This window comes from Heptranchias perlo, unplaced genomic scaffold, assembly GCF_035084215.1.
Source record: "Heptranchias perlo isolate sHepPer1 unplaced genomic scaffold, sHepPer1.hap1 HAP1_SCAFFOLD_44, whole genome shotgun sequence".
Taxonomy (NCBI): Eukaryota; Metazoa; Chordata; class Chondrichthyes; order Hexanchiformes; family Hexanchidae; genus Heptranchias; species Heptranchias perlo.
Genome location: NW_027139453.1, coordinates 7,773,822 through 7,845,910, shown reverse-complemented (window position 1 = coordinate 7,845,910; position 72,089 = coordinate 7,773,822). Strand labels below are relative to the sequence as shown.

The 72,089-nt window shown below is 43.5% G+C and overlaps 1 protein-coding gene and 3 non-coding genes across 4 annotated transcripts; 2 read left to right on the top strand and 2 right to left on the bottom strand.

The window, feature by feature from the left end:
- The first annotated feature begins 29,045 nt into the window (after positions 1-29,045).
- trnav-cac (transfer RNA valine (anticodon CAC)) lies at positions 29,046-29,118 on the top strand. The gene has a single exon. It is a non-coding gene; the product is annotated as a tRNA-Val (tRNA).
- A 9,104-nt stretch (positions 29,119-38,222) lies between these two features.
- Positions 38,223-38,294, bottom strand: trnac-gca (transfer RNA cysteine (anticodon GCA)). Its single transcript has one exon. It is a non-coding gene; the product is annotated as a tRNA-Cys (tRNA).
- A 2,620-nt stretch (positions 38,295-40,914) lies between these two features.
- trnac-gca (transfer RNA cysteine (anticodon GCA)) lies at positions 40,915-40,986 on the bottom strand. Its single transcript has one exon. It is a non-coding gene; the product is annotated as a tRNA-Cys (tRNA).
- Positions 40,987-55,346: 14,360 nt separating this feature from the next.
- On the top strand, positions 55,347-69,773 carry LOC137312933 (probable G-protein coupled receptor 139). The gene is made up of 2 exons (XM_067979302.1): positions 55,347-55,569; positions 68,875-69,773. The coding sequence occupies exons 1-2, from the start codon at positions 55,347-55,349 to the stop codon at positions 69,771-69,773; spliced, it is 1,122 nt and encodes a 373-aa protein (XP_067835403.1).
- The last annotated feature ends 2,316 nt before the right edge of the window (positions 69,774-72,089 follow it).

Genomic DNA, 72,089 nt, shown 5'->3' with positions numbered 1-72,089 from the left:
CATGCGTCCGCCCATTCCTCCAGCCGGTCTATGTCCTCTTGAAGCCTCTTTCTATCCTACTCACTTTCAAGTTTTGTGTCATCTGCAAATTTTGAAATTGCATCCTGTACACCCAAATCCAGTCATGAATATATCGCAAAAAACAGTGTTCCCAGAACCAACCCCTGGGGAACACATATGTACACCTCCCTCCAGCCAGAAAGTACAACAGTTCACCACTACACTCTACTTCCTGTCACTTAGCCAATTTTGTATCCATGCTGCCACTGCTCCTTTTATTCCATGGGCTTCAATTTTAAAAAGTTGACCCGAGTCTGTCGTGAGTTCAGAAGAGGTACTGCAGAGTGCAAATCAAAGATGGAGCTCACAGTCCTTGCGATACTCGGATGAAGACATCATTTCAGACAGTTCTCTGCCATGTGTTTCATATCATTAGTGAGTGCGAGATACAGGGTAGAAAACACAGTAGTTTCATTATCAAGGGCACTGTCATCAGCAGAAATTGATTTCCGAAATCTGCTCTCGGGGAGTTTATGCAAAGATTAAAGAGGAGAGGTGCTCGAACTTATTCCTGAGGGAGGCTAGTGATTTGGTATCTCCGTGGCATGGTTCAGTCGGCCAGGTGTACTCTGAAACTTCGGCAGGGGGCCGAGTTTGTGAACAGGGAGACAGATTGAGCGCGGGCGGCGAAGAGGGGAAACCGGATTAGATGCAAACAGAGGGGAAAAGAGGCAATGTGGAAATGAGGCAAATTATAAAATAACAAGCTGTCAGTAAACTGAGCTGGAAAAATCAGGAAAGTGGGCGAAGGGGTTTGAATATCATAGTATTATAGTATCATAGCATGGTACAGCACAGAATGAGTCCCTTCGACCCATCGCGCCTGCGCCAGCTATCAGATAGAACTATCAAATAGTTCCACTTCCCTGCTCTTTCTCCATAACCCTGTAAATGTTTTACCATCAAATATTTCTCCAACTCCTTTTTAATAGTTATTATTGAATCCACTTCAACCACCCTTTCAGTCACTGAATTCCAGATCACAATAGCTCTTTGCGTAAGGAAATGTTTCCTTCAGTCGCCTCTGTTTCTTTTCCCAAACAATTGAAACCTTAGTCCTCTGGTTACCGAAACTTCTGTCACTAGAAACCGTTTCCCCATATTTACTCAATTTAAACCATTCATGATTTTGAACAACTCCATCAAATCTCCACTTCACCTTCTATGCTCAAAGGAGAACAATCCCAGCCTCTCCAGTGACGCCACATTACTGATGTCCCTCATCCATGGTACAATTCTAGAAAATCTCTTCTTCACCCTCTCTAAGGCCTTGACATCCTTCCTAAAGTGTAGTGCCCAGAATTGAACATTATACTCCAGCTCAGGTCCAATCAGTGTTCTGTAAAGTTTTGGAATAATTGCCTTGCTGTTGTACATTATATCTCCGTTAATACGTTTTTTTTTCAGCAGCCTTCTCATCTTTTCCTGCCACCTTCAAAGATTTGGGTACATACACCCCCAGGTTTCTCTGTTCATTTACCCGCTTGAAAAGTATACCAATTACTTTATATTGTCTCTCCTCATTCATATCAAAATATATCACTTCAAGCTTCTCTGCTCTAAATTTCAATTGCCATGTGTCGGCCCATTTCACCAGTCTGTCTGTATCCTCCTGAAGTCTGTCACAATTCTCCACATTGCTTACCACATTCCTGACTTTCGTGTGATCTGAAAACTTTGAAATTATACCCTGTGTACCCAAGACCAGTTCATTATTTTATATCGAAAAGAGCAATTCTCCTGATACTGACGCCTGGGAAACACAGCTGTATACTTCCCTCCATTAAAAAAAAAACTATTCATCACTAATCGCTGCTTTCTGTCCCTTAGCCAATTTGGAATCCGCGCTGCCACTATCCCGTTAATCCCGTGAGCCTTAATTTTGCAAACAACACGAGTACGTGGGACTTCATTTTGAAAGTCCATATACACAACAGCACCGCACTATCCTCATCAATATTCGCTGTTATTTCATCAAAGAACTCATTCAATTTAATCAAATACGGATTTCCTTTAATTAATCCATGCTGAATTTCATTTATTCACCCGCACTTTTGTCAGTGCCACTTAATTTTGTCCCAGATTATTGTCTCTAAAAGTTTCCCCGCCATCGATGTTCAGCTAATTGCCGGGTTTTTCTTTCTTTCCTTTTTTGAACAGTGGTGTAATATTTGCAATCCTCCTCAAGTCTTGCACCGCCCCGTATCTGAAGAGGATTGGAAGATTGTGGCCAGAGCCTCCCGAATATCTACCCTTAATTCACCCAGGAAACCACGATGCATCCCCTCTGGACCGGTTGTCTTTCTACGTTGAGTGCTGACCACCTTTTAATACCTTCACTTTACCGATTTTTATCCTATCAAATATGGCAACTACCTCCCCCTTTACTGCAGCATCTTCTTCCCCAGTGAAGACCGCGATAAAGTAACTCAACCATACCTTCTGCCTCCACAAGAAGAGCTCTTTATTTGTCCCGAATCGGCCGCACCCTTCCTTTGACTGTACAATTCTACTATTTATGTGTTTAGAAAAGTCGTTTGGTTCTCTTTCATGTTAGCCGCTAATCTGTTCTCACAATCTATTCTCATACTCTCTTTTTGCCTCTCTTATTCCTTTTTTGGATCTCTTCTGTACTTTCTGCATTTAGCTCAGTTCTCTGTTGCATTATGAACCTTACACTTGTCACAAGCCTCATTTTCCTGCTTCATTTTGCTCTTTATATATTTTGTCACCCAGGGAGCTCCAGCTTTGGATGTCCTTCCTCCGTCCCCAGCCGCACAACCCGCCCACGTGGGAATGTGATTGCGTGCACCCAAAATGTTTCCTCTTTGAAGGACTCCCATTGGTCAATTACTGCTTTGTCTACTGGTGTCCGTCCCCATGACAAAGAGTTTTAAACCCTCTCAAGCACTCGTTAACCTCCCCGCGAGGACATTGGTCCCCGCTCTGTTGAGCTGCAAACCGTCCGGATGTTACCGATCCCTCCAGCCCCAGAACAAGCCCAGTGCCCCAATAAAACGAAGCCCTCCCTTCTGCACCATTTTCCAGTCACGCATTTAGCTGTTTTAACCAACTATTCCTGTACTCATTAGCACGTGGCACTAATCCAGAGATTACTACCTTTGAGCTCCTGCTTTTTACATGTTCCTGAGCTCCTGAAACTTTGACAGCGGGGCATCAACCCTTTATTTTCATATGTAAATAGTTCCCACCTGGGCCACGAATTCTGGCTGGTCCCCTTCCCACCGCAGAATATTCTGCACCCTCTTAGTCATATCCTTTAACCTGGCACCAGGGAGGCAACACACGTTGGGGGAATCACGTCGATTGTTGCAAAAACGCCTGTTTATGCCACTGCTTATTCAATCACCGATAACAATTGCCTTTCTACACTTTCTTCGCCCCCTTTGTTCAGCCGAATTTCGAACGTTGCGGTGGATGTGCCACTGACTGCATTCCGCCCAGCTGTCATCACCCTCACTGGTACTCAACACTGAGTACAGGTTTGTGAGTGCCACACGCATAGGGGATTCCTGCACTGCCTGTGTGTTCCTCCTAGTCTGCTTAGTGATCACCCACAGCCTTTCCTCCTGAATCTCTCCATAGCTGCGGGGACAACAGATCCTGAAAGCCCGTGCTATCCAGGAAACTCTCAGCTTCCCGCATCCACTGTAGTGACGCTCGAGCGGGAGTTGTTGGAGACACTTCCTGCACACGTGATATTCCAGGACACACAAACTGTTCTGGAGTTCCCACAATGCACAGGATGTGCAGCTCGAGACCCCAGCTGCCCTACCATGTTAGCTAACAGTTACCTAAAACTGTCTTTTTTGTTTTCAGTCTTTTTAACTGCTTCGCCACGGCAAAACATTGAAAGTCTAATAATAAAAAAGCACGAACGACTGTTAGAAATGCAAACCAATCAATTAAATACAACGAATAAATTAATTCGAAACACCAAACATATTAACTAATTCATGAAAGATTTCTCTCTATATTACCTCCGCCGCTCCTGCTTGTGTTGTGAGGTCACTTTTTGATTTTTCTGCCTGTTTCAGACTCACCGCTCGCTCCATTTTATGGTCTTAAATTCAAAGTGCGGGAATATGATTGAGGGTTCTGCATTAGATACATTCAAAGTGTTGGAACATGAATCAGGAACTCGCATTAGATACATTCAAAGGAACCCGCATTAGATACATTCAAAGGGGTCAGAGTATGATTGAAGAAACATCATTAGATAAATTCAAAGGGAATAGGACGGAGACGGAGAAAAATTATAAAATAACAAATCTGTGTTACTATCCTCGGTTTAAAATCCTGCAGCGTGTGGGGGGAAGGGGAGAGAGATGGAAGAGAATCACAGGTAAGATCACCGTGGAGACCATTGGTCCGGAATCTGTTCAAAATTCCCCCAGTTTGGATCAAACACGGTTCTGGTCATAATCATACATTGATATGTTTTAATCAACAATAAATGAGATTTAACACTGTCTCTGGTCTAAATTAACGGCTTTATATATTTGAGCTCAACCGCTGTGTTTAATCTCCAGCCTGAATGTTCAGCTCTAAACCTAGAATCAATTGACAATCTGGATACAAGGTTTCATCCGCCAACCGGCAGGAAGCAGAGGCTGAATCTGATCTGTGTCATGTGGGAACAGAACACAATATTGCAGCTGTTTCTATTGATGATCCTGCAGAATATTCCAAACTGTTCTCAACATCTGCAATTCCTGTTAAATATCGGAGGGCTTTAGATTACTGTAATGATCGCTGCGATTCCTCCCAATTTTATATATTTGCAGCAAGTTGAATCTCACTAAACTGGTGAAATATTAATTACCGAGATTATAAACAAAGTAACTCTATTACAATTTAACTACGATGGCGAAGTAGTTCAGATATTAAACTCGAAATCTCAATGAAGTTTCCCCCCGCAGGTTCGAACCCTGTTCGCAGGGGTTTTGCTCAATGTCGGACTCAGTGTTTCCACAAGTTTATTTCCTTTAATCCGCTCCCTCTGGAGATCACTGGTCGCGAAACTGCTCAGAATTCACTCCACTGCATTTATTAACCTGCTCTTACACAAATTGAGGCAAAGTTTATTGCTCTGATTGGAAACACGAATAATATCTGGAAGTTAATTAGATATTTTGGGATGTTAGTAACTGAACAAAATGCAATCCTCAGTGAGAAATAAAAACACAGAATAATAATTTCAAAAGAGTATATCAATATTTGGCAGAAAACGACAACAAATGGTCACTAATGGTGAAACAAACTCTTCCGTTCCGAGTTGGACACGTTTTGCCCAGTGTGTAAATCGACTGAGGCAGGACTCAAATCAGCAATCTTCTGATAACATCATGATTAACACCGAAAACAGACGCCTTATCCATTAGGACACGTGAGCACTCTGCCGTTCCACAGACTAATGATCTTTAATCTTAATAACCAGTGATTGAACAATGCGATTGGATTTGTTTCAGCTCCATTCTCTGCACGGTACATTTCCCAGCGGCTCGTGAGTCTCGGGGGATGATTCTCACTTTGGGGGATTCCACTGATCGATCTCATTTCAGCTTTGCAGAAAGCAAGGTTGACTGAGATCCAGAGCATGATTGAGTTCCAGAGGAAGGAATGCAGAGTGTTTGTGGTCGCAACACACGTGGGGAAGGGAAAATGTCTCAGGATGGTGCGTATATTGAAGGTGAAAGCAAGTTTTTTTCCGAATTCAGGCGATGTCATAGGGGCAGAAAGCAAAATGGTTCTTTATTGGTGGGAATTGAACCCGGTTCTCCCGCGTGGCAAGGAGACAAATTTCATTCCCTTTTCCACAATAAAGGGAGTGACATTCATTGTGGGAACGTGGAGACAATCTGGTCTCACTCAATGCAGAAATCTCCATGTCACAGCGAACCAGCTCCCCTGCAACCAGTGCGGCCTCCCTTCGGGCCTTTCGGTCACCACGAATCACATCCTGCCAATTGGAGATCCGACCCATTATCCCTGCAGCGCTTAGCACGTTCCCCGAACCACTGAAAGGTCTCCGTTCGGAACAGGGCGAGAACATTTTAAAACTGTCTCCGTTAAAAAAGAGTAAATATGAATAATGGAACAATTCTCTTTTGTTATTAAATGTTCAGAAAATCCAATCTCTCCAAGCCCCGGTATATTTCCTCTGTCTCTATACGGTTCTGTACACTCAAATCCAATTCATTGCAAATGGATATAGACAGGTTAAGTGAGTGGGCAAGAATGTGGCAGATGCAATATAATATGGGGAATTGTGAGGTTATTCACTTTGGTCAGCAGAATGGAAAATCAGAATATTTTTTTAAATGGTGAGAAACTATTAATGTTGGCGTTCGGAGAGATGTGGGTGTTCTCGATACAAGAAATACAGAATGTTAACATGCAGGTACATCAAACAATTAGATAGATAGGCACTGAAGGTACAGCACGCAACGGACAGGGGCGGTAATTATAGGGTTACCATGCCCAATTCCAACTCCAGTCAACAAAGGCTGAGAAACTGCGAGATCCCGTGGGAAAGAAGCGAGAAAGGAAGGTTCAGCGGTGGCCAGACGCCAAAATATCTGGGGGAGAAATTATCTGCGTCAGGGATGGGAAAGGTTTGGACATGAGAAATGTTTTAAGAGATAAGAGAGTTGAGACGGGCGAGGCCAACTGGACGGGTCAAGTAGGTGGAACTTCCAGAGAACAATCAACAGATAAAGCTGGGATACGCATGCGCGAGAGGGGTAGGTAGGCTGCGTGACCACAGGCGTTCCCACGTAAAAAACACCAGAAATAAAGTGTGTACGTGTTAACCTCGAGTGCGCAGGCGTGTTTATGTACGAAAGTTAAGTTAACCTCATTTATTAATCAGTACAAAGGTGGCATAGGAACAAGAGTAGGCCATTCATCCATCGAGCTTGTTCCGTCATTCAGTTGAGCCCGTTCCATCATTCAATTAATGTCATAGGAACATAAGGACAAGAAGAGGCCATTCATCTATCGAGCCTGTTCCGCCATTGAATTCGTGTCACAGGAACATAAGAACATGAGTTGGCCATTCATCCATTGAGCCTGCTCCCCCATTCAATTACTGTCACAGGAATGTAGGAACAAGAAGAGGCCATTCATCAATCGAGCCTGTTCCATCATTCAATTGAGCCTGTTCCATCATTCAATTAGTGTCATAGGAACATCGGAACAAGATTAGGCCATTCATCCATCGATCCCGTTCCCCCATTTAATTAGTGTCATACTTTTGCCAAACAAAAATCTGTCAATGTCTGTTTCGAAATATTCGCCAAATGTGGCTGGACATAACCTTGACCCCTTCTATTTTCCGTCCATATGCTGACCCTCGGTGATATCGTGCGGAAATACAATACCAGATTCCCTGTGAATGGTGACGAAACCCAGCTCGATATCACCACCACCTCTATCAAGCCGTCCATTTTCTGATTAGCCACACTGCTTGTCCGACATCCAATACTGGATGAGCAAAAATTTTCTCCAACTAAATCTTGGGGATACTGAAGCCATTGTCTTTGGTCCCGGATGCAACACCAGATCCCCAGCCACCGACTCCATCCCTCTCCCTGGTCACTGTCTGAGGGTGAACCAGACCGTTCACCGCCTCGGTGCCTTAGTTCACACTGTGATGAGCATCCGAGCACATCTCAGCTCCTTCACCAACATCTACTTCCACCTCAGCAACATCGTCATCCTACTCCCTTGCCTCAGTTCATTTGCTGCTGAAACCCCCATCCATGCCTTTTCTTACCTCTAGAATTGTCTATTCCAATGCTTTCCTGGCCGGCCAACCTTCTTCCACCATCCACAAAATTGAGCACATCCAAAACTCTGCTCCCGATACCATAACTCGGACCAAGTCGCATTCACCAATCACACCCTGTGCTCGCTGTCCAAATTTGGTTGCCGGCCGGGAATGCCTCGATTTTAAAATTGTAATTCTAGTTTTCAAATCCCACCATGGCCTCGCCCCTCCCTCCCTATCTCTGTAATCTCCTGCAACCCTACAACCCTCCGAGATATCTGCGCTACTCCAATTCTTGCCCCTTGCGCTCCCCGATTTTAATCACGCCAATATTGGCGGCCGTGCCTTCAGCTGCCTAGGCCCTAAGCTCCAGAATTCCCTCCGCAAACCTCTCCGCCTCTCTACCTCGCTCTCCTCCTTTAAGACGCTCCTCAAAACATACCTCTTTGACCAAGCTTTTGGTCACCTCTCCTTATGTCTCCTTTTGTAGCTCGGTTTTAAATTTTGTTTAAAAACGATCCTGTGAAGCAACGTGGGCATTTTTACGTTAAAAGCATCATTTGAATAGATATTGTTGTTGTTTTATCTTTCATTGTTCAGGCATCAGAACGTGATGTCACACTCCATACATCGTACCGTGATGTCATATTCCGCACATCGTACTGCGATTTCACATTTCATGCTTTATATGGTAATGTCACACTTCATCCATCATGCACTGCGACTATGAAGGGCATCCAAAGCTCCCTGGATGACTAAAGAGATAGAGATTAAAATGAAACAGGCAAAAAGTTGATCATGACGAATGTAAGGTTCATAATACAGCAGAGAACCGGTCTGAACAAAAAAAGTAAACATGAGATTTAAAAAGGGCATTGGAGGGGCAAAGAGAGAGTATGAGAACAGATTTGCGGCTAACATAAAAGTCCTTTATAAACATTTAAGGAGTGAAAGTGTAGCCTCAAGAGTTTGGGACCGATCTGAGACCAAAGTGAAGATCTTCCAGTGGAGGCAGAAAGCACACGTACCAAATGAATACTACGCATCCGTCTTCACTACAGAAGAGGACGCTGCCAAACTATCGGTAAAGGAAGAGGTAGTAGAGGAATTGGATAGGATAATAAAAGATAAAGAGGAGATACTAAAAGGGTTGTTAGTCCTCAAAGTAGAAAAGTCACCCGATCTGGATGGGATGAATCCTCGGTTGCTGATACAAGTGAGGTTGGAAATTGCGAAGGCTCTGACCACAATCTTCCAATCCTCCTTCGATAGGATAGTGGTGCCAGAGGATTGGCGAATTGCAAATGTGAAACTCATGTTCAAAAAACGGTAGAAGGATAAACCCGGCAATGACAGAGCATTTAGCTTAACGTCGGTGGTGGACACACTTATAGAGACATTAATTGACGACATAATTAATTGCCGCTTGGAAAACTATGGCTGAATAAGTGAAAGTCAGCACGGATTTTCCAAAGACAAATCGTGTTCGACTACCTTGAATGAGTTATTTGATGAAGTAAAGGAGACGGCTGATAAGGGTAGTATGGTACATTTTGTGTAGATGGACTTTCAAAGGCGTTTGTACATTACCAGATAATAGGCTTGTTAGCGGAATTGAAGCACATGGGATTTAAAGAGCAATTTCTGCATTGATACGAATTTGAAAAAGAAGAGAAAGCAGATAATATTAGTGGCCGTTTGTTTTTATTACTGCAGTGAAGTGTGTAATGGTGCTTCCCTGGAGCCGGTGTTGGGACGACTGCAGTTTTTGATACATATTAATGATCTAGACTCGGGTATGCAGGGCATAATTTCAAATTTTCAGAATACACGAAACTCGAAATTGTAGTAAACCGTGGGGAGGATAGTAACAGACATCAGGAGGACACTGATAGACACGTGAAATGGTGTAACTGCATAAGACTTTGGAGGAAAAGTTGAGAGGTCTGTTCAGAAGAATTGCAGTATCCTTGGACTTATAAATAGATGCATAGAGTATAAAAGAAAGGAAGTTTTACCTTTATAAAACCAGCCTTTAGGTCCCACTGGAGTATTGTGTTATATACTGGGCAACACACTTGAGGAAGTATGTCAAGGCATGAGAGAGCGTTGAGGGGAGATTTGCTTGAATGATACCAGGGATGTAATACTTCAGTTACGTGGAGAAAGTCGAGGAGCTGGACTCGTTCTTCTTAGAGCAGGAAAGGTTAATCGGACCTTTGATAGAGGTGTTCAAAATCATGACGTGTTTTGATAGAGTGAATATTGAGAAACTGTTTCCAGGAACAGAATGGTTGGTAAGCAGAATACTCATATTTAAGGTAACTGCAAAAGAATAAGATGCATCATGAGGAAGCTAAATACGCAGTTATTTGTTATGATACAAAATGGTGGAAGCAAATTCAATAATAACTTTCAAAAGGGAATTGGATGAACACTGGAAATGGACAAATTTGCATGGCTAATGGGTAGGAGCAGAGGAGTGGGACGAATTGGGTAGCTCTTTCAAAGAGCCAGCATAGGCACGACAAGCCGAATTGCCTCCTTCTGTGCTGCATCATTCTGTGATTCTCTGATTCCACGCTAAATAGCAATCATGGAAAATGAAAGAGATCTGTCGGGTTGACAATAAATTGCAGCAGTCGCAACAATGCCCGGTGACAATGATTCGAGCAAATATGTTGGGATGAATTAAATGGTCAATATTGAGCTGATATAGTGAGGTCACCCTGTCACTTCATAAATCATTGCTGCGACCGCACTTAGAACACTGTGTACAGTACTGGTCACCACTGTAGGAAAGTCATACTCCAGCTATTGATTGGATACAGAAGAGAGCAACTAGAACGAGTGAGCGGATGGAGGGATTGGGTTATGAGAAGCGCTTAAGTAAATTGGACATGTTCTCTGTGGGGAACAAAAGGTTGAGAGCTTATATGATTTCAGTTTTTAGATTCAAAAGGGACTAGATAATGTGGATCATGATCAGCTATTTCCCCTTGTCCAGACCCATAGTACCAGAGGACATGGCCTGCACTTGAAGGATGGTAAATTCAAAACTAGTCTGCAGAAATGAAATTGCAATTTGCGAGTGGTACATCTGTGCAACAGGCACAATATGGAGACGGTGGACGCAGTCAGTATTGATTCATTCAAATGCAAATTAAATAGCTATCGTTCAGAATATATTGTTTAGGGGTACAGTATGTGACGACTTTGAGACATCACATGCGGTAAGTGTAGCATATTTAGGGTGAAAAGGTAACTTTTGACCTATGGTTCCCAAATGTCTCCACCACGAGGGTGTTCCCCGTGTCCTTTCTGGGTCAGTGGTAAAATAATTGAAAGAGATTGATTGCACAAATCCTTTATTATTGTATCAGAATGTTAGAAGGGCAACTGGATGAACCTTGCTCTCTTGTCGTTCTGTAATTCTTAGTGTAATTTAGTATCACACTGCAAGCCCGCGACTTTCGCATTTATTTTCCATTTTTGCAAAGTTACTGAGATTATATCTTGGTCATTGTAGCGTTAGATTATACCTTTCTGCCGTGCTTGCGAACATTGTTAGTGTATCAGCGGTAAAAGTAACTTGTTTGTTCAATGACCTGATTAATATCAGTCACTATGGAATACAAGTCTCTCAGGAGAGGTTCACTCTAAAATAAAAAATGCGTTTAATTCACCATCTTACCTCAAAGTGTGAGGAGAGCATCGCCTCCAGCATCAACTGGAATCATCAGTCCACCAACAAACTAAACTAATGGATTCGTTCCTGATAATAAAATATCTGATACTCTGGGCACGTTATGATTTCCAAAAGATTTACTATCCGGTCCTCGCTGCTGTTGGTGTCCCTGGTAAGTCCATATATCCAGTTATTAATTTTGTAAACCACGTTTAATTGTATTACCGTTCTTGTAATTTACTAACCCCTCGTCGCAGCATTTGGTGTTCCTGATAAGGCTTTATATCCAGCAATGAACTCGATAAAACATGTTTCATTGTATTTCTGTTCTTGGTTTTTAATAACCCCTCCTCGCTGCTGTCGATGCCCCTGGTAAGTCTCCATATCCTGTTATTGATTCTGCGACCTATGTGCAACTGTATTACTCGTCATGTAATGTACATCATGATATCCAGAGAAACGGGGAAATTCAGTGCTTTTCTCTCACTGTGTCTGGGATTATTCCGAGCTCCTCTTATTGTTGTTGGTGTAATACCGCTCTCCTCTTACTCTGATTGGTATAAAACCGCTCTCCTCTTACTGCGTTTGGAATAATACCGCGCTCCTCTTACTGTGTTTGGAATAATGCCGCGCTCCTCTTACTGTGTTTGGTGTCATACCGCGCTCCTCTTACTGTGTTTGGAATATTACCGCGCTCCTCTTACTGTGTTTGTTACAATACCGCGCTCCTCTTACTGTGTTTGGTATAATACCGCGTTCCTCTTCCTGTGAATTTTATAATACCGCGCTCCTCTTACTGTGATTGGAATATTACCGCGCTCCTCTTACTGTGTTTGTTATAATACCGCGCTCCTCTTACTGTGATTAGTATAACACCGGGCTCCTCTTACTGTGTTTGGTATAATACCGCGCTCCTCTTACTGTGTTTGTTACAATACCGCGCTCCTCTTACTGTGTTTGGTATAATACCGCGCTCCTATTACTGTGTTCGGATAATACCGCGCTCCTCCTACTGTTTTCTGTACAATGCCGCCGCTCCTGTTGCTGTGTTTGCTGTAATACCGGGCTCTGCTTACTGTGTTTGGTATAATACCGCGCTCCTCTTACTGTGATTAGTATAACACCGGGCTCCTCTTACTGTGTTTGTTACAATACCGCGCTCCTCTTACTGTGATTTGTATAATACCGCGCTCCTCTTACTGTGATTTGTATAACACCGGGCTCCTCTTACTGTGTTTGTTACAATACCGCGCTCCTCTTACTGTGATTTGTATAATACCGCGCTCCTCTTACTGTGATTTGTATAATACCGCGCTCCTCTTACTGTGATTAGTATAACACCGGGCTCCTCTTACTGTGTTTGTTACAATACCGCGCTCCTCTTACTGTGATTTGTATAATACCGCGCTCCTCTTACTGTGATTTGTATAATACCGCGCTCCTCTTACTGTGTTTGGTATAATACCGCGCTCCTATTACTGTGTTCGGATAATACCGCGCTCCTCCTACTGTTTTCTGTACAATGCCGCCGCTCCTGTTGCTGTGTTTGCTGTAATACCGGGCTCTGCTTACTGTGTTTGGTATAATACCGCGCTCCTCTTACTGTGTTTGGTATAATACCGCGCTCCTCTTAATGTGTTTGGTATAATACCGACGTCCTATTATTGTGTTTGGAATAATAGCGCGTTCCCCTTCCTTTGTTTGGTGCAATGCTCGATCTTCCTCGCTGCGATTATTGGATATTCACCCATTCACTGGAATCAGCTGAATGAATAGTCCGCCCTTATTTACCGCTGTTTCCTCTCCGTGATTCAAAAAACTCTTTGAGGTTCTGAAATCAACAAGTTGATTGAACGATTCCCTGCCTTCATCAGATTACTGTCTTTGGTCTCCACTGAAACCTGTGTCGTTCTCAAATTCTTAGCATTAGTTTGCCAGCGACATTTAACTCGAGCTCCATGTGGTTCAGTTTGTGGAAAGAATGATTCAGTTCCCGTCAGCTGCCTCACTTCTCCCCATCTCCCTCACTGCACCAGTGTCACTGTCCCAGGATGGTGAGGACAGGAATGCAAGTGCAACATGTAACAGGGTCAATTCTTCATTTTATTATATTGCAGTGGATCTATCTCCAATCATTGCTGTGAAATAACCATTTCGTCCCAGACCAGTCTGTCAAGGTTCAAAGGATCTATCAGCGAGTCTCACGCTGATGTTCTACCATCTCCTGCTATTCCACAATACAACTGAATTCACTTCATTTTTTCCTGTTTAATTTATGGATATGTAACCACACGATTCTTACTGGACTGTGATGAATTATTAACTGAATTCATGTTTTATTTTCCCACATTCCCTGTTTCATTTCGTGAAACTATTTGATGATCACCAACTGATGAAACCCAGAAGCCCAGCGCTGCCACTGAGATCAGATCTTTCATGTTTTAATGTTGTCAGACTGTTTGAAATAACTGATCATTCTTATAAACGTTATGTGAATGTTCTGATTTAACGAATTATTCCATTAGTGGTTGTAGTTTCTATAAACGATCAAATATAGTCCTGAATAGTTCCTCTCCTGTCCGTGCCTCATGTCCACAGTCACCTTACTTTCCAACCGTTCCACATCCCATACTTACCTCTGGGTGTGGGTGCGATGTTTTAACAACTTCGTCGCTCCTTTTTACTGTAGAAATATTTGTCTTGTCTGTTTCACATTGATGTATCTTTGGCCCTGTGGTCTGTTTCTCCGATAGAGAGTTTTTTTCTTGCCCAAGTATCACAGTCTAATTCTGAATACGTCCATCAAACTATTATGGAGCTTCCTTAGAATGTTGCTATTGATTTCATCAGCGCTGTCAAATGATCCTACATGGACTGCATGGAATCAGACTACACAAGACATTGACTTGATTTTCACTATTTAACAAATATATTACTTGAACAATGAGAGAACGTGTATTTATCACATTTCATTAAGGTACAATAATCAATTGGACATATACTTGAAAATAAAGAAATGCTGAATTATGGGGAAAATGCCTTTCAGGATGGCTCATTCAGAGAGCTGGCAGGAGCACGATGGGCCGAAGTGCCTCATTCTGTGCTTGAGGATTCTATGATTCTAAGATTCTATAGTACTGTGATTCTGTGATTCTGTGATTCTCTGATTTTATGATTCTACGTTTCTATAACACTGTGAATCTATGATTATTTCTGTCACACTCTCGCCTTTGTTCTGAGTTTACTATAATTTGCTTGTCTTCCGCTGAATTCCAGTTAACTTAATGACGATCATTGTCCTGTCTCGTGGAAAGTGCGGACTCTGCAAATGCGTCACTCGCTACCTGGTGGCCATGGCAGCGGCGGATCTATTGGTCGTTATCATTGATCTGATATTGAGGCAGATCCCCATTACTTATCGTTCACAGTTCACTTTCCTATACCACATTGACGTGTGTAATATCCACGCCGTCCTGCTTTATGCGGTCACAGACTGTTCTGTCTGGTTCACCGTCACGTTCACCCTTGATCGATTTGTGGCCATTTGTTGTCAGAAGCTGAAAGCTAATTATTGCACCCAGAAAACGGCGGCTGTGGTTTTAGGAACAGTGAGTGTGCTGTTCTGTTTCAAGAATATTTTTTGGTACTTTTTCTATACCCGTGATTATATGTTATCCAATGGCCCTTGGTTCTGTGGTGTGACAATCGGTGCTCTATTCTCGCAGATATGGACAGGCATTGAATTCCTTCATCTTCTTCTAACTCCGGGTGTCCGATTTGTCCTGATTCTGCTGCTCAATGCTTTAACTGTCAGACACATTTTAGTGGCCAGCAGAGCCCGCAGGAGACTCCGAGGTCACAGCAAAAGGGAGAGCCCTAGTGACCCAGAGATGGAGAGCCGAAGGAAATCCATCATTTTACTGTTTGTTATCTCGGGGAATTTTATCCTGTTATGGGCGCTGTTTCTGGTGTTTGTAGTTTCTGAGCGAATGTTTTTGATGGGGTATTCCTCTGTATATCTCCCGACATTCGGACAAGGAATGGGATTCATTCTTCAGCTTCTGAGCTGTTGTACAAACACCTGTATTTATGCAATAACGCAGACTAAATTCAGAGAGCAGTTGAAGAATGTGGTAACATATCCATTTATTGTAATTGTCAGATTAATAAAATAATTTACAGAATGGAAGACTTCCTGACATTAGATTTTTACTTGGACGCTATTCGATTCATCCTCTCCCCTGAACATCCATTCTCCCAAAATGACGCACAGTGGTTACTGTATATACAACCCACAAGATGTCGTCCTTCATCTTCCCAAGTAACTAGGCGTGGGCAATAATGGAGCCTTTTCATCGTCATCTATATTCTGCATAACTTTTCTTTCAAATGTGGTCTGTTAGTTTGTCCAATCCATTCACTGCGGTCTCTGCGATTAGAAATGAACAATGTTGGATATTTCAGCAAGCAATTTTGAATTATCATAGAATCAACAAATGGTTACAGCGCATAAGCATGCCATTCGGTCCATCCAGCCCCTGCAGGCTCTTTATAAGAGTAATCCAGTTCGTCGCATTTCCCTACACTTTCCCTGTAGCCCTTCAAATGTTTTCCCTTAAATTATTTACCAAATTCCACTTTGAAAGCCACGATTGAATTTGCTTCCACCACCCTTTCAGGCAACGTATTCCAGTTCACAATTACTCGCTGGGTAAAGAAGTTTTCCCTCTTGTTGTCGGTGGTTCTTTTGCCAATCACCTAATAACTGTGTCCCCTAATTCTCAACCCCTCCACCAATCGGAACTGTTTCTCTTCATTTACTTTATCTAAACCCTTCATGATTTTGAATACTTGTGTCAAACCTCCTCTTAGCCTTCTCTGCTCTAAAGAGAACAAACTCAGCTTCTCCAGTCTATCCGCATAAATGTAGTCCCTCATCCCTGGAACCATTCTATTAAATCTTTTCTGCACCCTCTGTAAAACCTTCACATCCTCCCTAATGTACGGTGCCCATAATTGAATACAATTCTAAAGTTGTGGCCGAACCAGTGTTTTATAAAGGTTCAACATAAATCACTTGCTTTTGTACTCTATGCCTCTATTCATACAGCCCAAGGTCCAGTCTGATTTTTAAACACTTGCACAACCTGTCCTGCTACCTTCAAAGTTTTGAGTACATGTACTCCCAGGTCTCTCTGTTCCTGCACCCCCTTTAGAAATATAACATTTAGTTTCTATTGCCTCTCCTCATTCTTCTTGCCAAAATGTAATCACCTCGCATATCTCTGTGTTCAATTTCAGCTGTCATGTGTCCGCCATTGCAACAGCCTGTCTGTATCTTCTTGAATTCTATCACTATCCTCCTCACTGTTTATTACACTTCCAAGTTTGTGTCTTCTGCAATTTGAAATTGTGCCTGCACACCCAAGTTCAAGTCATTAATGTATATCAACAAATCAATGGTCCTGGTACTAACCCCTGGGGAATAACCCATTATACCTTCCTCTATTCCGAAAAACAATTGTTCACCACAACTCTCTTTTACCTGTCACTTACCCAATTTAGTATCCGTGCTGCCTCTGCTCTTTTATTCCGTGGGCTTCAATTTTGCATGTTTCAAAAGTTGACCAAAGTTCATAACAAGTTCATGAGAGAGGCGAGCAGAGTGCAAATGTAAGATGGAGCTCACAGTCCTTGTGATACTCGGCTGAAGACGTCATTTCAGACAGTTCTCTGCCATGCGTTTCATATCATTAATGACTGTGGTTTACAGGGTAGAGAACTCACGTGTTTCAGTAACAAAAAGGCACTATCAGTAGAAATTAGTTTCCGTAATCTGGTCTCGGGGAGTTTATGTACAGATTAGAAAGGATAGATGCTAGGACTGATCCCTGAGGGAAGCCATTGATTTGGTATCTCCGTGGCATTGTGCAGTCGGCCAAGTGTACTCTGAAAATTCGGCAATGGGCCTAATTGGTTAGTCTAAACACTGAATCAGATTGAGTGCTGTGGGGTTGAAACATGTGAGGAAAGCGGAATAGATGCGCACAGAGGGGAAAAGAGAGAATAAGGAACCCATCCAAACTAGATAATAACAAACAATCACGTGAACTGAGCTGCGAAAACTTGGAAAGGACATGTGTACCCTAATGTCCTGGGGCTGAGATGATGGTATCTTTAAACTCGCTGTCTCCGTGTGCAGGTATTTAAAGTGGGATGGTGTGAGTGTCTCTGAGACGATGTGCAGCAGCGCTCTGTGAGAATTGCATTCTTTATATACTCTCTCCCCTACTTTATCTGTCTCGGTTCTCATTTTCCTGTTTCACTGCCTCCATTCCTCTTTCTCTCTCCCTTGCTCTTTATTTCCGACCCTCCACCTTTGTCTGGTTGTTTCTCCCAGTATCTTTTTTTCATTCTCTCTCACACGCTTTCTACCTTTTTCCTCTGTCTGCATTTCTCCCTTCGCTCTCGAGACGATGTGTCGCCGAGTGGGAGAATTGCACCCTTTAATATTTTATCTCATCCCCTCTATTCTTTGTTTCTCCTTCCAATCCTCTTTCCCTCGCTGTCTTTCTGTGTCCACCTTCCTCAGTTTCACGTGCTGTTCTTCTCTCGCGAACCTGGGAACAGGCAATTCAAGATGATGTGCATCGTGTATTTTTTCTCTCTCGCCGGCTCACTCTCCTGTTTTACTGCCTTCCATTCCTCTATCATTCTATTTTAGCTCGCCTCTACCGCTCTTTCACCGTACCTCTGTCTTTGCTGCCCTTCTCTCTTCTTGCGTCGTTCTCTGATCTGCATCTCTCCTTTTCATTGTTTCTTTGTCAGTGCCTTTCCTTTTCTCTCTCTCATGGCTCTCTGCCACTCTCTCAATCACGGATTCTCGATTTTTTTTTGTTCATGGGATGTGGGCGTCGCTTGCGATGACGGTATTTCATGCCCATCCCGCATTCCCCTTGAGAAGGTGGTGCTGATTGATCTTCTTGAACCGCTGCAGTCCGTGTGGTGACGGTTTCTCCCGTAGTGTTTGTTGATTACTGGGGCTGTAACTTAACCACTATGCTACCGTACCCTTAAGGCGTATCAAACATTGAGAAGGGATTGAATAATAATCTTTCGTGCGGGGTCCTTTCGGGAAGAGTGACCATAACATGACAGAATTCTTCATTAAGATGGATAGTGAAGTTGTCAAATCCGAAACTCGGGCCCTAAATCTAAAAAAAAGGAAACTCGGAAGCTTCATCAAAAGGAATGATGGTGGTTGAGCAATGGCTGACATTTAAGGAACGAATGCATGAATTGCAATAATTTTATACATTCCTTTCTGGTGCAAAAACACAAAAGGAAAATCGGTCAAACCATGGCTAACAAAATAAATTAAGGATAGTATTGGATCCAAAGAGGAGTCATACCAAGTTGCCAGAAAAATTAGCAAGCCTGAGATTTGGGAGTAATTTAGAATTAAGCAAAAAAGGAACAAAAAATTGAATAAGAGGGAAAATAGAATATGATAATAAACTTGCAAGAAACATAAAAGTGGACTGTAAAAGCTTCGACATGTATGTAAAAGGAAAACGATCAGTGAAGACAAATGTAGGTTCCTTACAGACAGAAAAGGGATAATTCATAATGTGGAACAAGGAAATGGCAGAGCAATTAAACACATTCTTTGGCTCTGTCTTCACGGAAGAGGACACAAATAACTTCCCAGAAAAGCGAGGGAGACAAGGGAATGGTGAGTGGGAGGAATTTAAGGAAATTAGTATTAGTAAATCAATAGTGCTCGATAAATTAATGGGACTGAACGCTGATAATTCTCCAGGGCCTGCTAATCTGCATCCCAGAGTAATAAGAGAGGTAGCCATGGGAATATTGGATGCGTTACTTGTCATCTTCAAAAGTTCGATAGATTATGGAACAGTTCCTGCAGATTGGAGGGTGGCAAAAGTAATCGCACGATTTAAAAAAGGATGGAGAGAGAAAAGAGGGAACGACAGACCGGTTAGTCGAACATCAGTAGTAGGGAGAATGCTGGAATCTATTATATAGGATGTGATCACAGGACATTTATAAAATATCAACGGGATTAGACAAAGTCAACATGGATTTATGAAAGGGAAATCATGTTTGGCAAACCTACTGGTGTTTTTCGAGGATGTAACTGGTGGAATAAATAAGGGAGAACCACTGAATGTGTTTTTTTTGTATTTTCAGAAGGCCTTTGATAAAGTCCCACATCAGATGTTAGTGCAAAAAATTAAAGCACAGCGGATTGGTGGTATGATACTGGCATGGATTGAAAATTGGTTCACAGACAGGAAATAGAGAGGAGGAGTAAATTCGTCTTTTTCGGGATGGCAGGCAGTGACTAGTGGGGCACCGCAGGGATCAGTGCTTGAGACCCAGATATTCACAATATATATCAATGATTTGGATGAGGGAAATAAATGTAATGTTTCCAAGTTTGCTGATGAAACAAAAATAGGTGGGATCGTGAATTGTGAGGAGGATGTAAAGAGGCTTCCAGGTGAAATAGACAAGTTGAGTGAGTGGGCAAATACATGGCAGATGCAGTATTAAGTGGATGAATGCGAAGTTATCCACTTCAGAAGGAAAAGCAGAAAGTCAGAGTATTATTTAAATGGTGATCAATTGGGGAATGTTGATGTACAAAAGGACCTGGGTGTCCTTGTACATCAGTCACTGAAAGCAAACATGCAGGTGCAGCAAACAGTTTGGAAGGCAAATGGTATGTTGGCCTTCATTGCAAGAGTATTTGAGTACAGGAAAAGGATGTCTTACTGCAGTTATACAGGACCTTGGTGAGACCACACCTGGAGTATTGTGTGCAGTTTTGGCCTCCTTAGCTAAGAAAGGACATTCTTGCCATCGAGGGAGTGCAGCGAAGGTTCACCAGAGTGATCCCTGGGATGGCAGGACTGTCATGTAAGGAGAGATTCGGTCGACTCGGTCTGTATTCACTGGAGTTTAGAAGAATGAGAAGGGATCTCAATGAAATATGATCAATTCTGACAGGACTAGATAGACTGGATGCAGGGAGGATGTTTCCCCAGGCTGGCGTGTCCGGAACAAGGGGTCACAGCCTCAGGATACGGGGTAGGACATTTAGGACTGAGATGAGAAGAAATTCTTCACTCAGAGGGTGGTGAACCTGTGGAATTCTCGAACACAGGTGGCTGTGGAGGCCAAGTCACTGAATATATTTGAGAAGGAGCTGGATTTCTGGACACAAAAGGCGTCAAGGTGTATGGAGAGAGCGGGAATATGGTGTTAAGATCAAGGGTCAGCCATGATCATATTGATTGGCGGAGCAGGCTCGAAGGGCCGAATGACCGACTCCTGCTCCTATTTTCTGTTTTCTATGTTTCCTTCTCTGTGACAATCTCTCTGTGCCGATCTCTCTCTCTTCCCCTCTGTTCTATGTATCTCTCTGTCTGAGTCTCCCTCTCTCTGCTTATGAATCTCTCTGTCTCTCTGCGTGTCACTCTCTCTGTCTATCACTCTCTCCGTGACTCTCTCTCTGTCCATCGCTCTGCGTCTCTTTCTCACTCTCTCTCTCAGTATCTCTCTCTTTCTCTCAGTCTCTCTGCCTATGTCTGTCTCTCCCTGTCTCTCTCCCTCTGTCTCTTTCTCTCTGTCTCTCTCCCCCTCTCTCTCTTCCTCTCAGTGCCACTCTCTTCTTCTGTGTGTGTGTGTGTTTGTGTGTGTGTGTCTGTGTTTCTCTCGCTGCGTATGTTTATCATTCAATGTCTGAATGTCTCTCTGTTTCGCTCTCTCCCTTGCTCTGTGTCTCTTTCCTTCTCTCTGTCTCCCTCTTTCCTTCGCTCTCTCTGACTCTCTTTGTCACTCTTTGTGTCTCTCTCTGTCTCTGTGCCTCTCTCTTTCTCTTTCTCTCTCTCGCTGTCTCTATCTCCGTTCCTCTGCCGATCTCTCGCTCCCTGTGACCTTTCTCTCTCACCATCTCCCTCTGTCTCTATCTATCTCTTTCTCACTGCTCCTCTGTCTGTCTGTCTGTCTGTCTCTCCCCCTCTCTCTCCATGCTTCTATCCCTCTGGGTCATTCTCTCTCTGTGTCTCTCTCTTTGTCTCTCTATCCCCCTCTCTGTTTCTGTATGTATGTATTTCTGCGACTCTCTCGATGTGTGTATCTCTCTGCCTGCGCGCTCTCTGTCTCTGTATGTGTATCTCTCTATGTATCTCTCTCTGTTTGCGTCACTCTTTGTTTTTCTCCCTCTCATTGTTTCCCTCTTTCTGTCTCTCACTCTCTGTTTTTCTCACTCTCTGTCTTTCTCACTCTCTCTCTCTCTGCTTCTCACTCTGTCCCTCTCCCTCTCTGTCTCTCTATCCGTCTCTCTGTCACCTTCTCTCGCCCTGTCACTGTATCTGTCTCTCTGTCTCTCTCCCTCGCAATGTGTCTCTTTGTGTCCCCGTGTCTCTGTGTGTTTCTCTCTCTGTCTCTCTCTCTCCATTTCTCTCTCCCTCGTCTACCTAGCTCTCTCTTTGCCTTTCTTTCACTGTCGATCTTGTTCTCTCTTTGACTCTCTGCCACTCTCTCTTTCTACATCTCTCTCACTCTCTCTTACTCCTTTTCTGTGCCTCTCTCTCTGTGCCTATCTCTCTTTCTCTCTGTCTGTGTCTCTCTCTGGCTCTGTCTGTGTCTCTCTATTTTTATCTCCATCTTTGTATCTCTTTCTCTGCCCCTACCTCTGTCTCTCTCGATGAGTCTCCCTCTCTCTGTGTATGACTCTGTCTGTCTCTTTCTCTGCGTGTCACTCTCTCTGTCTATCTCCCTCTCAGTGTCTCTCCCTTTGTCCCTTGCTCTGCGTCTATTTCTCTCTCTCCATCTCTTGTTCTTTCTCCCTCTCTCTTTCTGTGTATATATATATCTTTCTTTCGCTATATGTGTGTGTCTCTCTCTCTGTCCGTCTCTCTCTCGATTTCCCTCTCTCTGTCTTGTTCGGTGTCTCTCTCAGTCTCTTTGGCTCCCTTTTTCGTTCTCTCTCACTGTCTCTCTTTGTCTCTCGCTCTCTGTGTGTGTCTCTCTCTGTCTCTGTGCCTCTCTCTCTCTTTCTCTCTCTCTCTCTCGCTCTCGCTATCTCCGTCCCTCTGCCTCTGTCTCGATCACTGTGCCTCGTTCTTTCTCACCATCTCTCTCTATCTTTCTCTGGCTCCATCGCTCTCTCTCTCTCTATCTCCGTGCCTCTCTCCCTCTCTCTGTCTCTCCTCCCCTGTCTCTATCCCCATGGGTAAATCTCTCTCTGTCTCTCTCTCATTCGGTCTCTCTCTGTCGAGAATGACAGAATGGTTACAGCACAGCAATTTTATTCCCTTCAATTATTTATCCAATTCCTTTTTGAAAGCCACAATTGAATCTGCTTCCACCACCCTTTAAGGCAGCGCATTCCAGATCACAATTACTCGCTGGAGAATAACCTTTTCCCTCATGTCCCCTTTGGTTCTTTTGCCAATCACCTTAAATCTGTGCCCTCTTGTTCTCGACACTTCCGCTTTTTTGAACAATTTCTCTTTATTTACTTTATCTAAACCCGTCATGATTTTGAACACGTCCATCAAATCTCCTCTTCACCTTCTCCGCTCGAAGGAGAACAACACCAGCTCCTCCTGTCCATCCACGTAACTGAAGTCCCTCATCCTTGGAACGAATCTAGTGAAAATTTTCTGCACCCTCTCAAAGGCCTTCACATCATTCCTAAATGTGGTGCCCAGAATTGTAAACAATTCTCCAGCCATTCTCTAAAGTATCGAAATATTTATAAACCAACGAGAAAGCAGAAATCACTGCAGCAAAATTCAACCAAACAGATGAGAACTGCAGACACTAGGGGCAGGAAAGATTGTAAGGGCTGAGGCTGCTTTCTCTGGAAAAGAGAAGGCCGAGAGGTGATCTATTTGAGGTCTTTAAAATTATGGGGGGTGGGCGTGCATTAAATGGGGTAGACATAGAGAAGATATTTCCACTTATGAGAGAGACCAAAACTCGAGGCCATCGATATAAGATAGTCACCAATAAATCCAATAAGTAATTCAGGAGAAACCTCTTTACCCAGAGAGTGGTTAGAATGTGGAACTTGCTACCGCATGGAATGGCTGAAGCGAATAGAGCAGACACATTTCATGGGAAGCTGGATAAGTGCATGAGGGAGAAAGGAATAGAAGGTTATTCTGATAGGGTGAGATGAAGTAGGGTGGGAGGAGTCTCGTATGGAGCATAAACACCGGCATGGACCAGTTGAGGCGAATGGCCTGTTTCTGTGCTGTAAATTCTGTGTAAAAAAAATCCCATACGTTCCAAAATAATTCATAGGTTCTACTTACTGACGTGTCTCCGCCTGATCAGTGGTCTTATTGTTTGTGATGTGTCAGTTAAAGTACTTTGATCCCCCAACCCGCCACAATGTGGAACCAAAGTAGAGATAAATATAAAGTAGCTGTTTTAGCTTCCAAACCAGAACACCAGTCGAATGAGGGCGAGCTAATAGTCTCTCTGATGGATGGGAATTCTTTAAATTTAAAAATATACTTTATTAATAAAATTTGTAAAGGTACAAACAATGCAATTCAAGTCATGCTTCAAACAATACAACACGGGTCATAGAAATATAGAAACTTAGAATAAAGGAGCAAGAGTCGGCAATTCGGCCCTTCGGGGCTGCTCCTCCATCCAAAATGATCATGGCTGATCGTCTAACTCAGTTCCCGCTTTTTCACCATATCCCTTGATTCACTTAGCTTTAAGAAATATATCTATCTCCTTCTTGAATACATCTAATGACATGGCCTCCACTGCCTTCTGTGGTAGAGAATTCCACAGGTTCACCATCCTCTGAGTGAAGAAATTTCTCCTCATCTCGGTTCTAAATGAAATACCCCGTATCCTCAGACTGTGACCCCTGGTTCTGGACTCCACAGCCATCGGGAACATCCTCCCTGCATCTAGTCTGTCTAGTCATGTTATATGTTTCGATGAGATCACCTGTCATTCTTCTAAACTCCAGTGAATATAATTTGAAACGGTACATACAGTACAATTCAATAGCCCCGGTACAATCAATACAATTACGCACCATACATGGTGTACGATATAAAGGGAGGTGGGGGGGCCTTTCTCGGTGGCCTTTTCCGATAAAGCCTTCGCGTAGGTCGCTCCTCACCTCAATGCGTCCCGCAGCAGTAAACCTGGACGTTGGAGTGCGCCAGTCGGCAACATTCAGTCGTGGACAGCTCATTCAGCCGGAAGACCAGCAGTTTTCGGACGGACCAAAGGGCCTCCTTCACCGGGTTGTTGGTCCTCCAGCCGCGGCTGATATTTGTCTCGGCGTGCGTCGCGGGGAACAGCCCGTAGAGCTGAGGGATGGGCCATTCACCTTTCCCTTACCCCTGAGAGTCGTTTAAACCAGAGGAACCACATTCCAGTTGGAACCTGCAGCCCTGCTCCCCGCGGTACAATGTTGTTGGTCACAAACTCTCTCTGTGTACGCGAAGGCATTTCGGTTGCTGCCAGGTTCAGAAGGTCCTGTCTGTTTCACATTTTTCAATGAGAAAATGATGTTATTCGTGAACAGCAAATGTTAAATGTTACGTGAGGGACGAATATTGTGAATAATTCTCCTACCTCTCCCTTCCCATTTACCATGGGAGGTCGACACATGCATCCTATCAGCACGAGGCAATGGATAGCAAACAGGTCAATTTCCCATCTCTACCCAGATATGACGCAGCTATTTGTAATAACCCTACAGAATCATATTGAATCCTATAATGATACACCCACAGAAGGAGTCCATTCGGCCCATCGTGACTGTGCCAGCTCTTTGGAAGAGCTATCCATTTAATCCCATTCCCCCGCCCTTTCGCCATAGCTCTGCAAAATTTTCCCCTTCAAATATTATTCCAATTCCCTTTTGAAAGTTACTATTGATTCTGCTTCCCCCGCCCTTTCAGGCAGCGCATTCCAGATCATAACAATTGCTGTGTTAAAAAAATTCCCCTCATCTACCCTCTGGTTCTTTTGCCAATTGCCTTAAATCTGTGTCCTCTGGTTACCGACCCTCCTGCCAGTGAAAACAGTTTCTCCTTATATATTCTATCAAAGCCCTTCATGACTTTGAACACCTCTCGTAAATCTCTCTTACACCGTCTACGCTCTAATGAGAACAACCCCAGCTTCTCCAGTCTCTGCACATAACTGAAGTCCCGCATCCCTGGAACCATTTTAGTAAATCTCCGTTGCACCCTTTTCCAGGCCTTGACGTCCTCCTTACAGTGTGACGCCCAGTATTGAAAACAATACTCCAGCTGGGGCCTAACCAGTGTTTTATAAAGGTCCAGCATGACTTCCTTGCTTTTGTACTTCATGTCTCACTATTTATAAAGCCAAGGATCCCGCATGCTTTTTTAACAGCCTTGTCATCTTTTCCTGCCACCATCAAAGATTTGTGTACGTGCACCCCCAGGCCTCTCTGTTCCTGCACCCCCTTTGAAATGGCACCATTTCGTTTCTATTGCCTCTCCTCATTCTTCCTACCAAAATCCGAGAGTCAACTAACAGACATCAACATTGTCCGACTGTCGTTTGCGATTTGTATGAAATCCAAGCATTTGACAGCCTGCAGGGTGCGATATTTTACTATATTGTAAAGGACATGTTTTGTTTTACAATCTGTGAGAATTTTTTAATGAAAAACTATTTTTATTATGAACATATAGTAAGATACCTCCAACTGAAAGAGCGTGGAAACACCTACGTATGAACATAGAAACAGGAGTAGGCCATTCAGCCCCTTGAACCTGTTCCGCCATTCAATTATATCATGGCTGATGTGATAAATCGTGGCAGCAGTGGGATACAAACCCTCGTCCCTGCAGATGCCGGAGCCAAAATCCAGTACCTATTCTGTGAATCGTGCCGAGGACGTCAGATGACAGACTGTGGTACAACTTTCTCTGCTCTAAGGAGAACAACCCCAGCTTCTCCAGTCTCTCCACATAACTGAAGTCCCTCATCCCTGGTACCATTCTGGTAAATCTCTTTTTCACCCTCTCTAAGGCCGTCACATCCTTCCTAAAGTGCTGTCACCAGAATTGAACACTATACTCCAGCTGAGGCCTAACCAGTGTTTTATAAACGTTTAGCATAACTTTCTTGCTTTTGTACTCTATGCCTCTATTAATGAAGCCCATGATCCCATATATTTTTGAATAGCATTCGCAACAACTCCTGCCACCTTCAAAGATTTGTGTACATACACCTACAGCTCTCTCTGTTCCTGCGTTCCCTTTAAAATTGTACCATTTAGTTTATTTTGCCTCTCCTCATTCTTCCTATCAAAATGTATCGCTTCACACTGCTCTGTGTTAAATTTCATCTGCCATGTGTCTGCCCATTTCACCAGTCTGTCTATATCCTCCTAAAGTCTGATACTATCCTCCATATTGTTTAGTACATTTCTGAGTTTCGTGTCATCTGCAAACTGTGAAATTAGACTCTCTGTACCCAAATCCAGGTCATTTGTATCTAAAAGAGCAGTGGTCCTAATACTAACCCCTGGGGAACACCATTGAATGCTTCCCTTCAGTATGAAAAACAAACGTTCACCACAACTCTCTGCCTTCTGTCTCTTAGCCAATTCTGTATCCATGCTGCCACTGTCCCTTGAATCCCTTGGGCTTTAATTTTGCTAACAAGTCTAATATGTGGTACTTTATCAAATGCCTTTTGAAAGTCAATATACACAACATCAACCCTCATCAACCCTCTCTGTTACTTTGTCAAAGAACTCAATCAAGTTGGCCAAACATGACTTTCGTTTAACAAATCCATGCTGACTTTCATTTATCAGCCCATACTTTGCCAAGTACCAATTAACTTTGTCCCAGATTATTGTCTCTAAAAGTTCCCCCATCATCGACATTAGGTTGACTGGCCTGTAATTGCTGAGTTTATTCCTTTCCCCTTGTTGAAAAAAGGCAATACATTTGCAATCCTCCAGTCCTCCGGCACTGTCCCCATATCGAAGGAGGGTTGGAAGATCATAGTTCACAGATCTCATGCAACAGATGTGTTTGAAACCTATTAAGGCCTCAGAAATATAGATGTGTCCTTACCTCATAATGTGTTCTGCATATATGATCATCACGACCATCTGCCCAGAACCCATATGAAATGGACGGTAAAAGGCAGGCTCACCAGTAAGGAGGAGGGCGGGGGTATAGGACTTCTTGTTAGTTCAAGGAAGAAGTTCATTGTGAACAATCAGGACTTTAAAGGTACCTCAATGACCTGTACTTTCTTTGAAAATATTTTGCTAGTAACTGCGTTCACCATTGAAACCGCTCTCGGTTTTCAACTCACTGATGCAGATTGCGGTCGCTTTGTATCTGTAAGCGTGTAGTTTGGTATGGGGCGCTTTCAATTTCTGATATCTCACGAAACACCGGGAAAAATAAATGCAGAATCAAACTTCCCCTGTAAGTGATGAATTGAAGGGAAAGGAGTTTCAAGCACAAAGAATAGTGGAGACCCCACAGACTGGGAGAGATATAAAGAGCAGCAAGGGGACACAAAGAAAGTAGTAAGGGTTTTAAAAACGCAATATGAGAAAAAAACTTGCAAGGTTTATCAAGGATAACACTAAAAATATTTACAAGTATATTAAGAGAAAGAGGGTGGTTAAGGGTAATGTGGGCCCCTTAAAGACAGATGCAGGCGATATTGTAATTGAAAATAAGGAAATGGCAGTCATGCTAAATAATTACTTTGCATCATAAACCAGTAAAAGCTAACTTAGTATAAATAATATCCACAGGCACTCCTTATTTTCTCCATTACCTTTTGTTTACTCAGATTAAATCTAGTAAGTCCCTCCCCTTGGAGTATTAAAGATTGAGGGGTGGTCTGAGCGAGGTGTTTAACATGTTTAAATGATTAGATAGAATATTTGGAGAGAACCAATTTCCTCTGGGGAATCAAGAACAAGCGGGACACAACCTTAAAATTTGAACCACGCCATTCAGGTTCGAAATGAGGAAGCACTTTTATAAACAAAGTCAGGAGAAGTCTGGAAATTTCTCCCTCAAAAGGCTGTGGATGCTGAGGGTCAATTGAAGCTTTCAAGACTGAGATTGATAGATTTTTGTTGGGTGAGGGGATCGTGGGAGAGGGAGCAAAGGCGGATAAATGGATTTGAGGCACAGATCATCGATGATCTAATTGAATGGCGGAACAGGTTCAAGGGGTTGAATGGCCTCCTCCTGTTCCCAATGGAAATGTTGAGAATAAGCTTGGTTGAGGCTGTGACGCCTGGGTCAACCCGTGTCCAAACAAGGCAGGCCACATTTGGGAGTTTCATAAATTTGAAATGAACATTTTTCTTTTTTGACTTGTGGAACTTCGATCAATTGAAGAGTTATGAAAGAGAATCAATGCAGTTATTCTAACTTCTGGCTGACGATTAAAGCAGTGGTTTCCGTAGTGTAGCGGTTATCACGTTTGCATCACACGCGAAAGGTCCCCGGTTCGATCCCGGGCGGAAACATTATGTTCAGGTACTTTTTTTCTGTGTTATGGTCTGTCTTGTTCAATTTAACACAAATTCGTGGCCTCACGAGCACTGAACATTTTAAACAGAGCCCTTAAAAATACAGTATGTAAAATGAGAAGGGATAAAAAGTTCATCGCATGCGAAGCACAAAGGAAATTATTGAAGTTCCCTCAATAGCCTCTCATTCTGCCAAATAAAGTTATCGGTTAATTAATGGTGAATAAAACAATGATTATTTCCTTTTCCTCCCACAGAGTTTGAGTAAATTCATGCAATTAATATAACAAGTGTTCAAAAGTTGCCTCTCAAACCTGGAACCGAACCCAGCGCAACTGAGAGCGCCGAATCTTAACCACGAAGGGCGGCAAGTTTGGTGACAAGCTGCCTTGCTCCCCATCGCTATGGAGGCGAGACAACACGGCCCGAGCCAAACCTCCCCATCCGCGAAGCACAGGCTCAGGAAAACCCGGGGAGATGGCATCCCGCTCACCGAGCCTTTCCAGCAGCATTTATCTGACCAAGCACTGTCGTGAGTGAGACTTTTTTCGGGGGTCTCAGTGTGGAAAGGGTGGAGAATGAAGTAACCACTGTTAAGTCAGCATGGCCGAGTGGTTTAAGGTGCTGCGTTTAATTCACCACCTTCTCTGGAAGCGTGGATTCAAGCCTCTTTTGTTACTTTGACTCCAATTTCATTTTTCCCTTGAGCTGCAGTTGATCTTTCGGCCCAGTTGATTTGTTCTTCCCGCAATGCCCAACCCGGTCGCCGGGTTTTGACGCCCATCGGCTCATCCCGAAACCAAGCTGTAAACGAAAATATGCTGGAAACACAAGGCGGTCATTCAACAAATATGGAAAGAACAGACACATGGGGAAATGTACGATGTGAACATCGGAACAGGAGCAGGCTATTCAGCTCCTCAAGCCAGTTTCACCATTTAATAAGATCATGGTTGATCTGTGATCGAACTCCATGCACCTGCCTTCAGCCCATATCCCTTAATACCTTTGGTTGGCAAAAAGCTATCGATCTCAGATTTAAAATTAGCAATTGAGCTAGTATCAATCACCGTTTGCGGAAGAGAGTTCCAAATTTCTACCACCCTTTGAGTGTCGAATTGTTTTCGAATCTCACTCCTGAAAGGTCTGGCTATAATTTTTAGACTGTGCCCCCGAGTCCTAGAATCCCCAACCAGCAGAAATAGTTTCTCTCCATCCAGAAAATGTCAATGATACCACAGTCAATGAAAGGTGCAGTTCAAGAAGGCGTCTCACCAGCACCTTCTCAAGAGCAATTAGGGATGGGCAATAAATGTTGACCTTGCCATTGACACCAACATCCCATGAATGAATACAGAAAAATTCGCCTTCATGGCCGAGTAGCCGTAATTTCCTGCTGCTAAACCACTGGAAGAATGAAACCATCGGCTTCAGTCCTTTGAACGAACTGTGTGCTCTTGCCGTCGAGCTGAATCCCCACTTGGTCCTCTGCCCCGAATATCCACTGCATCAGAGAATCCTCCATAACATAGAATCATAGCAGGAAACATCACAGAGGGAGGCCATTCGGCCCATCGTGCCTGTGCCAACTCTTTGAAAGAGCTATCCAATTAAACCCACTCCCCTTCCCTTTCCCCATAGCCCTGCAAAAATTCCCCCTTCAAGTATTTATCCAGTTTCGCTTTGAACGTTATTATTGAGTCTGTTTCCACCACCATTTCGCGCAGTGCATTCCAGATCATAACAACTCGCTGCGTAAAAAAACTCTCCTGATCTCACCTCTGTTGTAAATTACCTTAAATCTGTGACCTCTGGTTACCATCCTTTCTGACAATGGAAATAGTTTCTCCTTATTTATTCTATCAAAACCGTTCATGATTTTGGACCCCTCTGTTAAACCTCACCTTAACCGTCTCTGCTCTGAGGAGAACACCACCAGCTGCTCCAGTCTCTGCACCTCACTGAAGTGAATCATCCCTGGCACCAATCTAGTAAATCACCTCTGCACGCTCTCCAAGGCCTTGACATCCTTCCTAAAGTGTGGTGGGCAGAATTGTGTTGTGGCCAGCTGGCTCCTAACCAGTGATTTATAAAGGTTTAGCATAAGTTCCTTGCTTTTGTACTCTATTCCTCTATTTAAAAAGTCAACGGCTCCGAATACTTTTTTTTACAATCTGTTCAAATTGTCCTGCCACCTTCAAAGATTTGTGTACGTTCACTCCCACGTCTCTCTGTTCCTGCACCCACTTTAAAATTGTACCATTTAGTTGAAAGAGCTGGCACAGGCACGATGGGCCGAATGGCCTCCAGTGATTCTAAAATTCTATGTTTTTGATTACATCTCTGTGAAGTGCTTTGGAACATCCCCCAGAAGTGGGACTGAGCAGTTCACTTTCTCCCTTCACACTTCCATCTGACCTGGGCTGGACGAAGTAGATGTTTTCGTGGTGTAATGGTTATCATGTTGGCCTCACACGCGAAAAATCCCCGGGTCAGAAACAATTTGCTGGAACTTGCTCCTCACAAACTTCCAGGCGCGAGCTTTCTCTCGTATTAATTGAGCAGCAATCCTTTCACATTTAACAACGGCTGCACCAGATTCCTGGTCTCATCACCACTGAAAGCTTTGAAGCAGACTCCTAAAATAAAGTGCGTAAAATGAGAAGGGATCAAAGTCAGAAAAGTTAGCGCAGATTCGACAGTCATTCGGCAAACTTGTAAGAATGTCGTTCGGTGCGAAACAGAAAATTGGGAGTTTATTAATTGTAACTAAAATAATCATTCGGCGTATCAGGGACTTGAATTATTTTGTGCAATTAAATGAACTGCTTTGTGAAAACAAATTCCCTGACCGGGAATTGAACCCGGGCCGTGCCGATGAAAGCGCCGAATCCTTACCACGAGGGAACGTTGCAATAGAAATTTGGCATAGTCATAAATATTTGGGCAGCAGCTGTGTTAGATTAAAATTCTCTTTATGATTTGTGAGATGCAAATGTATTTCATGACTGCTGCTTACAAATGTATTTACATGTAAATCTATTATTTATTCATTTATTGGGGTGTATATATTGTAAATGTATTTTCTGGATATTTATTTCTCAATATCTTATTTTTCAATTTCACACAAGTAAATAACACAGATACACACAGGTATAACGATAACCACCACGATGCAACATGCATATTTATAACAAGATATATCATATTGTAAAAATAATCAAAATAAATTTATAAATGGCACACATGACATAAACACTCACTTGAAAGGAAGCATGACATCCATTTATACACATCCATAGATTGTATTTTCACACCGTCCTGTTAATAGTCCTGAACAAAATCCACACACCGAAAGTCTCAGTGTTTATTCAGGTGCTGCCCGTCCTGTTATGCATTTTGAGCAGTTCTTTTCCTGTGATGTGATGATTCTGGGTGCCGGGTGTGTGTAATTGGATTTGCTGCAGTCATGCTGCCGCTGACAGGTGAAGGCTGCTTCTGAGGCTGCCTGACACCCGGTGGGAGTGGGCGGGGATTTGGTCATCTGAAATAAATGAAACGGTGTATGAGATAATTTCATAAAGATAAACATCCACCTCTCTGTCATCAGAACTCGTGGCGCAACGGTATCGCGTCTGACTCCAAATCAGAAGGCTGCGTATTTAAATCACGTCTGGATCAGAGATGCTTTGAGCGCTGGGAGGAGTCTGAATAATTGCGGAATTCAAACTGCGTGCCCTTTTTCACAATAAACAAAATCCTGATCTGAATTCTGGCTTGCTCGTTCCCCAGTGTCAGCGAGAGAAGCGTCTGATTCCCTCATTTATTAATTGTAAGAAACATACACAAACACACTGATTAATCAAAATCAGCCTGCAGCTCCACACGCACAGAGATAAACACAGGCCGTATCGGGAGACACCGGGAAACAGACGAGAGAAATAGACAAAACGGTTTCTCAGAGAATTGCCTGTTCCTCCACGGTCGAATGAAAGGGCTTTTGCTGTTCGGTTTCGTTCCACACCTTGGAATTCAGGAGAATCTGGTACTTGGTTTGTGGGATAAGGCACGGCCGCGATGGCCCGAATGGCCTGACTCTGAGCTGTCTCCTTCCACGATTATAAACTCAGCCCCTTGGGCGGAGCTCGCAGCCGCCTCGCTGCAACAACAGAACAAATGGAGACGCTCCACTGGCTCGGCCACCTCATTGGGTAGAGCATGAGACTCTCAATTTCGAGTTCGTGGGTTTAAGCTCCACGTTGGGTGAATTCTGTTTTGAACATTTCCGCTGCTTTCACGTGTGAACCCTCCGCTTGCTTGACTGTCAGTGCAAGAGACGAGTCTGTCAGTGCCGCGTCGTGTGCAATGGTCAAAACTTGAAAAGGAGCAAGAAGGTGTTTGGGGTTCAGATCCACAAACCTCTCTGATGAGCCTGAGATTTTGTCAGAGGTTGCTGCCTCACCGACATCTCTTGCCCTCTTACGAGGCACTTGCTCCGGTTTCAATTTAAAAACTGGCTGAGTTGGTGATCGGGTGTCGGAGACCAGGTTGGTCATCTCAGTTGGAGACTCAGCGGCCCCGGGTAACACAGAGAAACAAAAAAAATCAGTCCGGGACCCGCCCCAATCTGCGGATGTGGAAGAAAACAAGGGAAAGGGGGTGCGAACAAAGGTGGCCGCAGTCACAGAATCAGAATGGCTACCTCCTGGGAGGAGGGAGAACGGTTAACGTGGAAAAGGATCCGGACGAGAATGATCTGATTCATAAGGTGAGGGGAGTGAAATTAGGGAACTCCTTCAGAACGTTAATTACTTGAAAACGAAGATTTTTTCCTGTGAGGTTTTTGATGAGTGAAATGTTTGTAAAAAGGCATTCGTGTAGAAGGATTGAGAGCTTTTCGGACTAGAGGAGAAATTAGGAGATTTTGTTTCACACAGAGGGTTGTTACGATCTGGTAGCCACTCCCTGAAAGGGTGCGAAGCATCTTTCATGTGAACTTTCAAAAGACATTTGGACAGGTGCTTGAAGAGGACTGATTTGCTCGGTTACGGGGAAAAGGCTGGGTTTTTTGGACAAAATTGAATTGGTCTTTCAAAGAGTCGGCAGGGCAACACGGTCGAATGGCCTCATTCTGTGCTGTAATATTCGATGATTCTAATGCATGATTTTAGTGTGGGACAGGAGAGATGTCGTTTAAAGAGAGGTACTGTCCCAATCAGAGCAGAGAGAGCTGAATGGTCAGTTCCTCTCTGTTACCAGCGGTTGTTTGTGTGGTGGTGGTTCCCAGTTCGCTTTACACGGGAATGGCCTTGCTTTCAATCCTGGGCGGACAATCTTGCAATTGCCGTTTACATTCTATATTAATGACTTAGATGAGGGGACCGAGTGAAACGTATCTAAGTTTGCTGATGATACAAAGGTAGGTTGGAAAGTAAGCCGTGAGGAGGACGCAAAGGGAGGTAGAGAGGTTAAGTGATTGGGTCAGAAGGCGGCAGTTGGAGTATAAGGTGCGGAAATGTGAAATTGTCCACTTTGGTAGGAAGAATAGATCAGCAGAATATTTTTTAAAAGGTGAGAGTGCAATAAATGTTGGTATTCAGAGGGAGTTGGGTGTACTTGTGAACGAATCACAGAAAGTTAACACGCAGGTACAGCAAGCAATTAGGAAGAAAAATGGTAAGTTGGCCTTCATTGCAAGGAGGTTGGAGTACAAGAGTAAGGAAGTCTTGCTGCAATTAAATAGTGCTTTGGTGAGAACACACCTGGAGTACTTTGATGTAGTTTACATGGATTTTAGCAAGGCTTTTGACAAGGGCCCACATGGTAGACTGGTGAAAAACGATGTTATTGCACTCGAGAGGGTACAGAGGAGATTTACGAGGAGGTTGCCAGGGCTGGAGAATTTTGTCTGTGAGGAAAGATTGGACAGGGTGGGGTTGTTTTCTATGGAACAGAGGAGGCTGAGGGGTGATTTAATGAGGTGTACAAAATTATGAGGGTCCGAGATAGAGTGGGAAGGAAGGACATAGTTACCTTAGCAGAGAGGTCAATAACAAGGGGGCATCGGTTTAAAGTGATTGATAGAAGGATTAGAGGGGAGCGGAGGAGCAATTTTTTTCAACCGGAGGTTGGTGGGTGTCTGGAACTCACTGCCTGAAAGGCTGGTAGAGGCAGAATCCCTCGTTACATTTAAAACATATTTGGTTGTGCACCTGAATTGCCGTAACCGACAGGTCGAGGGACCAAGTGCTGGAAAGTGGGATTTGGCTGGGTGGCTCACTTTCGGCCGACGCGAAGGCGTTGGGCCGAATGGCCTCCTTCTGTGCCGTAAATTTGCTTTGATTCTACAAAATTGGCACTTGTTTTTTGTGAGAGCAAATTCACTGAACGGGAGCCGAATCCGGGTCGCGGCGGTGAGAGCATCCACCAGGGAAGGCATGCAAGATTTCTGAACACATCTGAGATCGATTGTATTCGGTGCAAATAATATTTCTGGTTTCGTAACTCTGTTAGTTGCAAATGTATTTACATGTATCTGTATTATGTATTTATTTATTGGGGTGTTGATATTGTAAAGCTACTTTTGGCGCTGATAAGAGTCCGTATAATTCCGCAATTCATGCTTTATTTGCGTTTTCACAAGAACAAGTCTGTCTCACTGGTTCCCCAGTGTCAGGGAGGGAAGCGTATGATGCCCTCTTTTATTTAATGTTATAAACAGAAGACAAACACTCGTATTCGTTCAAAATCAACCTTCAGGTGGACACACACACAGAGATAAACATAACGAAAGATGCAGACGTTATGTTAGGATTGCTGCACATGGTCACCCAGAGACGAGTTTACTGCAATGACAGACATGAATGGCTCTGTTGGTCAGGCTCAACTAACTCAATTGGTAGAACCTATGACTCTTAACCTCACCGTTGTGGGTTCAAACCCCACAGATTCTGTATTAAACTTTTTTGTTGCTTTCAGGGGTGAATCCCACCTCTGACTCCCACCAGACCCGTGCAGTGTCAACCCGCACGTTGTGGCCGCGCCCGGGCTGATTTCTCTCTGTCTCACTGGGGACCGCTGAGTCTGCTGTACCGTGATCACCAACTCAGCCAGTTTGGAAATTTAAACCTGAACATGTGCCTCGCAAAGGGCAAGAGAAGGAGGGAAGGCTGCAACCTCTGACAAAATCTCATTCCCATCAGAGAGGTTTGAGTATCTGTACCCCCAACACTTTCTGCACCTTTTAAAAGTCTTGAAATTCACTGTGCAGGACGCGGCAGCGAAAGGCAGGTCTCTTGCACCAACAGTGATGCGCAGGGTCGTTTTCACTCGTAAACCAGCTCCTGTGATATTGCGATATTGTCCTGGACTCCCTCACCAGCTTATCTATCGACCTTTAAAAATCCTAATAAAGCCTTCTATATTCCAGGGAATTCAAGTATGTAACCGCTCCTCATAATTTAACCCTTCGATCCCTGCCAACATTCTGGTAAATCTGGGCTGCGGTCCTTCCGAGGTCAATATATCATTTCACAGTAAAAGGGAATAAAACTTGAAATGAGCGTCATGAAGATCAGTTTTCTCTCACTCAAAGTTAACTGTTTACCAAAGTAAAACATAAATATTCCTCTAAAAAAAACAACAAATAGTCAATAATGAAACATTGTGGATGAATAATGAGATAAGGGTAAAATTGAAATTAAACAAAGGCATATTCTCTCTGCCTCCCTCTCGTTCTCACTCATTCAGTCACTCGCACACTCACGAACACGCTAATTCACTTACTCTATCCATCCCTCATTCCCTCCTTCCCTCAATCCCTCCCTCCCTCACTCACTCACACACTCACTCCCTCCCTCAATCCCTCCACCGTAAATGATTGAGAAAGACATAAGTAAGACAAAGATCAAATTAATAGATTGGAAACAAGCTATTTTTGAGGAGTTGAGATTGGAATCTGGGAAGGTGAACTTGGAAAAAATCTTGACAAAGAAGTTGAACAGGTTTTGTGAAAAATTGAAACGGTGATCAATAGAGTTCAAGAGAAATATATTCCTCTAAAAAAACAACAAATAGTCAAAAATGAAACATTGTGGATGAAAGAGGAGATAAGGGTAAAATTGAAATTAAACCAAGGCATATTCTAACTACATGGACAATTAAGGAAAGGATGATAATGGGGAAAATGAAGACGTTAGGAAGGATGTCAAAAATCAATCAGGAAAGCATAAAGGAAATACAAAATTAAATTATCAAGAAATCATCAATTATTCCACAGAAACATCAATAACATCAGGATAGGGATAGGTCCAACAAGGGAGACACAAGATACACTCACAGGTAATGACAGTGAAATAGCTGGAATATTGAATAGTTCCTTTGCCTCAGTATTTATCAGGGAGAATATACATGCTTAACATAACTTCTCCGCTTTTCAATTCTATCCCCCTGGAAATGAACCCCAGTGCTTGGTTTGTTTATTTATGCCTTCACACTTTTAGTGATTTCTGTATCTGTAGTCCGAGATCCTTGGTGAAACCACACTTGGAGCACCGTGAACACTTCTGGTCTCCCTATTATAAAAAGGATATCGAGGAATTGGCGAAGGTGCAAAAAATGATGATGCCAGAACTGAAAGATAATACCTTTCAGGATAGATTTAACAGGCTTATGGCTAACATGATAGAGGTCTTTGGATAATGGAAGGGTTTGATTGGGTAGACGTTGAGAAAATATTTCCATTCGTATGGGACTCTAAAATTATCGGTTATCAATATAAGATAGCCACTAACAAATCCAATAGAGAATTCATGGGAAACTTCTTTACCAAAGAGTTGCAAGAATGTGGAACTCGCTCCCTTAAGGAGCAGTTGAGGCAAATAACATCGATACATGAAATGGCAAACTTGATAAACACACGCGGGCGAAAGGAATAGAAGAGTGTGCGGATGGGGATAAGTGAAGTAGGGAGGGAGGAGTCCAGTGTGAAGCAGAAAGGCTGGCACAGACCCGTTGGTCAAATGGCTTGGATCTGTGCGGCAAACTCAATAAAAACAACGACAGATTTTCTGACACCTCAAAAGCAGCACTGATAATGTGCAAGGGAGCGCCTGGATTCGAATCAGAGACCTCTTGATCTGCAGTCAAATGCTCTGCCACTGAGCTACACCCCCACATCGGTTACTCATTCTTGCACGCACAATGTAATGGAGCTCAGCAGCTGGCAGTCACCAATGTTGATATTGCCAACATGAAAAGAAGCTTCATGAGTTATTCTGGGAGACAAATAATTACGGCAATCAGAAACGTTTCATGACTGGAGTGAGTCACATTATTTTGTACAGATGCGATGCACAACCCAACTTGGAACGCCTTGTCTCTCGGCTTTAGAGAACACATCTTTACTACAGAACGCGGAACTCGAAGCACCAGCCAAACAACATCAGAATTTCAAATTGAGGTCTTCAGCTGCTTTACAAATGCTCTGTCACTGTGCTCTGCCCCTAGCTCTTTAGATATTTGCAGTCAACAAATGCAGTGCCAAGTACAATGCGTGGTTTTCCAAGATCATGCCGTCAGTGCCATATATGTAAGTATACAGAATATAATAAAGATGCATCCAGCAGGCATTCGGCACGTGTGGCAGGAGGAGCCAGTGTGTGAAGCAACTGTGGTTAGGAGGCAATGCTGGATCTGGTTCCAGGGAATGAGATCGTTAATGTGGAGCAGGTGTCCTTTTTGGGGAGCATTTAGGGAACAGCGAACAGAGTATCATAAGGTTTAGAATAGCAATGGAAAAGGAGAAGGAGTAATCTCGAATAAAAATACTTAATTGGAAGACGGTCAATTACAGTGGGTTGAGAACTGATCCGGCCCTGGTAAAATGGAATCAAAACTGTAATCGAGCAAAGGGCTGCTTTTGAACAGGAGATTGTTCGGGTAAAGTCTGTGTACATTCACACAAGAGGAAAAGGTAGGGCAACTAAAGCCAGAGTTCTCTGGATGACGAAGGAGATAGAGAATAAAATGAAGTAGAGGAAGTGGCCGTATGGCAGATGTCAGGTTCATAATACAAGTGAGAACCAGGATGAGAATGGAAAGTTCAGAGGTGAAGTGAAAAAGGAAACCACACTTGAAGTAACGTGAACAATTCTAGCCTCCAGATTATAAGAAGAATAAAGAGGAATTGGCAAAGCTGAAAAAAAATCACAAGGAGAATAATAGAACTCGGAGCATATACTTCTCAGGAGGACTAAACAGGTTGGAGCTCTTTTCTCCAGAAAAGGGAAGACTGAGGGGTGACCTGATAGTGTGGTGCATAAATACCGGAATTGACCAATCGAGATAGCTAACCTGTTTCTCTGCTGAAGCTTCAATGAAAACAACAATCCTGCACAAAATCATTTAGAAAGAAGAGGGAGTATCGGGATTTAAACCAGCGATCGCTTGATTTACAATTAAACACTGCAATTAAGCAAAGCACCCACTGATATCGTCCACAGACAAGGTAATGCAACGGAATTCATTACCTGGCAGTCATCACTGTTGAAAGAACGAATCTGAAAAGAAGCTTTACAGTTATTTTGGGAGACAAATAATTACAGCAATCAGAAATGATTCATGAACGGAGTGAGTCACACTATTGTGTACAGATGCGATGCACAACCCAACATGGAAAGCCTTGTCACTAAACTTCAGTGAACACATCCTTACCACAGAACGCGGAACTGGAAGCACCAGACAAACGACACCTGAATTTCAACCAGATGTTTCTCCAACAGCTGTCAAGTGCTCTCTCACTGTGCTCTGCCCCTGGCTCACACAATCATGCTATCAGTGCCATATATGTAAGTGCACAGAATATCGCATCAGTGTAATAAATAAGTACCCAGCAGGTATTAGGCATGTGTGGACAGTAGGAGATCGTGTGTGAAGCGACTGTAACATGTGTTAAGTCAAAATATTCAGTTACAGGTTACGGAACAGAAGTTGGTTTATCAAATGGAAAAGTGTCTTAATTGCAGAATTCACATCGTAACCATGAAATAAGAGGCTGTGAATGTCCAAAGTGGACAATGCTCAAAAACCTCTATTTGGCCCTCCGGATCCGAGTAGAAATTGCTGGCCACAGGCTTGTGGCCGTGTTTCTTAATCATTGTTTTAAATCTTGCCGCGAGTGCCTGGCTATTCTCCTACACTTACTTCTCTTATCTCCAACGTTTCATTTTCCATTATTGGATCAAGCAGCGATTCCTCTCTTGCCTACCTTTCTCCCTTTTATCATTACATCGTTCCTGCCTGCTCCATCTGTCGCCCTCTCGCTCTCACTCATTAATTCACTCAAACGCTCACTCACTCACTCACTCACTCCCTCCCTCCCTCGCTCACTTCCTCCCTCCCTCACTCACTCACACACTCCCTCCCTCCCTCAATCCCTCCGCAGTAAAAGATTGAGAAAGCCTTAAGTAAGGCAAAGAACAAAGTAATTGATTGGAAACAAACTAATTTTGAGGGGTTAAAAATGGAACTGGGGAAGGTGAAAAAAATGACAAAGAGATAGAACAGGAGTGGGAAATATTTAAAAGGGTGATAAATCTCTCTCTGGCACTCCCTCGGAGTCGAGAATGGAAGGGTCTGATGAACGAGGGAGGAAGGGGGCCCGTGTGGAGAATGGACGCTGGCATTGAGCAAGTGGGCCAAATGGCCGACTGTGGACTCAATGCAAATAACAATCTTGCAGCTGCAGGAACAGACTGACTGCATGACTTCCGACAGGGAACATTTAAAAGATAAAGGGGGCGCTTGGATTTGAACCAAAGACCTCTTGATCTGCAGTCAAATGCTCTACCACTGAGCTACACCACCACATCTGCACGAAATTCTCGCACACACAAGGCAATGGAGCTTATTACTTGGCCATCATCAACATTGACAGCACCATTCTGAAAAGAACCTTTATGAGTTATTCTGATAGGCAAGAATATGACTCCACCTCCAGAGCATGACCCGTCGCTTAGAATCTAACTATAACCTCCAAGCCTGCCTCCGCCCTCAGAATCTGACACGGCCCTCTGTGTCGGACCCCCTCCCCTAGCCTTTGACCTCTGCCCCAGAGTCTGACACTTTCCCCAGTGTCTGACCCTACCTTCAGAGTCGGACAACTCCCCCAGAGTCTGAACCTTGCCCCAGAATCTGACACCTCCCCCAGAGTCTGACCCAGGTTCTATATGTATAAATGCGTAGGCTTCAAGGAGCTCCTGAACATTTACCTGACGAAGGAGGAAGTCTCCGAAAGCTTGTGAATTTAAAATAAAATTGCTGGACTATAACTTGGTGTTGTAAAATTGTTTACAATTGTCAACCCCAGTCCATCACCGGCATCTCCACATCACAGAGTCTGACCCGACACCAAGAGTCTGACCGCTGTCCCAGAGCCTGACTCCTCCCCCAATGACTGACTCCTCCCTAAGCGCCGGACATCTCCACGGCGTCTGAATCCTCCCTCAGAGCCTTACTCCTCCCTTAGAGTCCAATTCCTCCCCAGAGCCTTATTCCTCCCTCGGAGTCTGACCCCTCCCCAGAGTCTGACTGTTCCCCCAGAGCCCGATTCCCCCTCCAGAGACTGACTCCTCCCCCAGAGCCTGACTCCTCCCCAGAGCCTTACTCCTGCCTCAGAGCCAGAGCCCTCCCCAGAATCTGACTCCTCCATCAGGGCCTTACTCTTATGAGGATATATTAGGTTGACTCGGCCTGTATTCACTCGAGGTCAGAAGAATGAAAGGGGATCTCATTGAAACAAAAAAATTCTGACAAGACTGGATACAGGGAGGATATTTCCTCTGGCTGGGGCGTCCAGAACGAGGGGTCACAGGATACGGGGTAGGACATTTAGGACTGAGATGAGGAGAAATTTCTTCACTCAGAGGGTGGTGAACCTGTGGAATTCTCTACCACAGAAGGCTGTGGAGGCGAAATCACTGAATATATTGAAGAATGAGAGAGATAGATTTCTAGACACTGAAGGCATCAAGGGATATGTGGAGAGAGCGGGAATATGGTATTGAGATAGAGGATCATCCTTGGTCATATTTAATGGCAGAGCAGGCTCGAAGGGCCGAATATGCTCCTATTTTCTATGTTTCTTCGCCGGAGCAGCAGACGAGGGAGAAAGGAACGGAAGGGGAGGGAGATCGGGTGAGATGAAGTCTGGTGGCAGGATGCTTCCGTGCAGCATCAAAGATGGCAAAAACCAAACGAGTCGGCCTGTTTCCCTGCTGTCGACTCGATGCAAACAACAATTTTACTGCTGCAGCGAAGGCAGACTGAGTGCACGATTCCCAAGGTAAAAACTTCAGCGTGCAAGGAGGCGTTTGGATTTGAACCAAAGCTCTTGTAATCAGTAGTTGTATGCTTTAACACTGAGCCACACCTTGATATCTGTGATGATTTCTTGCACATCCAAACTGATGAAGCTTCTTTTCAGGTTGGTTCTGTTAACATTGCTGACTGACAGGTACTGAGCTCCGTTACGTTTTGTGTGCACGAAATCATCACAGATGTGGGGGTGAAGCTCAGTGGTCGAGCATTTAACTACAAATTATGATGTTGTTGGTTCAAGTCCAGATATCCGCTCTCCCTTTTTTAACTGCATCCTGTTGGGAGTCATTCCGTCGGTCGACCTTCCCTGCAGCTGCAGGTTTGTTGTTTATGTTGAGTAAAATTGAGTCGACAGCAGAGAAACAGGCCACTCGGCTCAACTGGTCGATGCTGGCATTGATGCTCCACAAGAGCCTCCTCCCTCCCTACTTCATCTGACCCTATCATCATATCCTTCTTTCCTTTCTCCCCCATATGTTAATCCAGCTTCCACTCGAATGCATCTACACTATTCCCCTCAACTATTCCTTGTGGTAGCGAGTTGCACATTCTCACCGCACGCTGCGAAAATAAGTTTCTCCCGAATTCCCCATTGGATTTATCAGTGACGATCTTATATTGATGACCTATGGTATTGGACTCCCCAACAAGTGGAATCATTTTCTCTGTGTCTAAAATGTTCATAAGCTTAAAGACCTCTATCAGGTCACCCCTAAGCCTTCTCTTTTCTCGAGAAAGGAGCCCCAGCCTGTTCAATCTTTCCTGATAGATGTCTCATCTCAGTTCTGGTATCATCCTCGTAAATCTTTTATGCACCTTCTCCAATGCCTCGATATCCTTTTTACAATATTGTGTAATTTTATTATTTTATGTATTGTGTGCAGATGGGGATGGGCAACCCAATGGTGTTTCAATATTGACTCGTTTGGTTTTTGAGGAATATATTTCTCCTAAATTCTATTGATCTCCGTTTTGACTATTTGCCTCTGCTGTTCTATCTCTTTGTCTGTCCAAATGTTTTACAGTTTATTTAACGTAGTTCCAATCTCATCCGCTGAAAATTAACTTTGTTCCAATCTATTACTTTGTCTTACTAATGACTTTCTCAATCTCTTCGGGTAGAGGGATTGTGGCAGTGAGTGAGTGAATGAGTTAATGTGTGAATGAGTGAGTGTTTGAGTGATTGAGTGCACGAGGGAGGCAGGGAGAGCAGGCTGAAGCGATGAAATGATAAAACAGAGACAGGCAGACAAGAGATGAATCACTGCTGCATCTAGTAATGGGAAGTGAAACGGAGGAGATTAGAAATGTCAGTTTCGGGGAACATCTAGGCAATAGCGATCATAACATAACAAAGTTTAGATTAATGATTGAGAAAGACGGCCACAAGCCTGTCGCCACCAAATTTTGCCTCCATCTGACGGACAAAATGAGACTTTTCAGCATTTTCCACTTTCTTTTCCTGGAGGATTCACACTTTGGACACTCACAGCCTCTCATTTCATGGCCAGGTTGTAAATTCTGCATGTTACACACTTTTCCATTCATTAAGGCCCACTTCTGTTCCGCAACCTGCAAACGAATGTATTGACTTAAAACAATTTACAATCACTTAACACACCATCTCCTCCCGTCCACACTTGCCTATTGCCTGCTGGACGATTATTTATTACATTGATACGATATTCAGTAAACTTCCATATATGTCACAGAGAGCATGATATTGTGAAACTGCACATTGAACCTGGTGTTTCTTGTGTTGACTGCGACGATCCTAAGAGCTGGGGCAGAGCAGAGTAAGATTGCATTTGACTGCAGCTGCAGAAAACTCTGGTTCGAATTCAGTTGTCGTTTGCCTGGTGCTTCGAGTTCCGCGTTCCGTGGTATGATGTGTTCACTGAAGCTTAGTGAGGAGGAGGCTCTGCAAACATCCACATCCTCAATGATGGCGGAGTCCAGCACGTGAGTGCAAAAGACAAGGCTGAAGCGTTTGCAACCATCTTCATCCAGAAGAGCCGAGTGGATGATCCATCTCGGCCTCCTCCCGAAATCCCCACCAACACAGAAGCCAGTCTTCAGCCAATTCGATTCAGTCCACTTGATATCAAGAAACGACTGAGTGCACTGGATACAGAAAAGGCTATGGGCTCTGACAACATCCCAGCTGTGGTGCTGAAGTCTTGTGCTCCAGAACTAGCTGCCCCTCTAGCCAAGCTGTTCCAGTTAGGCTACAATACTGGCTACCCGACAATGTGGCAAATTGCCCAGGTATGTCCTGTCCACAAAAAGGAGGACAAATCCAATCCAGCCAATTACCGCCCCATCGGCCTACTCTCAATCATCAGCAAAGTGATGGAAGGTGTCGTCGACAGTGCAATCAAGCGGCACTTACTCACCAATAACCTGCTCACCGATGCTCAGTTTGGGTTCCGCCAGGACCATTCGGCTACAGACCTCATTACAGCCTTGGCGCAGACATGGTCAAAAGAGCTGAATTTCAGAGGTGAGGTGAGAGTGACTGCCCTTGACATCAAGGCAGCATTTGACCGAGTGTGGCACCAAGGAGCCCCAGTAAAATTGAAGTCAATGGGAGTCAGGGGGAAACTCTCCATTGGCTGGAGTCATACCTAGAACATAGGAAGATGGTAGTGGTTGTTGGAGGCTAATCATCTCAGCCCCAGGGCATTGCTGCAGGAGTTCCTCAGGGCAGTGTCCGAGGCCCAACCATCTTCAGCTGCTTCATCAATGATCTTGCCCCCATCATAAGGTCAGAAATGGGGATGTTCGCTGATGATTGCACAGTGTTCAGTTCCATTCGCAACCCCTCAAATAATGAAGCAGTCCGAGCCCGCATACAGCAAGACCTGGACAACATCGAGGCTTGGGCTCATAAGTGGCAAGTAACATTCGCGCCAGATAAGTGCCTGGCAATGACCATCTCCAACAAGAGAGAGTCTAACCACCTCGCCTTGACATTCAACGGCATTACCATCGCCGAATCACCCACCATCAACATCCTGGGCGACACCATTGAACAGAAACTGAACTGGACCAGCAATATAAATATGGTGGCTAGGAGAGCAGGTCAGAGGCTGCGTATTCTGCGGCGAGTGTCTCACCTCCTGACTCCCCAAAGCCTTTCCACCCTCTGCAAGGCACAAGTCAGGAGTGTGATGGAATACTCTCCACTTGCTTGGATGAGTGCAGCTCCAACAACACTCATGAAGCACGACACCATCCAAGATAAAGCAGCCCGCTTGATTGGCACCCCATCCACCACCCTAAACATTCACTCCCTTCACCATCGGCGCACAGTGGCTGCAGTGTGTACCATCCACAGGATGCACTGCAGCACCTCCCAAACCCACGACCTCGACCACCTAGAAGGACAAGAGCAGCAGGCACATGGGAAAAACACCACCTTCAAGTTCCCCTCCAAGTCTCACACCATCCTGACTTGGAAATATATCGCCGTTCCTTCATCGTCGCTGGGTCAACATCCTGGAACTCCCTTCCTAACAGCACAGTGGGAGAACCATCACCACACAGACTGCAGCGGTTCAAGAAGGCGGCTGACCAACTCCTTCTCAAGGGCAATTAGGGATGGGCAATAAATGCCGGCCTCGCCAGCGACGCCCACGTCCCATGAACGAATAAAAACAAAGTCACAAGGCTTTCCATGTTGGGCTGTGCATCGCACCTATGCACAATAGTGTGACTCACTCCATTCATGAAACATTTCTGATTGTCATCGTTATTTGTCTCCTCGAATAACTTCGGAAGCTTCTGTTCAGGTTGGTTGCATCAACATTGGTGACCGCCGGATACTGAGCTCCGTCACATTGTTTGTGCAAGAAATGGTCTTCGATTTAACGGGTGGGGTGGTGTACCTCAGTTGGCCGAGCATTTGATTGCAGATTAAGCGACCTTTCGTTCAAATCCAGTTTCCTCCTTTTAAATTCTTATCTCGGGAATCAGACATTCAGTCCGTTCTTCCCTGCAACAACAGGATTGATGTTTCTCTCGAGTCGACAGCAGGGAAACAGTCCACTCATCTCCTTTGGTCCATCCCGCTGTTGATGCTCCACATGAGTATCCTCCCTCCCCACTTCATCTCACCCTATCACATTCCCCTTACGTCCCTGTCCCCCATCCTGTGCTCATCCATCTTCCCCTTTCACCCATCTGTCCTGTTCACTCCGACTTCTCCTCCTGGTGGCGAGTTCCACATTCTCACCACACTGGTGACCATCTTCGAGCGATGATCTCTCGTTCTGGTCTTCCCCACATGATGGAAACATTTCCTCGCTCCCTGTCCACCTTATTTAAGCCATTATTTATTTTAAGGAAAGTGTTTATGATCTGGAATGCGCTGCCTGATCGGACAGTGGAGGCAGATTCAATGGCAGCTTTCAGAAAGGTAAATGGATAAACACTTGAAGGGATTAAAATTGCAGGGCTACGGGGAAAGAGCGGGGGAATGGGATTAACTGGATTGCCCGTACAAAGAGCCGGCATGGGCTCGATGGGCCAAATGGCTTCCTTCTGTGCTGTAACCAATCGATGATTCTATAATTCTACGTCTGCACAGTGACTGATCAAAGTCAAAGAAACTGAGGCATTGGGAGGAGTCAGACTCTGGAGGAAGATTCAGGCTCTGGGGGAGGAGTCAGTGTCTGGAGGAGGAGTCAGGCTCTGGGTGAGTTTTCAGGCTCTGGTGGAGGAGTTGGACTCCGTGGGTGGAGTCAGACTCTATGGAGGAGTTAGACTCTGGGGCAGGCGTCAGACTCTAGGAGCGGGGTCCGACTCTGGGGTCGTAGTCCAGTCTCTGGGTTAAGAGTCAGACGCCGAGTGCGGGGTCAGACTCTGAGGGATTGGTCAGGCAAAAGGGAATAGGAAGAGGTTTGCGACAAAAGGGAATAGGGAGAGGTTTGGAAGGATGACAAAAAACAATTAAGAAAGCGATGAGAAACTAGGAAATTAATTCTTAAGGAATATAAAAGGAAATAGTAAAATACTCTACATACACATCAATAACAAAAGTATACTTGCCAGATTATTAGGACCACTAGGGGAGACATAAGATCGGGTAAAGGGAGAGAAAATGTTTCCACTTGTGGGGAGTCCATTATTGAAGGTTATCACTATCAGATATTCACTAATAAATCCAATAAGGAATTCAGGAGAAACTTCCTTATCCAAAGGGTTGTAAGAATGTTGAAGTGGCTACCACATGGAATAGTTGAGTTAAATAACTTCGATGCATTTGAGGGGAAACTAGATTAGCACACGAAGAAGAAAGGAATGGAAGGGTCGATGTAGAGTTTCAGATGAACGAGTCTGGATGCTGGCATAGAACACTTAAGCCAAATGGCCTGCTGTAGAATCAATGCAACTCAACGTAAATAACAAACCTGCAGCTGCAGGAACAGACTTACTGCATGACACTATACAGAAAACATTTTAAATATAGAGGGGGCGCCTGAAGTTGAATCAAAGACCGCTTGATCGCCAGTCAAATGCTATATTACCGAGCTATACCCCCACACCTAGGCGGTTTTTTTGCACACACAAGGTAATGGAGCTCAGTACCTGGTCATCATCAATATTGATATCGCCATGCTGAAATGAAACGTCATCAGTTATTCTGGGAGACAAATAACTACGGCAATCAAAAATGTTTTATGAATGAAAAATGTCACACTATTGTGTACAGATGCGATGCACAACCCAACATGGAAAGCCTTGTCACTGAGCTTCAGTGAACACATCCTGACCACAGAACGTGGAACGAGAAGCACCAGACAAACGGAACCTGAATTTGAACCAGAGGTTTCTCCAGCTGCGGTTAAATGCTCTCTCACTGTTCTCTGTCCCAAGCTCTTTAGTTCGTTGCAGTCAACACAAGAAACACTAGATGCAATGGGCAGTTTCTCAGTGCCATATATGTAACTGTACAGAATATCGCATCAATGTAATAAATACGCATCCAGCAGGCATTAGGCACGTGTAGACAGGAGGAGATAGTGTGTGAAGTGAATGTAACATGTGTTAAGTCAAAATATTCAGTTAAAGGTTACGGAACAGAAGTGTATATTAATGAATGGAAAAGCGTGTAAAATGCAGAATTCATATCCTGGCCATGAAATAAGAAGCTGTGAGTGTCCAAAGTGTGAATTGTCCATGAAATAAAAGTGGAAAATGCTGAAAGGCTATCTTTGGCCGTAAAATGCAGGCAGCAAGTGGTGACGACAGACTTGTGGTCCTCTTCCTCCATCATTCTTATAATCCCTGTTATGTTATGATCGCTAGTGCCGACATGTTCCCCTACGATTACTTTCCTTATTTCATCCGTTTTATTTGCCATGACTAAATCCAGAAACGATGCCTCCCTTGTCTGCCCGTCTCCCTTTTGTGATTTCGTTGATCCTGCGAGCCGTCCCAGCCCCTATCTCACACTCACTAAATCACTCACTCACTCATTAACTCGCTCACTCATTCACAGACTCACTCACGTTCACACTTTCTCACTTACAGACTCACTCACTCATTCACTAATTAACTCACTCATTCACATCCTCACACAGTCAATCCCTCCCTCAATTCCTCCACCGTAAAAGATTGAAAAAGACAGAAGTAAGACAAGGACCAAAGTGATAGATTAGAACAAAGCTCATTTTGAGCGGGTGAGAATGGAACTGGGGAAGATAAACTGCAATAAATGTTGACGAAAAACGAGATAGAACAGGAGAGGCAAATATTTAAAACGGAGACCAATAGAGTTCAGTGGCAGTATATTCCTCTAAACAGAAGAACAATCGGGCCGATAATAAATTAACACTTGTTTGTGGATCCTCGTCGGTACATAATACATGAGGACACTTTTTTACACAGCGAGTGGTTCGGATCTGGAATGCACTGCACTCGGGGCTGATGGAGGCAGATTCAATCATGGCCTTCAAAAGGGAACTGGATAAGTATTTGAAACGAAAAAATGTGCAGGGCTACCGGGATTGCGTGGGGGAGTGGGACTAGCTGGATTCCTCTTGCATAGAGCTGGCACGGACCTGATGGGTTGAATGGCCCCCTTCCGTGATGTAACATATCGATGATTTTATTCTAAGTTAGTTAAACACGATTTGCCTTCAACAAATCTGTGCTGGCTTTCCTTTATTAATCCACATTTGTCCAAGTGAGTATTAATTCAGTCCTGGATTATTCTTTCTAAAAGCTTCCTCACCATTGCGATTGAACCAATTGGCCTGTCGGTGCCGGGTTAATCCAAACACTCATTCACTTCCATATATGGACAGAGAGCATGATGTTGTGAAACTGCACATTGAACCTGTTGTTTCTTCTGTTGACCGCAACGATCTAAAGAGCTGGGAGCAGAGCACAGTGAGAGAGCATTTGACTGCAACTGGAGAAAACTCTCGTTGAAATTCAGATGTCGTTTGCCTGGTGCTTCGAGTTCTGCGTTCTGTGGTAAGGATGTTTTCACTGATGCTTAGTGACAAGACTGTCCATGTTGGGTTGTGCATCGCATCCGTACACAATAGTGTGACTCACTCCATTCATGAAACATTTCTGATTGCCGTAGTTATTTGTCTCCCAGAATAACTGATGAAGCTTCAATTCAGGTTGGTTGTATCAACATTTGTGACTGCCAGGTACTGAGCTCCGTTAACTTGTGTGTGCAAGAAATCGCCAGCAATGTGGTGGGTGTAGCTCAGTGGCAGAGTATTTGACTGCAAATCAAGAGGTCTTTGCTTCAAATCCAAATTATCCCTCTACCTTTTAAGTTCTTATCTTGGGAATCACAAACTCAGTCTGCTTTCCGTACAGCAGCAGGATTGAAGTTTCCGTCGAGTCCACAGGAGGGAAACAGGCCACTCATCTCGTTTGGTCCATGCCACGGTTGAAGCTCCACACGAGCCTCCTCCCTCCCCACTTCATCTCACCCTATCACCCTCCCATCCAGTGCTCCTCCATCTTCCCCTTTGATCCATCTGTCCTGTTTGCTCCGACTGTTCTTCGTGGTGGCAAGTTCCACATTCTCACCACATCAGAGACCATCTGATATCGATGACCTCTCGTTCTGGCCTCCGCCGCAAGATGGAAACATTTCATCTCTCTGTCTGCCCGATGGAACCTTTTAATTATCTTAAAGTAAGTGTTCATTGTCTGGAAGGTGCTGCCTGATAGGACGGTGGAGACAGATTCAATTGCAGCTTTTAAAAAGGAAATTTGATAAACACTTGAAGGGGTTAAATTTTCAAGACTACAGGGAAAGAGCGGGGGAATGGGACTAATTGGATTGCTCTTACAAAGAGCTGGTAACGGCTCGATGGACCAAATGGCCTCCTTCTGTGCTGTAACCAGTCTAAGATTGCAAGATTCTGCGTCAGTGCAGTGCCTGATCAAAGTCAAAGAAACTGAGGCAAGCGAAGGAATCAGGCTCAGTGGAAGGTGTCAAATTCTGGAGGAGGAGTCCGGCTTTGGTGGAGGAATGAGGCTCTGGAGGGTGATTCAGCATCTGTGGGAGGAGACAGGGTCTGGGGGAGGGGTCAGACTCTGGGGGCGGAGTCAGACGCTGGGGGAGGAGTCAGACTATGGAGGACGAGTCAGACATTGGGGAGGTGTCAGAAAGTGTGCGGGGGCGTCAGGTCTCTGGGGGCGGAGTCCGGACTCTGGGGGCGAAGTCAGACTCTGAGGGTGGAGTCAGGCTCTTGGGGAGCGGTCAGGCTCTGGAGGAGGAGTCATGCTCTGGGGGAGAAGTCAGACTCTGGAGGAGGAGTCAGGCTCTTGGGGGCCGGTCAGGCTCTGGAGGAGGAGTCAGGCTCTGGGGGAGGAGTCAGACTCTGGGGGAGCCTTCAGACTTTCAGGGAGGTGTCAGGCTCTGGGGCAAAAGGCAATAGGAAGTGGTGAGTAAGGGTGTCAAAAAAACAATTCAGAAAGCAATGAGAAACTAGGAAATTAATTCTCAAGGAATATAAAAAGAAATAATAAATTATTCTACAGACACATCAATAACGAAAGGGTACTTACCAAAAGCATTGAGCCACTAAGGGATACACAAGATAAACTCACAGACAATGACAGTGAAATGGCAGAAATATTGAATACTTACTTTGCCTCAGTATTTACCAGAGGAGACTAACAAGGTGCGCAGGACATTAGAAGAAGAGATCAGAAAAGTTGTAAAGACATTTAAGAAAGAAAGGGGGAGTTAATTGATAAACTAATCAAACTTAGAGAGGATAAAACCTCCGGTCTGGAGAAAGTGGATCAGTACATATCAAAAGTAGTGAGGGAAGAGCTAACAGAGGCACTAATGCAAATATAAATACATTGACTAGAAAAGGGAATAGTGTCAGAGGCCTGGCGGATAGGTAATGTTATTCCTAAAACAAAAAGGGGAGATCGAACAAGCCCAGTGGACGATCAACCAGTTAGTTCAACGTAGGCGGGAAAAATAAATGATAATTGAATCTTTACTCGAAGATGAAAGAGAAAAATATCTAGAAAACTGAAACATAATGAAGAGTCGTCAGAACGGATATCAAAAGGGAACGTCATGTTTGACCAAACTTATTGAATCCTTTGACGAAGTAACAGAAAGAGTAGACAAGAGTAAAGTAGTAGATGTAATATATTTGGATTTACCGAAGGCCTTCAGTAAGTTACCAAATTGCAGACGCATGATTACGACCAGGGCGTGTGAGTCAGGGGACAGGTAGCAGAATGCATAGCAAGCTGGCTACAAAACAGAAAACAAAGAGTAGGGGTTAAAGATAGTTACTCAGACTCGCAAAAAGTGGGAAGTGATGTTCCACAGGGATCGGTGCTGGGACCACTGTTCTTCGACTCGGAAATCAATAGTACAATTTCGAAATTTGCAGGCATTGCGATATTGGGGAGTGCAGTTAATGCAAAGGAAGAATGGGTTAAATTGCAAGAAGACATTAATAAACTTGCAGAACGGGCGTGAAATTGGCAAATGAATTCCAATGTAAGTAAGGGTGAGATGGTGCATTTTGGTAGGAAGAATAAGGAATCACATACTGCTTGGTTAAAAAGAGTGTAAATGGGGTGGAGGAGTAAAGGGAACTGGGGCTCCAGATTCTCAAATTAATAAAAGCAGCAACAAAGGTTAAAATGGCCTTCAAAAGGCAAACCAAGCACTGGGGTTCATTTCTAGAGTGATAGGATTGAAAATTAGGGAAGTTACGTTCAACTTGTATCGAACTTTGTTAAGACCACACTGTGTCGAGATCTATGCTACATATTATACAAAGGATATATAGGCATCGGAGAAGGTGCAAAAATATTCACTAGGATGATACCAAAACTAAGAACATATATCTATCAGGAAAGTTTAAACAGGCTGCGTATCTTTCCTCTGGAAAAGAGAAGACCGAGGGGTGACCTGATGGAGGACTTTCAGATAATGAAAGGGTTTGACAAGGTAAACGTGGAGAATATGTTTCCATTTGTGTAAGGCGTGGTGGTGTGTGTCAGCTTCACCTCTGACTACTGAGCGGTCCGAATCGCTCCCACTCCCTGGGTTCTCGACCTTGGAATTATTTGGGGGTTGTGACAAAGTGCAGCAGAAAACTGGTTTTCAGAAAAAAAAACTGGGTTTATTGAAGTCACAAATGAACTTATAACATCAGGATAACACTGAGATTATGCAGACATACAAAGTACACATAGTTAAGAATGGGGAACACACGGCATAACGAGGGAAAATCACCCTACTAATCCCCTTACCCTTGTCCCACCCCCAAATCCTAACTAAATTGAACTAGGAGAGGTCGGGGATCATGCTCACCAACCAGGGTTCCTTGACAGTTCGAAATACAGCCATGTAAGCCGGTTGCAGTTTTTGTGTATGCTCTTTGTGTCCTCTGGGCCCTGCCACCAAAACCAACTTAAAACCTGCTCCAAAACTGCTGCTCCAAAACAGAACTGCTGAGAACCTGCCCAAAAACCAACTTAAAACCTGCTCCAAAACTTCTGCTACAAAACAGAACTGCTTCGAAGCTGCTCCAAAACAACCCCCCCACCACCTCCCCCGTTCGTAACTGGTGGCCCAGTTATACTGTTTTTCGAATTTCTTATCTGAATCCAAAACAAGGTTAGTTCTTTGTCTGAGTATGATGGGCTTCTTCAGGTGATTGTTGGCTTCCTGTCCCCGTAACTAGTCTTTAACTGAAAGCCATTGTATTGATTGGTTTGCATAATTGCATCGATTGCTACCTTCCCTGGTTTAGTCGTTCGTAGCCATAATTTATGCAAGGTTTTGATGGGCTTTAGTTTCGTGTAAGATGAAGTCTTTCTCTGGGTTGATTGTTTTAAAGGGAAGAATGCGTGTTATGTCTTCTCTCATTGTCTGGTTTTCAGGAACAATCCACACTGCACCCAACAAGCCCGGGCATGTCCAGTCCCAGTCCCAGGATTGTGATTTTTTGGAATTCTCTACCCCAGAGGGCTGTGGAAGCTCAGTCGCTGAGTACAGTTAAAACTGAGGTCGATAGATTTTTGGACACGAAGCGAATCAAGGGATATGGGGATCAGGCGGGAAAGTGGAGTTGAGGTTGAAGATCCGCTGTGATCTGATTGAATGGTGGAGCAGGCTCGAGGGGCCGGATGACATCATGCTGCTCCTATGTCTTATGTTCTTATGTATAGGTGTACCGTGGAGAGTACACTTTCGGTCAGTCCCTATAATGTGATAGTCAGTCTCAGGGAACGCACAAATATTGAGAACGGGTGTAGTTAGTGTTTAAATATAACACTAGAAAACTTAGAGACTCTACCAATATTCACAAAGGCTACGTATTCTTGCTACTAACTTATGAGAGGGCAAGGGAAAACTCATATTTAAGGAGATTCACACACTCTACAACGGTTGCAAAGCGATCCAGACAATATACCAATATTTACAAGTAGATCCATAGACTGCACTAAACTTTACTGGACGTGAAGAGACTGGAGTAATATTTACATGGGATCCAGAAACTGTTAGTATTTGGAGAATGATGCAGAGTTGGTGCCAATATTCATGGGGAGTATCCAAAGATGTTTCAATAATAATGGGAAATCATGAGATGGCCCAATGATTTTAGAATTATCCAGAGCCTTTATTGTTGCCTGTAGGAATATTTGCAGGGAAACCCATAGACTGTGCTAATATATACAGTACAATCCAAAAATTGTACCGTTACTTAAAGGTAAACTCAGAGACTGTACCAGTATTTCCAAGATAATCCATTGACTTAACAATATTGACGGGTTATCCAGAGATTACACCAATATTGGCAGGGTGGTCTTCAAGCTGACTGGTAAAATGATTCTGTTTCTATCTCTGAGTTTAAACCCAACCCTTTAGAAATGGGTAGAATCTAACTGAAATTAATTAATAAATCACGTTCAGAAATAATCTGCAATCTATAATTGAAGCTGCTCTCGCGTCACACCGATGCTATCAGATTGCGGGTCTCATAGTTTCTGTTCTTCCAAATATTAATTTAAGTAATGTGCTGAGCTTTTAGATTGACAACTGTGAAATATTTGGATAAATATATGTTGTGATATAAAATGTATTGGGTTGAAAGGCGTTAACTGAACCTGTTTATTCAGTGACTGTACTTCAATCAGCCTCCACGGGCCCTAATTGTTTCACTGGAGAGTTTCCCTTTTCTATAAATAAGGAGCTCCTTGCAATGTGTTATCCCATATTGTCAGGTGAAGTCCCAACTCCGGCCTTAACAGGGATCAGCGGCTCGACAGAGAGTGGGAGAAAGCGTCTGAATCTGAGAACAATAAATTGGAAAGTGACAAGAATGGGCCATAAACTGAGGACAGTAGATTGGAATGTTAAAACAATGGGTCATAATCTGGTTACAATAGATTGGAATGTTACAACAATGGGCAGGAGTTTCTCCTGGGACTTTGATTATCTTTCTGCTAATTATGATAGACTAAGATTAGCTGTTCGGATATACTTGGCACTTCGGATTATACAAAGGATTTACTATCCCATCCTCGCTGTTGCAGGTGTTCCTGGTAATATTCTATATTATTAATTCCCTAAACCATGTTTAACTGTATTACTGTTCTTCTCATTTACTTCCCCTTCCTTGATGCTGTTGCTGCGCCTGGTCAGTCTCTGTATCAAACTATCGATTATATAATCCACGATTAACTGTACGCATATCCCTCTCATTTATTCCTTCAAGTTCGCTGATTTTGGTGATCCTGGTGAGTTCAATATCGAGCTGTTATTTATATGTTCCACGTTTCACCGTATTACATTTCTTGTGAGTTACCATCCCCTCCTTTCTGCAGTTAGTGTTCCTGGATAGTCTCCATATTCACCCATTAACTCTAGAAAACAGGTTTCACTGTATTATTATTCTTGTCATTTACAATTCCCTCCTCGCTTCTATTGGTGTCCCTGGTAATCCTCTATATCCTATTTCCAGCTATTAATTCTCCAAGCCACGTTTCACTGTATAACTGTTCTTGTAAATTACAATCCCCTCCTCGCTGCTGTTGGTATTCCTGTTAACTTCTATATCAGCTATTAATTCTATAACACGTGTTTCACTGTGATACTGTTCTTCCCGTTTACTGTCTACTCCCCGATGATGATGCTATTGTTGATAAGCCTCCATATCCAGCTGTTAGTTTTGTAAACTACTTTTCACTGTATTACTGTTCTCGTAATTTACTGCCGCATCTTCACTTCTCCTGGAGCTCCTGCTTAGCATGCATATGTATATGGGGGATTCGGGACGCAAGGTGTAACTACGATGTTTGCTGGTAAGTTTCTATATCTATATGCGAACTCTGGGAAGGAGATGAAATTACGGGATCTCCTGGTAGATCTTTATATCTACATCTGTTTCCAGGATGCGAGATGTAATTCCGGCGTCTCCTGGTAAGTCTCTGCACCATCATGTGTTTCCAGGATGCGAGATATAATTACGGGGTCTCCTGGTCTCTATATCTACATGTGTTTCCAGGATGCGAGATGAAATTGCGGGGTCTCCTGGTAAGTCTCGATATCTACATGTGTTTCCAGGAAGCGAGATGTAATTACGGAGTCTCCTGGTTTGCTCTTTATCCATTTGGGGTTGTCGGGATCGGAGATGTAATTACGGGGTCTCCTCGTAAACCTCTATATCTATATCGGTTTCCAGGATGAAAGGTAATTACGGGTTTTCCATCTAAGTCTCCATAGCTACATTATTTATCCGGGATGGGAGATGTAATTCTGGGCTGTCCTCTTCATTCTCTGTATCCATATGGGGTTTCTCCGATGGGAGATATAATTACGGTGGTCTCCTGCTGATAAATTATATCCATATGGTGTTTCCAGGATTGGAAATGCAATTAAGGGATTCCCTGGTAAGTCTACATCTGTATCTGGTTTCCAGGATGGAAACTCGGCCTCCTTGGATGTGTCTAAATAGGTATGGGGTATCAGGAATGGGAGTTATAATTACAGGATTTTTTAGTCTGTCCCTATATCTGTATGGGTTTTCCGTGATGGGAGATGTCATTACGGGGACTCCACGTAAGTCTCTATCTCAATATGGGTTTCCGGGATGGGCGATGTAATTTTGGGGTCTCCTCGTAAGACTTTGCACCTATATGGGGTTTCTGGAATGGGTGATAAAATTACGGGATTCTGCTGCTAATTCTGAATATCTATTTGGGGTTTCTGGGATGTTAAATGTAATTACAGGCGTCTCCTGATAAGTCTTGCTATCGATATGGGGTTTCCGGAATTGGTGATCTAATTACCGGCACGCTTCTTAGGTCGTTATATCTTGAAGCGGTCTCTGGGATAGGTGATGTAATTGCGGAGGTGTCCTGCTAAGTCTTTATATCTATGTAGGGTTCCAGAATGGGAGATGTAATTCCGATATCTACTGGCATGTCCCTTTATCGATATGGGTTTTCTTGGATGGGAGATGCAATTACGGGAATTCCTGCTGATTGTCTATAATTTATATGGATCTTCTGGGATGGTAAATGTAATTACATGGTCTCCTGGTAAGTCTCTATATCGATATAGGGTTTCTGGGATAGAAGAGAAATTACATGGTCTCCTTGTATGTCTCTATATCGATATGGGGTTTCTGGGATAGAAGAGAAATTACGGGGTCTCCTGGTTTCTGGGATAGAAGAAAAATTACGGGTCTCCTGGTACGTCTCTATATCGATATGGGGTTTCTGGGATATAAGGTATAATTACAGGGTCTCCTGGTAAGTCTCGAAATCTATTTGTTTTTTTCGGGGTGGAAGTTTTAATCAGAGGGTCTCTTGGTAAGTCTCGATAAAGATATGGGGTTTCCCGGATTGAAGTTGTAATTACAGGGTCTTCCCGTATGTTTCGATAAATATGTGGGTTTTTCCGGTCTGGAAGTTGTAATTAGAGGGTCTCTTGGTAAGTCTCGATAGAGATATGGTGTTTCCGGGATGGAAGTTATAATTACGGGGTCTCCTGGTAAGTCGTTAGATCCATATGAGGTTTTCCGGAATGGAAGATGTAACTGCAGGGTCTCCTGCTGAGCCTCTATTACCAAATGCGATTTGGAGGATGGGAGCTGTGTTTACCCAGGTCTTCTGGGTGTGAGATTTCATGCAACATGGGTCCCTGGGAGTTAAGCTCTGTGATCAGGAGCCTGTGTGTGAGGTTGCTTTCAGAGGGCCCTTGGGGTGTGTCAGTATTTACAGTGGGTCCTGGACAGAATGTCACTATTGATAAATAATCCCTGGGATTGTGTCAATATTCAGAGGAAATGTAATTGAAGTTCTCAGTATTTGCAGAATGTTTGGGAGTGGTTGAGCGTTTACAGGGTTTGGTAAAGTGAGACAGGATTCTCAGGGAGTCCCCGGGAATGTTTTCAATCAAGTTCCGAACCTTGGAGTGTCTCAGAGATGCCATAGAATCCTCGGAGAATGTCATTATTAATAAACAGTACAGGAAGTATGTCAGTATATACACAGGGTCTGGGAGTATGTCAGTATATACACAGGGTCTGGGAGTATGTCAGTGTTTTCAGCAGGTTGCGAGCTGCGTTACATTATTCGTAGGATGTTCGCAGGCGAGTTCCAGGATTTATAGGATGTTTCTCAGTGAGTATCAGTATTCACTGGATGTTCTTTAGTAAAGTTCAGTATTTAAAGAATGTTCCTGCACGAGTGCCAGTAATTAAAGCATGTCGCTCGGCGAGTCATGTTATTCATTGGATTTTCCTGCATGAGTCTCAATAAATAGATGAAGTAACGTATGGAGTATTACTATTTACAGGATGCAGTTGTGAGGGTGACCGCATTTAGAGGATATTCCTGAGTGAGTGTCAATATTTACAGGATGTTTCTGAGTGAGTGTCAATATTTACAGGAAGTTCCTGAGTGAGTGTCAATATTTACAGCATGTTACTGAGTGAGCGTCAATATTTAAAGCATGTTACTAGGCAAGTGTCAGTATTTACAAAATGTTCCTGAGTGAGTGTCGGTCTTTGAAGGTTGTTCCAGATGGAGTGTCTGTATTTAGAGAATGTTCCTGGGTAAGTGTCAATATTACAGAGTGTGAGTATTTCAAGGAGTTTCCTGGGTGAGTGTCAGAATTTACAGGTTTTTCCCGAGAGAGTGTCAGTATTAACTGAATGTACTTGTGTGAATGTCAGTATTTACAGGATGTTCCTGAGTGAGTGTCAGTATTTGCAGGATGTTCCTGAGTGAGTGTCATTATTTCCAGTTGTTACTGAGTGAGTGTCAGTATTTACAGTATGTTCCAGAATGTATGTCAGTATTGACAGGATGTTCCTGGGTCACTGTCAGTATTTACCGATTATTCCTGGGTCGCTGTCAGTATTTACAGGATGTTCCGGAGTGAGTGTCATTATTTACGGATTATTACTTGGTCAGTGTCAGTATTTGCTGCTTTTTTCCTGAGTGAGTTTCCATATTTACAGGATCTTCCTGTGTGAGTGCCAGTCCTTACAGGATCTTCCTGCGTGATGTTTGTATTTACAGCATGTTCCTGGGTGAGTGTCTTTATTTAGATGATGACCCTGGGCGAATGTCAGTATTTGCAGGATGATCCTGAGTGAGTGTCTGTGTATACAAGATGTTTTCGAGTTAGTGTCAATATTTACAGGATGTTCCTGAGTGAGTATCATTATTTATAGGATGTTCCTGAGTGAGTGTCAGTATTTACAGTATGATTCTGAGTAAGTGGCAGTATTTACAGGATGTTCTTGATTGATTGGCAGTGTTTGCAGGATGTTCCTGAGTGAGTGGCAGTTTTTACAGGATGTTCGTGAGTGAGTGTCAATATATACCGGATGTGCCTGAGCGTGTGTCTTTATTTACAGGATGTTGCTGCGTGTTTATCACGACTTACAGGATGTTCCTGGGCGAGTGTCAGTGTTTACAGCATGTTCCTGAGTGCGCGTGAACATTTACAGGATGTTCCCGAGTGAGTATCAGTATTTAAACGATGTTCCCGAATGAGTTTCAGCATATACAGCATGTTCCTTGGTGAGTGTCAGTATTCACACGATGTTCCCGAGTGAGTGTCAGAATTAAACGTTGTTCCTCAGTGAGTGTCTGTGCATACAGGATGTTCCTTAGTGAGTGTCAGTATTTACGGATTATTCCTTGGTCAGTGTCAGTACTTGCTGCTTTTTTTTTTCCTATGTGTGTTTCTACATTTGCAGGATGTTCCTGTGTGAGTGCCAGGACTTACAGGATCTTCCAGCGTGATGTTTGTATTTACAGCATGTTCCTGGGTGAGCATCTTTATTTAGATGATGACCCTGGGCGAATGCCAGTATTTACAGGGTGTTCCTGATGGAGTGTCTTTATTTACAGGATATTCCTGAGTGAGTGTCTGTATTTACAGGATGTTCCTGAGTGAGTGTCACTATCTACAGGATGTTCCTGAGAGTGTCACTTTTTACAGGATGTTCCTGAGTGAGTGTCTGTATTTACAGGATGTTCCAGAGTGAGTGTCTGTATTTACAGGATGTGCCTGATTGAGTGTCACTCTTTACAGGATGTTGCTGAGTGAGTGTCTGTATTTACAGGATGTTCCAGAGTGAGTGTCTGTATTTACAAAATGTTCGAGAGTGAGTGTCTGTATTTACAGGATGTTCCAGAGTGAGTGTCTGTATTTACAGGATGTTCCAGAGTGAGTGTCTGTATTTACATGATGTTCCTGATTGAGTGTCTGTACTGACAGGATGTTCCTGAGTGAGTGTCAGTATTTACTGGATATTCCTGAGTGAGTGTCTGTACTTACAGGATGTTCCTGTGTGAGTGCTTGTATTTACAGCATGTTCCTAGGTGAATTTTCTTATTCACAGGATGTTCCTGAGTGATTCTCAGCAATTACATGATGTTCCTGGTTCTGTGTCGTAATTTGCAGGATGATCCTTACGACTGTCAGTATTTACACGATGTTCCAGGATGAGCGTCTGTATTAACCCGACGTCCTGAGTGAGTGAGAGTATTTACAGAAAAGCCCTTGAGTCAGTATCAGTATTTGCAGGTATTCCCTGAGTGCATTTCTGTGTTACAGGATGTTCCTGTGTGAGTGTCAGAATTCACAGGATCTTCCTGGGTGAGTTTCAGTATTTACAGGATGAACCAGGTGAATGTCAGTATTGACAGGATGTTCATGAGTGACTGTCAGTATTTACAGGATGTTCCTGGGTGAGTGTCAGTATTTCCATAATCGTCCTTCGTGATGTTTGATTCACAGGATGTACCAGGTGAATGTCAGTATTTATAGGATGTTCCTGGCGAGGGTAATTATTTACAGGATATTCTTGAGTGAGTGTCAGTATTTACATAATATTCTTGTGTGAATGTCAGTATTGATAGGATTTTCGTGAGTGAGTGTCAATATTTCAAGGAGCATCCTGAGTGAGTGTCTTTATTTACACGATGTTGCTGAGTGAGTGTCAATATTTACAGGATGTTCCGAAGTGAGTGTCAGTATTTACCGGATATCCCTGAGTGAGTGTTAGTATTTACAGATCATTCCAGGCTCATTGTCAACATTTACAGGTTGTTCCTGGGTGAGTGTCAGTAATAACAGGGTTTTCCTGAGAGAGTGTCATTATTAACGGGAAGTCCTTGTAGAGTGTCAGCATTTAGAGGTTGTTCCTGAATGACTGTTAGTAGTTACAGGATGTTCCTGAATTTGTGTCAGTATTTAAAGAATGTTACTGAGTGAGTGTCAATATTTACAGGAAGTTTCTGAGTGAGTGTCATTATTTGTAGGTTGCTCCTTGGTGAGTGTCAGTATTTACTGATTATTCCTGTGTCATTGCCAGTATTTACAGGATGTTCCTGATTGTGTGTCAGTATTTACTGGATGTTCCTCTGTGAGTCTCAGCATTGACAGGATTTTTCTGAGTGAATGTCAGTATTTCGAGGATGTTCCTGAGTGAGTGTCAGTATTAACAGGTTATTCCTGGGTCATTGCCATTATTTACAGGATCTTCCTGACTGTGCTTCAATATTTACTGGAAGTTCCTCTGTGAGTCTCAGCATTGACAGGACTTTTCTGACTGAGTGTCAGTATTTACAGGATGTTCCTGAGTGAGTGCCACTATTTACAGGATGATCCTGAGTCAGAGTTATTATTTATTGAATGATCCTGAGTGAGTGTCAGTATTTACAGGAGGTTCCTGAGTCAGTATCAGTATTTACAGGATTTTTCTGATTGAGTGTCAGTATTTACAGTATATTCCTGAATGAGTGCCCATATTTACAGGTTGATCCTGAGTGAGAGTCTCTATTTACAGAATGTTCCTTAGTGATTGTCAGTATTCACGCGATGTTGCTTGGTGAGTGTCAGTATTTCCTGGATTCACATGGAGAGCATCTGTATTTACAGGATGTTTCTGAGTGAATGTCAGTGTTGACGGGATATTCCTCTGTGAGTCCACTATTTCCAGGAAGTTCGTGCGTGAGTGTCAGTAATTAAAGGCCGTTCTTGAGTGAGTTGCAGAATTTACAGGACGATCCTGAGTGAGTGTCAGTATTTACAGAATGCTCTTGAGTGAGTGTCAGTATTTGCTGGATGTACCTGGTAAGTATCTGTATTTACAGGATGTTTCTGAGTGAATGTCAGTGTTGACGGGTTATTCCTCTTTGAGTCCATTGTTTACAGGATGTTCGTGCGTGCGTGTCAGTATTTCCAAGATGCTCCTGAGTGAGTGTCAGTATTTACAGGAAGCTTCTGAGTGCGTGTCAGTATTAACAGGATGCTCCTGAGTTAGTGTCAATATTTACTGGTTGCTCCTGAGTGAGTGTCAGTATTTACAGGATGTTCCTGAAAAAGTGTCAATATTTACAGGATGCTCCTGAGTGAGTGTCGATATTTATCAGATGTTCCTGTTTGATTGTGGGTATTTACAGGATGTTCCTCGGTGAGTGTCAGTATTTAGAGGATGTTCCTCGGTGAGTGTCAGTATTTACAGGATGTTCCTCGGTGAGTGTCAGTATTTAGAGGATGTTCCTCGGTGAGTGTCAGTATTTACAGGATGTTCCTCGGTGAGTCTCAGTATTTGAGGATGTTCCTCGGTGAGTGTCAGTATTTACAGGATGTTCCTCGGTGAGTGTCAGTATTTAGAGGATGTTCCTCGGTGAGTGTCAGTATTTAGAGGATGTTCCTCGGTGAGTGTCAGTATTTACAGGATGTTCCTCGGTGAGTGTCAGTATTTAGAGGATGTTCCTCGGTGAGTGTCAGTATTTAGAGGATGTTCCTCGGTGAGTGTCGGTATTTAGAGGATGTTCCTCGGTGAGTGTCGGTATTTACAGGATGTTCCTCGGTGAGTGTCAGTATTTAGAGGATGTTCCTCGGTGAGTGTCAGTATTTAGAGGATGTTCCTCGGTGAGTGTCAGTATTTAGAGGATGTTCCTCGGTGAGTGTCAGTATTTACAGGATGTTCCTCGGTGAGTGTCAGTATTTAGAGGATGTTCCTCGGTGAGTGTCAGTATTTAGAGGATGTTCCTCGGTGAGTGTCAGTATTTACAGGATGTTCCTCGGTGAGTGTCAGTATTTAGAGGATGTTCCTCGGTGAGTGTCGGTATTTACAGGATGTTCCTCGGTGAGTGTCAGTATTTAGAGGATGTTCCTCGGTGAGTGTCAGTATTAACAGGATGTTCCTCGGTGAGTGTCAGTATTTACAGGATGTTCCTCGGTGAGTGTCAGTATTTAGAGGATGTTCCTCGGTGAGTGTCAGTATTTGGAGGATGTTCCTCGGTGAGTGTCAGTATTTGGAGGATGTTCCTCGGTGAGTGTCAGTATTTAGAGGATGTTCCTCGGTGAGTGTCAGTATTTAGAGGATGTTCCTCGGTGAGTGTCAGTATTTACAGGATGTTCCTCGGTGAGTGTCAGTATTTAGAGGATTTTCCTCGGTGAGTGTCAGTATTTAGAGGATGTTCCTCTGTGAGTGTCAGTATTTACAGGATGTTCCTCGGTGAGTGTCAGTATTTACAGGATGTTCCTCGGTGAGTGTCAATTTTTTCAGGATGTTCCTTAGTGAGCGTAAGTATTTGCAAGCTGTTCCTGGGTGAGTGTCAGTTTATACAGGATGTTCCTGGGTGAGTGTCATTATTTACAGGATGTTCATGGGTGAGTGTCAGTATATACAGGATGTTCCCCGGTTAGTGTCAGTATTTCAAGAATGTTCCTGAGTGAGTGTCAGTATTTACAGGATGTTCATGGGTGAGTGTCAGTATATACAGGATGTTCCCCGGTTAGTGTCAGTATTTCAAGAATGTTCCTGAGTGAGTGTCAGGATTTACAGGATGTTCCTGGGTGAGTGTCAGAATTTACATGATGTAGCAGGTGAGTGTCAATAATTACAGGATGTTCCTGCGTGATGTTTTATTTACACGATCTACATGGTGAGTGTTATTTTTTACAGGATGTTCCTGGCTGAGTGACAGTATTTGCATGGTCTTCCTGCGTGATGTTTTATTTACAGGATGTACCAGGTGAGTGTCAGTATTTAGAGAATGTTCCTGGGCGATTGTCAGTATTTACAGGATGTTCCTGATTGAGTGTCAGTATTTACAGGATGTTCCTGAGTGAGTGTCAGTATTTACAGGATATTCCTGAGTGAGTGTCAGTATTTACAGGATATTCCTGAGTGAATGTCACTATTTCCAGGATATTCCTTAGTGAGTGTCAGTATTTACAGGATGTTCCTGAGTGAGTGTCAGTATTTACAGGATATTCCTGATTGAATGTCAGTATTTACAGGATATTCCTGAGTGATTGTCATGATTTACAGAATGTTCCTGGGCGAGTGTCATTTTTTACAGGATGTTCTTGAGTGAGGGTCAGTATTTACAGAATATTCTTGTGTGAGTGTCAGTATTGATTGGATGTTGCTGAGTGAATGTCACTATTTACAGGATATTCCTGAGTGAGTGTCAGTTTTTACAGGATTTCCCCGAGTGAGTGTCAGTATTTACAGGATGTTCCTGAGTATGTGTCAGTTTTTACAGGATTTTTCTGAGTGAGTGTCAGTCAGTATTTACAGGATGTTCCTGACTGAGTGTTTTTATTTACACGATGTCCCTGAGTGAGTGTTATTATGTACGGAACGATCCTGAGTGAGTGTCAGTATTTACAGTTCGTTCCTGGGTGAGTGTCAATATTTACAGGATGTTCTTGAGTGATTTTCAGTATTTAAAGGTTATTCTTGAATGAATGTCAGTATTCACAGGATGTTCCTGAGTGAGTTTCAGTATTCACAGGATGTTCCAGAGTGAGTGTCAGTATTTGCAGGTTATTCCTCCATGAGTGTCAGTATTGATAGAATGTTCCTCAGTGATTTTCAGTATTTACAGGATGTTGCTGAGTGAATGTCAGTATTTTCAGGATGTTCCTGTTTGATTATCATTATTTACAGGATGTTCCTGGGTGAGTGTCAGTATTTTCATGATGTCCCTGAGTGTGTGTCACTGTTGACAGAATGTTCCTGGTTGAATGTTTTTTATTCACAGCATGGCCCTGGGTGTGTGTCAGTATTTACAGGATGTTCCTAGGTGAGTGTCAATATTTACAGAAGGCTCCTGGTTGAATGTCGGTATATACAGTATATTCCGAGGTGAATCACATTATTTACAGAATGTTCCTCGTTGACTGTCTGTATTTACAGCAGGGTCCCGGGTGAGTGTCATTGCTTAAAGAATGTTCCTGGGTGAGTGTCAGTATTTTGGCGATGTTCCTGGGTGAGTGTCATTATTTGCAGCATGTTCCTGTTTTAGTGTCAGTATTTGCAGGAATTTCCTGTTTGACTGTCAGTATTTACTGGATGTTCCTAGCTCAGTGTCAGTATTTACAGGATGTTCCGAGGTGAGTGTCAGTATTTATAGATTGTTCCTAGGTGGGTGTCAGTATTTACAGTATGTTACTTGGTGAGTGTCAGTATTTATAGATTGTTCCTAGGTGGATGTCAGTATTTAGACGATGTTCCTGGGTCAGTGTCAGTATTTACAGGATGTTACTCGATGAGTGTCAGTATTTACAGGATGTTACTCGGTGAGTGTCAGTATTTATAGATTGTTCCTAGGTGAGTGTCAGTATTTATAGAATGTTCCACGTGAGTGTCAGTATTTATAGATTGTTCCTAGGTGAGTGTCAGTATTTATAGAATGTTCCACGTGAGTGTCGGTATTTAGACGATGTTCCTGGTTCAGTGTCAGGATTTGCTGGATGCTCCAAGTTGAGTGTCAGTATTTCTAGATTGTTCCGAGGTGAGTGTCAGTATTTATAGATTGTTCCTAGGTGAGTGTCAGTATTTATAGATTGTTCATAGGTGAGTGTCAGTATTTAGACGATGTTCCTGGGTCAGTGTCAGTATTTGTAGGATGTTACTAGGTAAGTGTTAGTATTTATTGATTGTTACTTGGTGAATGTCAGTATTTAGAGGATGTTCTTGGGAGAGTTACAGTTTTATCAAGATGTTCTGGGTGAGTGTAAGTATTTGCAGCCTGTTACGAGGTGACTGTCAGTATTTACAGGTTGTTCCCAGGTGAGTGTTAGTATTTACAGGATGTTCCTCGCTTAGTGTCAGTATTTCAAGAATGTTCCTGTTTGAGTGTCAGTATTTAGAGGATGTTCCTTTGTGAGTGTCAGTATTTACAGGATGTTCCTGAGTGAGTGTCATTATTTATAGGATATTCCTAGCTGAGGATCATTATTTTCACAATTTTCCTCAGTGAGTGTCATTATTTACAGGATGTTCCTGGTTAAGTAACAGTATTTATGGAATGTTCCGAGGTGAGTGTCAGTATTTAAAGGATGTTCCATGTTGAGTGTCAGTATTTACAGGATGTTCCTGGTTGAGTGTCAGTGTTTACAGGATGTTCCTGGTTAAGTGTCACTATGTACAGGATGTTTCTGGTTGAGTGTCAGTATTTACAGGTTGTTTCTAAATTTGTGTCAGTATTTGCTGGATCTTTCTATTTGTGTGTCAGTAATTATACGTTATTCTCAAGTGATTCTCACTCTTTACTGGATGTTCCTTTGTGCGTGGCAGTACTTGTGGGATGCATAAACTTTTTTTGTATTCCCGTTAGTTTGAAATCTGAGAAGTTATCTAATCGACGTGTTTAAAGTCACAAATGGATTGAATCGGGTAGATATCGATTTTTTTTCCATTCTGGTGGAATCCAAAAGTAGAGGGCAAATTATTCCATTTAGGAGCGAAATCAGGAGGCACTTTTTCACATAACGGGTAGTGGAAACCTTGAACACTCTTCCCCAAATGGATGTGTGTATTGGATCAATTCACATTTTCGAGACTGAAATTGATAGTTTTGTGTTTATTAACAAATTATATGGATCAAAAGGTCGGTAAAAGGAGTTGAGATGTAAATCAGCCATTATCTTATTGGATGGTGAACAGACTCGAGCGGCTCAATGGCCCACTCCTGGTCCTTTGTTCTGGATTCGCATTGACTTATTGTTATAGAACCTGTACTTACCAACGCACTCGGGCTTTGCCTGAATGGGCACGCACCCTGGTAACCCTGTAAGTATTGATTCACCCACCCATGTAAACACTGACGCATTCTGGCGTCTGCCTGAATATGTACACGCTCTGGTACTGTTTCGTTCGGCCTCAGCTGGAGTATTGTGCCCAATTCTGGGAACCATACTTTAGAAAGTTCGTCAAAGAAAGAGTGCAGAGGCCATTGGCTAAAATGGTGGCAGGGATAAAGGGTTTCATTATGCGGAGAGACTAGTGAAGCTGGGATTGTTCACTTAGAGCAGAAAAAGCCATGCGGAGATTTAATAAAGATGTTCAAACTAATGAGGGTTTTTGATAGAGTAAACAAGTAGAAACTGTATCCACTGGCAGGAGGGTCGGTTACCAAAGGAACGGATTTAAGAAAATTGGCAAAGAAAGCAGGGGGAGATGGGGAGAATTTTTTTTTTTCATGCAGCGAGTTGTTATGATATGGAATGTATTGTCTGAAAGGTGGTGGAAGAATATTTAACAGTAGCTTTCAAAAGGTAATTGGATACATACTTGAAAAGGAAACATTTTCAGGGCTTTAGGGAAAGGGCAGGGGAGTGGGACTAACTGGATAACTCTTTCAAAGAGCCGGCACGGGTACGGTGGACCGAGTTTCCTCCTTGTCTTTATGATTCTTTTACTGAATGAAATATTGACACTGTCCACCGACCCTTTTCTGGACTGACACGGTCTGGAGACTGAATGAAAAGATCAACATTAATGTGGATTTAGTGAATGTACCAATTGTTCAGAGGGTTTCAGGGACTATACCACATTAACACGGGATCCAGAGACTGTCGGAATATTGAAAGTTGGATTAATGGATGCCCTGAATGTTTATAGGGGCGCTTAGAATCTGTGGCCATATCTACAAGAGTTCAAGGGACGGTCCGATTTTAACAAGTGGGTCCACAGATTAAGAAAATATTTACTTTAGAATCACGGATTGTGTTAATATTTACACTTGATTCAAAGGATCTACCAATATTTACAGGGGGATCTGTTTCATTGGAAACCTATTTTCTTTCATGTGTAATTTAATCCCGTTCATTTATTTAGTTCTCAATCCACTCCTGATTCCAGCAGAAATCTCTGTTTGTTTCACTATTCCCCAGTACAATCACTATTATTATATTTAAACTCTGTCTCCAGTGGAAAGCCGTATCACAAGTATAATAATCAGATCCATCACTGGATGCAGTAATAAAGGAGCAAATTTCACCACGAACTTCATCAAACTGTTGCTTTTGCTCCCAGCCTGATGTATAATTTCCCTGTTTATTTCCCTTCCTTACAGTTAACTTAGTGACAATTGTGATCCTGTCCCGAGGAAAGTGCGGCCTCTCCAAATGTGTCACTCGCTACCTGGTGGCCATGGCAGCGGCGGATCTATTGGTCGTTATCATCGATCTGATTTTGAGGCAGATTCCCATTGCTTATTACGAACTATTACTTTTACTCGATAACATCCCCGTGTGTAATATCCACGCCGTCCTGCTTTATGCAGCCACAGACTGTTCTGTCTGGTTCACCGTCACTTTCACCTTTGATCGATTGGTCGCCATTTGTTGCCAGAAACTGAAAACTAAATATTGCACCGAGAAAACGGCGGCTGTGGTTCTGGGAACAGTGACTGTGCTGAGCTGTTTAAAGGACATCACCTGGTACTTTATGTTATCGCGTTGGTATACTCTTGGCAACGTCCCCTGGTTTTGTACTGTCGAGGGCAGTGTTAACGATTGGCGGGTATGGGGAGCAATCGAAATTTTTCATTATATTCTAACCCCGGGGGTCCCATTTCTTCTGATTCTGCTGCTCAATGTTTTAATCGTGAAACACATTGTCGCGTCCAACAGAGCCCGCAGGAGACTCCGGGACCACAGCAGTGAAGAGAGTCCCAGTGACCCAGAAATTACGAGTCGAAGGAAGTCCATTATTTTACTGTTCGTCATCTCGGGGAATTTCATTCTGTTATGGTCGATGTTTACGTTGTATTCTATATGGATGCGGGTGTTGGGTTTCACAGATCGGAATGTAATACCGCCTATCTTTCTCATGGAACTGGGATTCATGCTCCAGCTCCTGAGTTGCTGCACAAACACTTGTATTTATGCTGTGACCCAGACTAAATTCAGAGAGCAGTTGAAGAATTTGTTGAAATATCCCTTTTCTCTAATTGTTAAAACCATTAAATGATGAGAAGAACGGAAGAATTCCCAGCATCAGAACTCAATCCTCTTTCATATTCTGTCCGACCCGCTCCGCCCCCGGGGTCTGTGCTATAGAGATATTGGGGTCAATCGGCTATGACACTGAACCAGTCCAAAATGCGATCATCGGTTCCCAATTTGAATGGAGGTTTGGGGACGATCACAACCTCTGAGCTCCCTGCAGTGCTTCTTGAATGGGGCCGGGAATTTCACTACTGCTTCCTGTCGAGACATTGTGGGACTGGCCAATCGTTGGAAGATGCTTTAAATTATTGAAATAAATTGTCAATTAAACGTTCAGTAACATGACGGAAGACTCCTTTGAATATTTGCAAACTTAATTGGACAACAAGTGAACATTTACACAGTCAAGAAACACCCGGTAAACATTAACAGACTCAAGGAAATACGCTGTAATCATCAACAGTAGCACAGAATGGCTCTTTAGGTATTAACCTTCTCACAGGAACAACCTGTAAACATTAACATTCACATAAACCACCTGTCAACATGAACAGTCTCACAGAACCACCCTGGAAACATTAACCGATTCACAGAAACAGGTTGTAAATAATAACATACGCACAGAAAGAAACTGTAAATATTAGTACAATCATAGAAACACTGTAAACTTTAACAGACTCACAAAAATACACTGTAAACATTAACAGACTGTCAGAAACATTGTAAACATTAACAGATTCAAGGAAACACCCTGTAAACATTGAAAAGTCTCACAGGTACACGCATCAAGCCCTGAAATACTGACATCTTTCCATGCTAATACATTGCCAGTCACTTCCTGTCAGCAAGGAATCACTCCCTGAGACCCCCAGGATGAGTTAATAAAATAACATAAGCATCCTGTAAATATTACAGTTGATGAACAGACACCCTGTACCAACCACAACACTGCCAGAGAATTCCAGTAAACAATAACATACTGCCAATGATTCATGAATATCAACACACCGATAGATTACAGAACTTAATATTAACACTCTCACTGAGACACTCTGTACTTCATAGCCCCCGCCAGAGACTCCATGTGACCTGTAAAAGACTCCCACTGATCTCAGGAATATTAACACCCTGACAGAGATATAGGTGAATATTAACAACAATAACTCGCATTTATACAGCGCCTTTAACGTGGTGAAACATCCCAGGGCGTTTCACAGGACCGATTATCAAACAAAATTTGAGACCGAGCCGCCGAAGGAAATATGAGGACAAGTGACCAAAAACATTGGTAAAGAGGGAGGTTTTAAGGAGCGTTTTAAAGGGGGAAAGGAAGGCAGAGAGACAAAGAGGTTTTGCGACGGCACTTCAGAGGTCAGGCAGCTGAAGGCATGGCCGCCAATGGTGGGACGATGAAAATCGGGGAAAGGCAAGAGGCCAGAATTGGAGGGGCGCAGAGATCTCGAAGGGTTGTCGGGCTGGTAGAAGTTTCAGAGATAAGGTGGGGCGAGGCCGTAAATGGATTTGAAGACAAAGATGAAAATTTTAAAATCGAGGCGTTGCTGGACCGGGAGCCAATGAAGATCAGCGAACACAGAGGAGTGATGGGAGCACGGGACTTGATTCGAGTGAGAATTCCGGCAGCAGAGTTTTGGATGAGCTCAAGTTTGCAGAGGGTTCAAGGTTGGAGGCGGGCCGGGAGAGCATTGAAGTAGTTGAGTCTGGAGGTAACAAAGGCATGGATGAGTGTTTCAGCAGCAGATGAGCTGAGGCAAAGGGTGGAGACGGGCGATGTTACAGAGGCGGAAGTAGGCGGTCTTGGTGATGGAGAGGATATGGGGTCAGAAGTTCATCTCAGATTCAAATTGGGCGATAAGGTTGTGAACGGTTTGATTCAGCCTCACACATTGGCCAGGGAGAGGGATGGAGTCACTGTCTAGGGAATGGATTTACTGGCAGGGACCGAAGACAATGGCTTCGGTATTCCCGACGTTTAATCGGAGTAAATTTCTGTTCAACTAATGCTGGATGACGGAGAAGCAGCCGAACAAATCAGAGGCAGTGGAGGGGTCGGGAGAGATGGTGGGGATGTGGAGCTGGGTCTCGTCAGCAGCCTGAACTGGTTCCTCCCGGACTGAGCAGGATTACTATTGCAACAACAGTTCTACGTGGTGTGAAACTAACCTTTCTCACGACGGTCTGATCGGAGCTCCCGTTCAATATTAGCGTGGGAACAATCCAGCGCTGGGTGAATTGTACCTCATAATGATAGGAACAGCCAATATCGAAGGATCAAAAAGCGACATCCCTACGAGCGCTTGATCGCCACAGGCCGTCTGGA

Excerpts from the sequence above, each read along its gene's own strand:
- LOC137312933 (XM_067979302.1), top strand. The coding sequence starts at position 55,347 with ATGGGCCATAAACTGAGGACAGTAGATTGGAATGTTAAAACAATGGGT. Across the intron at positions 55,570-68,874 it reads CGCTGTTGCAGGTGTTCCTG|TTAACTTAGTGACAATTGTG; the intron begins GTAATATTCTAT and ends CCTTCCTTACAG.